Here is a 71,918-nt window from a genome sequence, read left to right as displayed (position 1 = left end):
GACATGCCAATGTCTGTGAGTGCCAGCATGCAGAGCAGCAGGTACATCGGCTTGTGCAGGGTCTGCTCTTTGTATACAACAGAGAACTGTGAAATTTCCCAATAGACTGATAATGTAGAACATAGAGAAAGGAATGGAAATCCAGACATGAGCAGCTTCCTTGCCAGGGATGCCCATTAGGATGAATGTTGAAGAGTCAGAGCGGGTGAGTTTGAAAGCTGCCATGAGGTGGTCGAAGCATTGATCGGGCTCAGAAATGCTCAAGGTGCCTGTGAAAGGAGAGAAGCAAACTTCTTGGATCTTAACACAAGGAAGAATTACTCCTTCTCCCCCCACCTTTCCCCTCCCCAATCCCTGGTGAGTCCAGATCCAATTCCCTTGGATCTAAAAACAAGGTAAAATCAGTCAGGTTTTTTTAAAAAGAAGGCTTTTAATTAAAGAAAATAAAGGTAAAAGAAAAAAAATCCCTCTGGGAGATAGCATACAAGCTGATCTCACAGACAACAGATTCAAAACACAGAGGATGTTCCCCTGGGCAAACTTAGTAAACAAAAGCATTCCCCTAATGCCAAGCCAAGTTACAAAAAGTAAAATAAACATAAACCTATTTATTTTCTTCCTTAATCCTCGCTACTCTGATAAGAGGCTGGTTCCTTGATCTTTTCCACTCCGGCCAAAACTGAAACTGACTCTAAATAAAGGAAACTTCCCTCCTTCCTTTTGAAACATCTGGTTCTGACAAGGGGGTTACACACTTTATATCAATTAGTATAGTAAATATTTTATAGTTATCACCCATCTAGAACAGGGGTGAGCAGTGAGGTAACAACATTTGCAAATGGCACCAGATTATTTAGGTTATAGTCAAGTCCAGAAAAGTCCTGAGAGGGAGCTAACCAAGCCAGGTCAATGGACAGCAAAATGGCAGATGAAATTCGATGCTCTGTAGACAAACTATTAGAACAGTTTGAGCTGCCAGATATATATCCACTTTAGACCTCACAAAGGGATACTGGCAAATACCTTTGATGCCAGAACCCTGGCAGAAGAAAGCCTTTTCCACGCCCTTCAGCCTGCATTAATTCAGGATCAAGTCATTTGGCCTCCACAGGGTGGCAGTGACTTTTTGGATGGGCGGGATGCAGCAGCACGCTGCTACGATAAATTGAAAATGGTTTTTGGTCCTGTATCTTGTGGCAGCATCCCACACATTGTGCAGATGGCAGTACATTACACACAGAAAAGAAAGCCACCATTAACTGCTAGACTGAATTGTCTGGAAGACTCAGTTTGCCCTGGCATTCTGAGCCCCTGGGATCCGCAAATCATTTCTTCACTCCCAGGGGAGGCTCTCAGGCAGAGGTTCACCACAGTGTATTTTCTGCTCTTCCTGCTGCTCATGGAGCTGAGGGAATTGTCTGGGAGTCCAGCCAACCAGACAGTCTGGGGGGACTGTACGGGGGAATCATAAAGGTCTCTGCCCAGCACGCCGAGTGTCAGACATGTGAGATTCATACACTGATACTCAGGGCTCTTCCTTCCTGTCTCAGTAAGGAGATTTCCTCTCTCTGATGAGTGGGATTTCATTGAGTTGCCTGTTTCTGCATTAAAGTTAGTGCTAAGGGCTTAGGAAGAGTTCCAGGGTTCAAGTCAAGAACCACCTCGGTAGGAATTCACCAGGACAGCAACTTGAAATGTTCAGTATTATCAGAAACACCAAGGGATTTACCTGGTAAGCCTGGAGTTACAAATGCTTTGGAAATAGTTTAGAAAAATATTTGTTTTTTAAGATCAGTTCCTTGTGTCTTACTGTGTCCTTCTATCTGTCTCACTAGCTTCCTTTTTTGGGTTTATGTGGATTTTCCTCTGGTTCGCTCATTTTGTCCTGTTCAGGAACTTCACTGTCCTGTTAAGAACTGCAGCCAAAACCTCTGCAGCAGGCATCTGTGTCACCAGAGAGTTCACATGAAGAATGTGCCACACACTGGCCCCAGAAATGCTGTTCAGGCTGATCTCTCCCTTTTCCCTGGTGCAGGCAGAGAGTGAGTTTAAGCTAGTCTGAGGAGATATTTCTGTGAGCTGTGGCTGTGGGGTCTGGAACATGGTTTTGGTCCTGGGTGAGGGGTATCGCTGTGTGGCAGGGCTGTAAGTTGTGGGGGTGGGGATAGGGGTGAAGAAGCAGGCAGCACTGAGGGTTATTGGGGTGGGGATAGGGGTGTACACGGACAGGTAGAAATCCCGGAGGATTGGGGGGCAACCAGGGAGGATTACCCAGAGAAGCAGTTAGACCTGAGGGTGTTGGGCAGGCAGGGGATGTCTACGGACAGGCAGGTACTGCTTGGGGTTTTGGGTCAGGCAGGGCATACATATATAGGCTGGTAGGGCTGGGGATTGAGGGGACAGGGAGGGGATGTACAAGTACAGGAGAGCAGTGCTGGGGGTCTGGGTGTGCGGAGCGGCATGTAGTGCTGGAGGTTGTGTGAGTAGGCAGGGGGTATACCATGGACAGGCCAGCAGTGCTGGGGAACACGTAAGCAAGCAGGGAGCAGCATGTACACAGAAAAGAGGCAGTGATGCTGAAATGGCTCTGAATCACTGACCTGTCCTCGTCATTATTTATCATCCCACATTTTTTATGTCAGCTGCAACTTCACCAATATTCAGGCATGAGAAGGGCTAGCAGGTGAAGTTGTTGACACGTGTCCCTACTTACACATGTCAGATAAAACCTGTAACCAGGGCCGGCTCCAGGCACCAGCTGAGCAAGCTGGTGCTTGAGGCAGCAGATTCCACGGGGAGGCATTCGGCCCAATCCTAGGGCGGCACTGACGCTTTTTTTGGTGTTGTTGTTTCTGGGCTGCTCTGGCTGCCCTGTAGGGGGCGGAGGAGGGGCGCCCCCTGCAGGAAATTTGACAGGGCAGCCCGCGTCCTTCCCTCCCCGCCGACCGGAGCAGCTCGGAGCCCTCCCGTCAGGTGGCGCGGAGGTGGTGAGCACCCCCCTGAAGCCCTGGCTGCCCCCCGTCTCTCTCGCTCCCTCCCCTTCCCCCCATTAGACCGGGCGCGCACTCTGCAGCACAGGGAGTCCCCTGGCTCCGGCCGCTCTGTGGGTTTTTTTGTTTTGTTCTCCCTGCTTTGCCGGTCGTGCCGTCCCCCCATCCCCGCTTTGCCGCTCCAGCCGCGCCGCAGGTTGGTTTTTTTCACCTGCTTTGCCGCTCCAGCCGTGCAGGTTTTTTTGTTTTTCCCCCACCCTGCTTCGCCGCTCCGGCTGTGCGGCAGGGTTTATTTTTTCTTCCCAGTTTTGCCATTCCAGCTGCGCCCTTTTTTTGTTCCCCCGACCCCGCTTTGCCGCTCTGGCTGCACCGTGTTTTCTTTATTTTCTTCACCTGCTTTGCCGCTCCAGCGCACTGTTCCCCCCTCCCTTACCCGATCCAGCCCCACCGTGGTTTTATGTTGTTGTTGTTTTCTTTCCCCCCTGCTTTGCTGCTCTGGCTGTGCTCCAGTTTCCCCTCCTCCCCCTCTGCCATTCCAGCCACGCCGTTTTTTTGTCCCTCCCCCACCCTGCTTTGCCGCTCTGGCCCCGCTGTGCTTTTGGTTTTGGTTTTGGTTTTTCCCCTGCTTTGCCGCTCCGGTTGACCCTGCAGCCCCCCCCTATACTTTTTTGCTTGGGGCGGCAAAAAAGCCAGAGCTGGCCCTGCCTGTAACTTATATCTCATGCAAAGCTCAGTGCCTGCAAGAAAGTGTCTCACCAAAAGAAACAAGGGAAGTAAGAGAGGTGCAGGCCTGTAGCCCTAAATACCAAGCTCTTGTGCCTCTAGTGCCCATTCTGTTGAGCACAAAGTCATCACCCAGCGTGATTATGTCTGTATCCATGGGGGGGGGGGAAACTTGGCTCCTTTCTAACACAGGAATTGCATTGTTGATCAGATCTATGGTCCATTTAGTCCAGTGCCCTCTCTTTGAAAGTGACAGCCCCAGGTGCTGCAGTAGAAGGTGTAAGAAACCCAGCAGTAGGTGGATGGGGGCAGGGGAGTGACCTTACCATCATGAGGGCATCACCCTTATGCCTAACAGTTAGAGTCTGGCTTGTGCCCTGAAACACAGGGGTTAATAGCATTTCCAAAATATTTATTTAGCTGTAATTATTGTAACTGGAGAGTTTCACTATCCATGTAAATGTCCAAGCTTAGTGCATGGCCTCAACTAACTCTCGTGGCAGCAAGTTCTTCAGTCTAATTAGGCATTTACCGAAGAAAGCATTCTTTTTTAACTGTTTTTATTTTGCCACATTTCAGTTTAATTGAATATGCTCTTGAACTTGTATTATGAGACAGGGAGAACCCATTCTCCATCTACTCTGTACTAGTCAGTATTTTATAGATTTTTCTCATGTTCTCTCTTATTCATCTCCTTTGTAAGGTAACAATACCAGTGTTTTTAACCTTTCTCGGTAAGAGAGTTTCCCTAGGCCCTTGATCATGATCATAGCCCTTCCCTGAACCCCTCTAGTTCTGCAGTATCCTATATGAGAACCGTGCCAGTTCCATATAGCTGTGTCTATAGGATAATGAAACATTGAATAAGTGATTTCTTGGCACTGTATTTTCCATATTATTCCATCTCCCACTCCTCCTGGATGTCAATGTTGTGCTTAGTTCCTGTCAATGCTTGCACTGTGCGCAGGATCTGTACCATGACACCCAGGTCCCTGTTCTGAGTTTCTAAAGTTAAATTAGAACTTTATAAGGTGTTTGAAGACTTCAAGTTTTTCCTTCCAATGGGCAAACACGTTGCAGTTATGGACTTTAAAGCATATCTGCCATCATGCTGCCCATTCACCTGGCTTGGTTAGTTCCCTCTGGAGTCTTCTCTGGACTTGACTATGATGTAAACAATCTGCTGCAATCTGTAAATGTTGCCACCTCACTGCTCACCCCCCTTGCTACATTATTAATAGCCATCAAATATTTACTGCACTATTTGTTATAAAGTGTGTAATCGCCATTGCCATGCATCTCTCCCTCACAGGCATCTTGAGCATTTCTGACACCGATCGACTCTTCGACTACCTCATGGCATCTTTCAACCTCACCCCCTCTGACTCTTCAACATTCATCCTAATGGGCATCCCTGGACTGGAAGCTGCCCATGTCTGGATTTCCATCCCTTTCTCTATGTTCTACTTTATCGGCCTGTTGGGAAATGTCACTGTTCTCTATGTTGTAGGGAAAGAACAGAGCCTCCACAAGCCGATGTACCTGCTGATCTGCATGCTGGCGCTTACAGACATCAGCACGTCTACCTTCGTCGTGCCGAAGGCACTGTGTATATTTTGGTTCAATTTGAAAGACATTACTGTGGGTGGCTGCCTCACCCAGATGTACTTCCTTCATGCAGCTTCTGTTATGCACTCAGCCGTCCTTGTGACAATGGCCTTTGATCGCTACGTTGCCATATGTAACCCTCTGAGATACACCACCATCCTCACCAACGCACGGATAGCTAAGCTAGGGCTAGTGGGTTTCATAAGAGCTGTTCTCTTAATTCTGCCCGAGACCCTGCTCCTGAGGAGGCTGCCATTCTGTGCCAACTGCATTATCCCCAACACGCACTGTGAGCACGTGGCTGTGGCAAAGATGTCATGTGGGGACATCACGGCCAACAGGACGTATGGCTTGATAATAGCATTTGTAGTCATTGGGTTTGACCTGATGCTCATTGCCTTGTCCTACGGTCTGATCATCAGGGCCGTCCTCAGAATCTCCTCCAAGAAAGCCCACCAGAAAGCCCTCAACACTTGCACTGCCCACATCTGTGTGATACTGACATCTTATACTCCCGCCCTTTTCTCCTCTCTGACACAACGGTTTGGTCAGGGCATCGCTCCGCACATTCACATCATCTTGGCCAACCTCTATTTCCTCATCCCTCCCCTGCTCAACCCTATCATTTATGGGGTCAAAACCAAAGAGCTTCGTGACAAATTGGCCAAATACACCTGCAAAATGTGATTGCCTGTGGCCATGGACTTTATCCTTGTGTGACAAGGCGGGGAAAGGAGATCTCCTCATTAATCAAGGGTGCTTTGTCCCCGTTTGGCTGAGCTCAGCATTGTGGAAGTTCACAGTCTGAGAAGTTCCTCACACTTAACATCTTATCACTTCATGACCAAGCACTGCTCTCCCCATTGCTAAGTTTCCTCTCTCTGTCCATCACCTGATCACTTTCAGCATCACCCATCAGCCCCGCCCTCCATACACCCTGACACTCTCTCTTGCCATGACTTCCAGACCACCAGAAGATGCTGCAGCTCTCTGATGCAAGGAGGCTTTCCTTGAGACCCTGTGTGAACAGCATTCTTGATCAGTTTGACAAACAGAGACTATGCTTTCAGATAACCAAAGACAAAGAAAGCAACTACAATGCTGAACTTCTTTAGCATATGTACAGTGATCTGGTGAACAACATTTATCTGACTTTTCTAAGTCCAATCCTTCAGGAAAGTTTCAGATGGAAAGTGTGAATACAGGAAAATGGCTGCAGAGATTGAGACATTCTACTAGAGCTTGTTGGTGAGACTTGCGAAACCCTGTGTTTTTTAGAAACGGATTGCTGTGTTAAACTCCGACGTCACACTGGAGTCTAATTACTTATTGCTTGAGCAGTCGATTTTCACATTGCTGTTCAGCTGGATCTTTCAAAATACACACCAACCCTTCCTGGTGTGAAAGATGTCAGAAGTTGGTGCTGAGATTTCATGTTGGATTTTCTGAAAGAGAGATTGACACCAACCATGCTGGTGATTGAATCACTTGCAGAACTAGGTCCTTCAGGAACAGTCAGCATGGATTCACCAAGGGCAAGTCATGCCTGACTAACCTAGTTGCCTTCTATGACGAGATAACCGGCTCTGTGGATGAGGGGAAAGCAGTGGATGTGCTATTTCTGGACTTTAGCAAAGCTTTTGATACAGTCTCCCACAGTATTCTTGCCAGCAAGTTAAAGAAGTATGGGCTGGATGAATGGATGGTAAAGTGGATAGAAAACTGGCTAGATGGTCGGGCTCAACGTGTAGTGATCAATGGTTCCATGTCTAGTTGGGAGCCGGTATCAAGTGGAGTGCCCCAAGTGTCGGTGCTGGGGCCGGTTTTGTTCAATATCTTCATTAACGATCTGGACGATGGTGTGGACTGCACCCTCAGCAAGTTTGCAGATGACACTAAACTGGGAGGAGTGGTTGATATGCTGGAGGGTAGGGATAGGATACAGAAGGACCTAGACACATTAGAGGATTGGGCCAAAAGAAATATGATGAGGTTCAACAAGGACAAGTGCAGAGTCCTGCACTTAGGACGGCAGAATCCCATGCACTGCTACAGACTAGGGACCGAATGGCTGGGCAGCAGTTCTGCAGAAAAGGACCTAGGGGTTATGGAGGACGAAAAGCTGAATATGAGTCAGCAGTGGGCCCTTGTTGCCAAGAAGGCTAATGGCATTTTAAGTTTTATAAGTAGGGGCATTTCCAGCAGATCGAGGGATGTGATCATTCCCCTCTACTCAGCACTGGTGAGGCCTCATTTGGAGTACTGTGTCCAGTTTTGGGCCCCACACTACAAGAAGGATGTGGATAAATTGGAGAGAGTCCAGCGGAGGTTAACAAAAATGATTAGGGGGCTGGAGCACATGACTTAGGAGGAGAGGCTGAGGGAACTGGGATTGTTTAGCCTGCGGAAGAGAAGAATGAGGGGGGATTTGATAGCTGCTTTCAACTATCTGAAAGGGGGTTCCAAGAAGGATGGATCTAGACTGTTCTCAGTGGTAGAAGATGACAGAACAAGGAGTAATGGTCTCAAGTTGCAGAGGGGGAGGTTTAGGTTGGACATTAGGAAAAACTTTTTCACTAGTAGGGTGGTGAGGAAGTGGAATGGGTTACCTAGGGAGGTGGTGGAATCTCCTTCCTTAGAGGTCTTTAAGGTCAGGCTTGACAAAGCCCTGGCTGGGATGATTTAATTGGGTTTGGTCCTGCTTTGAGCAGGGGGTTGGACTAGATGACCTCCTGAGGTCCCTTCCAACCCTGAGATTCTATGATTCTATGATTCTACTGTGCTCTGCCCTGCACAACCTTTATTGGCTAATATCTCATTTTTGCCATTTTTTCTTGAGACCTTGGACAGTTGGAGCAGAAGTGGAGAGTTTTGCCAGTGGATCACTGGCCTCATATTCAGAACAACCATTTGGAGCAGTTTTGGGATGAAGGTCTCAAATACACGAATGTTGCTGGTGACAAAGACTTCAGTGAACATGGCTTTTCTCTGTTGTTGCTGTCACTACCTTTTAGCAATGCTGCAGTTGAAAGATTGTTTTCCCAGATGAACTTGATAAAAACTTTTGTGAGAGAAGATGCAGGAGGAGCATTTAGAAAACATTCTTCATGTTAGGCGTATATGCAATGACACAAAATTTTTGTGAACATTTTGCCCCAGTGAAAGAAATGATTGCACTGGTCACTGGTGTTATGTATGACCAGCTGCAGAAGCATTCTACTTACAACGAAGACAGTGAGGATGAAATGTTGCCTTTTAGAGTATAACAGTAACAAACTAATTCAACTCAAAATATAGACACTGACTGCAGTCATTGAATGCAATTAGAAAGAAATAATATAATAATGATATTGTTGATTTTACACTCCATATATTTTGGGCTGCTTTTGGGCTATTTTTAACTCTGTCGTTTGCTGTTTTTCATTTGAAACAGCTGCCAATCCTCAATCGGGATACAAGTACCGGTATTGGGGGGTTGATTTTAAATTTGATCATCATCTCATAGCTTTGTTGTTAATGTGGACAAACTCCTGCTTGGGTTTTTAGCTCTTTTTTTAAAATCACATCTGTACTAGATAGCTAAAAAAATCTGTCATTTGTTAGTTGATGTATAGACCAATATGTTAATAAAAAAAACCCAATAACTTTGTTTCAATAAATATACTGAGCAATTTGAGCTTAATTTTTTTTAGTGATTTGAGGCTATTCATGCAGTAGAAATTTGGCAAACTACCTCAAGCTGAGCTAGAGGAAGAGCAGCAACAGCCAGAAACACAAGGGCCAGAGAAGCCGGCCGAAAGGCAGAGTTGGGCTGGAGCCAGAGAAGCAGCACTGAGCCAGAAGGTTTAGAGCTGGGCCAGAGGCTTGGCAGCTCCCCCTACTCCACTCTGGGGCATCCCCTTGCAGCAGCTCCTCACCCCCCACCCTCCGCCCTGAGGCACTCCCTCCCCGCCCCAGGTCACTCCTGCTCCACACACGAGCACCCGGAGCACACCGTCGCTGCTTCACTTCTCCCGCCTCCCAGGCTTGCGGCGCCAAAGAAAATGGCACCCCCCAAATCCTAGTCGCCTAAATGGTTGCACCGGCCCTGCATGGACACAGAATTCTCTCAGAGCACAGGCCCTAGCAATTTGGACATCATGGTGGTAATGGGATAGGTTCATGCCATGGAATGCCGATTCTGGGCCCAGGAAACAAGCACAGACTTGTGGGACCACATAGTGTTGCAGGTCTGGGATGATTTCCAGTGGCTGTGAAACTTTCGCATGCAGAAGGGTACTTTCATATGCATAAGGGCACTTTCCTGCTCCATCCTTAGAGATTTTTAAGGCCCAGATTGACAAAGGCCTGGCTGGGATGATTTAGTTGGAATTGGTCATGCTTTGAGCAGAGGGTTGGACTAGATGATTTTCTGATGTCTCTTCCAACCCTAATCTTCTATGATTCCATGAAGACAGCATCCTGGGCTGGGGACACCCAAGGTCCTGTCCTAAGTGAACATGATGAGAGTGGGGGTTCAGCGTCCCAGGAATCCTAGGCCCTGCTGGGTCGCCATTACAAGGACTGCCACACAGGAGAGTGGAAGGGGAGTCCTTGAGGTCAGGCAGGCCTCTGGGTAAAGGGAGTGAGAGTGGGGACTCAGACCCTTGTGCTAGCCAATTCCCATGGGGTAGTGCAGAAGCCAGGAAAGTTACCCACAATAGTTCCGGAACTGGGAGAAACTGTTGGGTTGGATTTTAGTGACATGTAAAGAGATATGTAAGGTGTGAAATATTCATAGAAATCATAAAAGCTGAAATGTTTAACTTTGTGGGGCAACTTTCTGCATAATATGTATGTAACATCACTGCACTAGACAGCTTCCCAGAGACTGGTATCATATAAAACCTTTTTCCTGCACTATTTTATTATGGGCAGTAAACCTGACATTGGTTATTCATAGAATCATAGAAGACTAGGGTTGGAAGAGACCTCAGGAGGTCATCTAGTCCAACCCCAACTACATCTTCTTAGCCAAGGCTTTGTCAAGCCAGGCCTTAAAAAACTTCTAAGGATGGAGATTCCACCACCTCCCTAGGTAATCCATTTTATTTGGCCTCTTGAACAAAGTTCATATCAGATGAAAGCTTGTTCAAGGAATTGACTACACAGTTTATCAACAACCTGTATGAATCACAGCTTGCTCTCAGATTTTGGTATTGAGACACAATGAAGGCATCCACAGAAATCATTCTCCTGTGCAAAAATGCTGTTGAAATGCTGTGGTTCTGGCTGACGCTGTTCTGCCTCCAGCTCACTTTCAGGTGGTTTGCCAGATTTCTGCTGCATTAATAGCCCAAATTCATTTAGAAGCTAACTCCAAAGTAGCCCAATATATTTCTTAAAATATTTCATCAGATATCTAGAACAGATCTGATATGTTCAAAAAATGTTTCAAGCCCCAGCAGGAGTTTGTCTACATCAGAAACAAAGCTAAGAGATGACAATCAAATTCAATATTAAAACCCCACTACTGGTACTTGAATCCTGATTGAGGGTTGGGAGCTGTTTCAAACAAAAAAGAGTGAATGATGGATTTTAAAATAGCCAAAAAGTAGCCCAAAACATATGTAGTGTAAAACAAAACAAAACAAAATAAACCCAGTAACATTAAATATTATTTATGTATAATTCCATTCAATGATGGTAGTCAATGTCCATATTTTGAGTTGAATTAGTTTGTTATTGTTAGTCTCTAAAGGCAATATTTCATCCTAACGGTCTTTTTTGGCAGTAGAATGCTTCTGCTGTTGGTCATACATATCAGCAGTGACCAGTGCAATCATTTGGGTTGAACACATTCTGAAGTACACACACCTCAAATCCAGGGTAACGCAGTCATGTTCTCAAAAACACACTGTTTCACAACTCTCGCCTACAAACTTTAGTAGAATGTCCTCAATTCCTGCAGCAGCTTTCCTGTATTAGCACCCTTCAACTGACACTTTTGGTTTACCCTTCAGGATTCCTGAATGATTGGAAGTAGAAAAAACGGGTACATTTTGTTTACTGGATTACTGCACATATGTTAAAGAAGTTCAGCATTGTAGTATCTTTCTTTGTCTTTGGCTCTCTGAAGCTCTTTTGGCTTCCATTATTCTGAACTGAGCCAGAACTCTATTCACAAAGGGACTAAGGAAAGCCACCTTGCATCAGAAAGCTGCAGTATCTTCTAGTTGTGTTGAAGTCCTGGAAAGGCCGATGGACAGCGTGTGTGGAGGTGGAGGCTAATGTGTGATGCTGAAAGAGGTCAGGCTATGGTCAGAGAGTGGAAATTCAGGAACAGAGAGAGCAGTGCTTGGTCATGGAGTGATAAGACGTTAGGTATGAGGAACTTCTCAGACTGTGAACCTCCACAATGCTGAGCTCCGCAAAACTGGCACAGAACACCCTTGATTGATGAGGAGATCTCCTTTCCCCCTCTTGTCACACAGATTTAAAGTCAGGGCCCCAGGTGATCACCTTCTGCAAGTGTATTTGCCCAATTTCTCACAAAGCTCTTGGGTTTTGACCCCATAAATGATAGGGTTGAGCATCGGGGGGACAAAGAAATAGAGGTTGGCCAAGATGATGTGAACGTGGGGAGCGATGCCCTGACTGAATCGGTGGGTTAGGTTCGAGAAGAGGTTTAAAACATAAGACATCAACATCACACAGATGTGGGCTGAGCAGGTGTTGAGGGCTTTCAGGTGGGATTTCTTGGAGGAGATTCTGAGGATGGCCCAGATGATCAGACCGTAGGACAGAGCAATGAGCGTCAGGTCTAACCCAATGACCACAAATGCTACCACCAAGCCGTACGTCCTGCTGACTGATGTCCACACAAGACATCTTTTCCACAGCCATGTGCTTGCAGTGCGTGTGGGGGATAATGCGGTTGGCACAGAACGGCTGCCTGCTCAGGAGCAGGGGCAGGGGCAGAACAAAGAGAACAGCTCTTATCAAACCCACTAGCTCTAGCTTAGCTATTCATGCATTGGTGAGAATGGTGGTGTATCTCAGAGGGCTACATATGGCAACGTAGCGATCGAAGGCCATTGTCACAAGGACGGCTGAGTGCATCACAGAAACTCCATGAAGGAAGAACATCTGGGTGAGGCAGCCACCCACAGTAATGCCATTCAAATTGAACCAACATATAAACAGTGTCTTTGGCATGATGGAGGTAGACATGGCAATGTCTGTGAGTGCCAGCATGAAGAGCAACAGGTACATCGGCTTGTGCAGGGTCTGCTCTTTGTATACAACAGAGAACTGTGAAATTTCCCAATAGGCTGATAATGTAGAACATAGAGAAAGGGATGGAAATCCAGACATGAGCAGCTTGCATGCCAGGGATTCCCATTAGGATGAACATTGAAGAGTCAGAGGGGGTGAGTTTGAAAGCTGCCATGAGGTGGTTGAAGCATTGATCGGGCTCAGAAATGCTCAAGGTGCCTGTGAAGGGAGAGAAGCACTGTGAGGGGGTGTCATAGGTTTCACCCCCACTCTGAACCTTAGAGTATAGATGTGGGGAGCTGCATGAGAAGCCCTAAGCTGAATTAGATCAATATGCTGCCACCATCCAAATATTTGAGTCATTTGGAAAACTCTGTCTTCCCCCCAAAAACTTCCCCTCCCTGGGTAGCCTTGAGAGACTCCTCCACCAATTCCCTGGTGAACACCGATCCAAACTCCTTGGATCTTAACACAAGGAAGAATTACTCCTTCTCCCTCCACTCTTCCCCCCCCCCCCCAATCCCTGGTGAGTCCAGATCCAATTCTAAAAACAAGGTAAAATCAGTCAGGTTTTTTTAAAAGAAGGCTTTTAATTAAAGAAAAGAAAGGTAAAAGAAAAAAAATCCCTCTGGCAGATAGCATACAATCTGATCTCACAGACAACAGATTCAAAACACAGAGGATGTTCCCCTGGGCAAACTTAGTACACAAAAGAATTCCCCTAATGCCAAGCCAAGTTACAAAAAGAAAAATAAACATAAACCTATTTATTTCCTTCCTTAATACTTGCTACTCAGATAAGAGATTGGTTCCTTGATCTTTTCCACTCTGGCCAAAACTGAAACTGACTCTAAATAAAGGAAACTTCCCTCCTTCCTTTTGAAACATCTGGTTATGACAAGGGGGTTACACACTTTATATCAATTAGTATAGTAAATATTTTATAGTTATCACCAATCTAGAACAGGGGTGAACAGTGAGGTAACAACATTTGCAAATGACATCAGATAATTTAGGTTATAGTCAGGTCCAGAAAAGTCCTGAGAGGGAGCTAACCAAGCCAGGTCAATGGACAGCATAATGGCAGATGAAATTCGATGCTCTGTAGATGAACTATTAGAACAGTTTGAGCTGACAGAAATATATCCACTTTAGACCTCACAAAGGGATACTGGCAAATACCTTTGATGCCAGAACCCTGGCAGAAGAAAGCCTTTTCCACGCCCTTCAGCCTGCATTAATTCAGGATCAAGTCATTTGGCCTGCACAGAGTGGCAGTGACTTTTTGGATGGTCAGGATTCAGCAGCACGCTGCTACGATAAATTGAAAATGGTTTTTGGTCCTGTATCTTGTGGCAGCATCCCACACATTGTGCAGATGGCAGTACATTACACACAGAAAAGAAAGCCACCATCAACTGCTAGACTGAATTGTCTGGAAGACTCAGTTTGCCCTGGTATTCTGAGCCCCTGGGATCCGCAAATCATTTCTTCACTCCCAGGAGAGGCTCTCAGGCAGAGGTTCTCCACAGTGTATTTTCTGCTCGTCCCACTGCTCATGGAGCTGAGGGAATTGTCTGGGAGTGCAGCCAACCAGACAGTCTGGAGGGACTGTACGGGGGAATCATAAAGGTCTCTGCCCAGCACGCCGAGTGTCAGACATGTGAGATTCATACACTGATTCTCAGGGCTCTTCCTTCCTGTCGCAGTAAAGAGATTTCCTCTCTCTGATGAGCGGGATTTCAGTGAGTTGCATGATTCTGCATTAAAGTTAGTGCTAAGGGCTTAGGAAGAGTTCCAGGGTTGAGGTCAAGAACCACCTTGGTAGGAATTCACCAGGACAGCAACTTGAAATGTTCAGTATTATCAGAAACACCAAGGGATTTACCTGGTAAGCCTGGAGTTACAAATGCTTTGGAAATAGTTTAGAAAAATATTTGTTTTTTAAGATCAGTTCCTTGTGTTTTACTGTGTCCTTCTATCTGTCTCAGTAGCTTCCTTTTTTGGGTTTATGTGGATTTTCCTCTGGTTCGCTCATTTTGTCCTGTTCAGGAACTTCACTGTCCTGTTAAGAACTGCAGCCAAAACCTCTGCAGCAGGCATCTGTGTCACCAGAGAGTTCACAAAAAGAATGTGCCACACACTGGCCCGAGAAATGCTGTTCAGGCTGATCTCTCCCTTTTCCCTAGTGCAGGCAGACAGTGAGTTTAACCTAGTGTGAGGAGATATTTCTGTAAGCTGCGGCTGTGGGGTGTGGAACATGGTTTTGGTCCTGGGTGAGGGGTATCGCTGTGTGGCAGGGCTGTAAGTGGTGGGGGTGGGGATAGGGGTGAACAAGCAGGCAGCACTGAGGGTTATTGGGGTGGGGATAGGAGTGTACACGGACAGGTAGAAAGCCCGGAGGATTGGGGGGCAACCAGGGAGGTTTACGTAGAGAAGCAGTTAGCCCTGAGGGTGTTGGGCAGGCAGGGGATGTCTACGGACAGGCAGGTACTGCTTGGGGTTTTGGGTCAGGCAGGGCATACATATATAGGCTGGTAGGGCTGGGGATTGAGGGGACAGGGAGGGGATGTACAAGCACAGGAGAGCAGTGCTGGGGGTTCTGGGTGTGCGGAGCGGCATGTAGTGCTGGAGGTTGTGTGAGTAGGCAGGGGGCAGACCATGGACAGGCCAGCAGTGCTGGGGAATACGTAAGGAAGCAGGGAGCAGCATGTACACAGAAAGGAGGCAGTGATGCTGAAATTGCTCTGAATCAGTGACCTGTCCTCGTCATTATTTATCATCCCAAATTTTTTATGTCAGCTGCAACTTCACCAATATTCAGGCATGAGAAGGGCTAGCAGGTGAAGTTGTTGACACGTGTCCCTACTTACACATGTCAGATAAAATCTGTAACCAGGGCCGGCTCCAGGCACCAGCTGAGCAAGCTGGTGCTTGGGGCGGCAGATTCTACGGGGCGGCATTCGGCCCAATCCTAGGGCGGCACTGACACTTTTTTTGGTGTTGTTGTTTCTGTGCTGCCCTGGATGCCCTGTAGGGGGCGGAGGAGGGGAGCCTCCTGCAGCACATTTGACAGGGCAGCCCGCGTCCTTCCCTCCCCGCCGACCGGAGCAGATCGGAGCCCTCCCGGCAGGCGGCGCGGAGGTGGTGAGCGCCCCCCTGAAGCCCTGGCTGCCCCCCATCTCTCTCCCCCCTCGCTCCCTCCCCTCCCCCCATTAGACCGGGCGCGCACTCTGCAGCACAGGGAGTCCCTTGGCTCCGGCCGCCCTGTAGGTTTTTTTGTTTTGTTCTCCCTGCTTTGCCGGCCGCGCCGTTCCCCCACCCCCGCTTGGCCGCTCCAGCCGCGCCGCAGGTTGGTTTTTTTCATCTGCTTTGCTGCTCTGGCTGTGCTCCAGTTTCCCCTCCTCCCACTCTGCCATTCCAGCTGCGCCGTTTTATTGTCCCTCCCCCACCCCGCTTTGCCGCTCTGGCCCCGCTGTGGTTTTGGTTTTGGTTTTGGTTTTTCCCCTGCTTTGCCGCTCTGGTTGCCCCTGCACCCCCCCCCCGCCCCGTTTTTATTTTTGGTTGGGGCGGCAAAAAAGCCAGAGCTGGCCCTGCCTGTAACTTATGTCTCATGCAAAGCTCAGTGACTGCAAGAAAGTGTCTCACCAAAAGAAACAAGGGAAGTAAGAGAGGTGCAGGCCTGTAGCCCTAAATACCAAGCTCTTGTGCCCCTCGTGCCCATTCAGTTGAGCACAAAGTCATCACCCAGCGTGATTATGTCTGTATCCATGGGGGGGGGGAACTTGGCTCCTTTCTAACACAGCAATGGCATTGTGGATCAGATCTATGGTCCATTTAGTCCAGTGCCCTCTCTTTGAAAGTGACAGCCCCAGGTGCTGCAGTAGAAGGTGTAAGAAACCCAGCAGTAGGTGGATGGGGGCAGGGGAGTGACCTTACCATCATGAGGGCATCACCCTTATGCCTAACAGTTAGAGTCTGGCTTCTGCCCTGAAACAGAGGGGTGAATGGCATTTCCAAAATATTTATTTAGCTGTAATTATTGTAACTGGATAGTCTCACTATCCATGTAAATGTCCAAGCTTAGTGCATGGCCTCAACTAACTCTCGTGGCAGCAAGTTCTTCAGTCTAATTAGGCATTTACCGAAGAAAACATTCTTTTTTAACTGTTTTTATTTTGCCACATTTCAGTTTAATTGAATATGCTCTTGAACTTGTATTATGAGACAGGGAGAACCCATTCTCCATCTACTCTCTACTAGTCAGTATTTTATAGATTTTTCTCATGTTCTCTCTTATTCATCTCCTTTGTAAGGTAACAATACCAGTGTTTTTAACCTTTATCGGTAAGAGAGTTTCCCTAGGCCCTTGATCATGCTCATAGTCCTTTCCTGAACCCCTCTAGTTCTGCAATATCCTATATGAGAATCGTGCCAGTTCCATATAGCTGAGTCTAGAGGATAATGAAACATTGACTAAGTGATTTCTTGGCACTGTATTTTCCATATTATTCCATCTCCCACTCCTCCTGGATGTCAATGTTGTGCTTAGTTCCTGTCAATGCTTGCACTGTGCACAGGATTTCACAGAGCTCTGTACCATAACACCCAGGTCCCCGTTCTGAGTTTCTAAAGTTAAATTAGAACTTTATAAGGTGTTTGAAGACTTCAAGTTTTTCCCTCCAATGGGCAAACACGTTGCAGTTATGGACTTTAAAGCACATCTGCCATCATGCTGCCCATTCACCTGGCGTGGTTAGTTCCCTCTGGAATCTTCTCTGGACTTGACTATGATGTAAATAATGTGCTGCAATCTGTAAATGTTGCCACCTCACTGCTCACCCCCCTTGCTAGATTATTAATAGCCATCAAATATTTACTGCACTATTTGTTATAAAGTGAGTAATCGCCATTGCCGTGCATCTCTCCCTCACAGGCATCTTGAGCATTTCTGACACCGATCGACTCTTCGACTACCTCATGGCATCTTTCAACCTCACCCCCTCTGACCCTTCAACATTCATCCTAATGGGCATCCCTGGCCTAGAAGCTGCCCACATCTGGATTTCCATCCCTTTCTCTATGTTCTACATTATCGGCCTTTTGGGAAATGTCACTGTTCTCTATGTTGTAGGGAAAGAACAGAGCCTGCACAAGCCGATGTACCTGCTGATCTGCATGCTGGCGCTCACAGACATCAGCGCATCTACCTTCGTCGTGCCGAAGGCACTGTGTATATTTTGGTTCAATTTGAAAGACATTACTGTGGGTGGCTGCCTCACCCAGATGTTCTTCCTTCATGCATCTTCTGTTATGCACTCGGCCGTCCTTGTGACAATGGCCCTTGATCGCTACGTTGCCATATGTAGCCCTCTGAGATACACCAAAATCCTCACCAACGCACGAATAGCTAAGCTAGGGCTAGTGGGTTTGATAAGAGCTGTTCTCTTAATTCTGCCTGAGACCCTGCTCCTGATCAGGCAGCCATTCTGTGCCAACCGCATTATCCCCAACACGCACTGTGAGCACGGGGCTGTGGCAAAGATGTCATGTGGTGACATCACGGCCAACAGGACGTATGGCTTGATAACAGCATTTGTAGTCATCGGGTTTGACCTGATGCTCATTGCCTTGTCCTACGGTCTGATCATCAGGGCCGTCCTCAGAATCTCCTCCAAGAAAGCCCACCAGAAAGCCCTCAACACTTGCACTGCCCACATCTGTGTGATACTGACATCTTATACTCCCGCCCTTTTCTCCTCTCTGACACATCGATTTGGTCAGGGCATCACTCCGCACATTCACATCATCTTGGCCAACCTCTATTTCCTCATCCCTCCCCTGCTCAACCCTATCATTTATGGGGTCAAAACCAAAGAGCTTCGTGACAAATTGGGCAAATACACCTGCAAAATGTGATTGCCTGTGGCCATGGACTTTAACCTTGTGTGACAAAATGGGGAAAGGAGATCTCCTCATTAATCAAGGGTTCCTTGTCCCCATTTGGCTGAGCTCAGCATTGTGGAAGTTCACAGTCTGAGAAGTTCCTCACACTTAACATCTTATCACTTCATGACCAAGCACTGCTCTCCCCATTGCTGAGTTCCCTCTCTTTGTCCATCACCTGATCACTTTCAGCATCACCCATCAGCCCTGCCCTCCATACACCCTGACACTCTCTTTCCATGTCTTCCAGACCACCAGAAGATGCTGCAGCTCTCTGATGCAAGGAGGCTTTCTTTGAGACCCTGTGTGAACAGCATTCTTGATCAGTTTGATAAACAGAGACTATGCTTTCAGATAACCATAGACAAAGAAAGCAACTACAATGCTGAACTTCTTTAGCATATGTACAGTGATCTGGTGAACAAAATGTATCTGACTTTTCTAAGTCCAATCCTTCAGGAAAGTTTCAGATGGAAAGTGTGAATACAGGAAAATGGCTGCAGAGATTGAGACATTCTACTAGAGCTTGTTGGTGAGACTTGCGAAACCCTGTGTTTTTTAGAAACGGATTGGCACATCAGAAAAAGGCAGGCTAATAAACAGGGACAAGTTTTTAAAGTGCTTGTACACAAATGCCAGAAGTCTAAATAATAAGATGGGTGAACTAGAGTGCCTTGTGATAAAGGAGGATATAGATATAATAGGCATCACAGAAACCTGGTGGACTGAGAGCAATCAATGGGACACAATCATTCCGGGGTACAAAATATATCGGAAGGACAGAACAGGCCGTGCACGGGGAGGAGTGGCACTATATGTTAAAGAAAGTGTAGATTCAAATGAAGTAAAAATCTTAAGCGAATCCACAGGTTCCATAGAGTCTCTATGGATAGAAATTTCATGCTCTAGTAAAAATATAACAATAGGGATCTATTATCGACCACTGACCAGGACAGTAATAGTGATGATGAAATGCTAAGGGAAATTAGAGAGGCTATCAAAATTAAGAACCCAATAATAGTGGGGGATTTCAATTATCCCCATATTGACTGGGAACATTTCACTTCAGGACGAAATGCAGAGATAAAATTTCTCGATACTTTAAATGACTGCTTCATGGAGCAGCTGGTACGGGAACCCACAAGGGGAGAGGCGACTCTAGATTTAATCCTGAGTGGAGCGCAGGAGCTGGTCCAAGAGGTAACTATAGCAGGACCGCTTGGAACTAGTGACCATAATACAATAGCATTCAACATCCCTGTGGTGGGAAGAACATCTCAACTGCCCAACACTGTGGCCTTTAATTTCAAAAGGGGGAACTATACAAAAATGAGTGGGTTAGTTAAACAAAAGTTAAAAGGTACAGTGACTAAAGTGAAATCCCTGCAAGTTGCATGGGCCCTTTTTAAAGACACCATAATAGAGGCCCAACTTCAATGTATACCCCAAATTAAGAAAAACAGTAAAAGAACTAAAAAAGAGCCACAGTGGCTTAACAACCATATAAAAGAAGCAGTGAGAGATAAAAAGACTTCCTTTAAAAAGTGGAAGTCAAATCCTAGTGTGGCAAATAGAAAGGAGCACAAACACTGCCAACTTAAGTGCAAGAGTGTAATAAGAAAAGCCAAAGAGGAGTTTGAAGAACGGCTAGCCGAAAACTCCAAAGGTAATAACAAAATGTTTTTAAGTACATCAGAAGCAGGAAGCCTGCTAAACAACCAGTGGGGCCCCTTGATGATCAAAATACAAAAGGAGCGCTTAAAGATGATAAAGTCATTGCGGAGAAACTAAATGGGTTCTTTGCTTCAGTCTTCACGGCTGAGGATGTTAGGGAGATTCCCAAACCTGAGCTGGCTTTTGTAGGTGACAAATCTGAGGAACTGTCACAGATTGAAGTATCACTAGAGGAGGTTTTGGAATTAATTGATAAACTCAACATTAACAAGTCACCGGGACCAGATGGCATTCACCCAAGAGTTCTGAAAGAACTCAAATGTGAAGTTGCGGTACTATTAACTAAGGTTTGTAACCTGTCCTTTAAATCGGCCTCGGTACCCAATGACTGGAAGTTAACTAATGTAACGCCAATATTTAAAAAGGGCTCTAGGGGTGATCCCGGCAATTACAGACCTGTAAGTCTAACGTCGGTACCGGGCAAATTAGTTGAAACAATAGTAAAGAATAAAATTGTCAGACACATAGAAAAACATAAACTCTTGAGCAATAGTCAACATGGTTTCTGTAAAGGGAAATCGTGTCTTACTAATCTATTAGAGTTCATTGAAGGGGTCAACAAACATGTGGACAAGGGGGATCCGGTGGACATAGTGTACTTAGATTTCCAGAAAGCCTTTGACAAGGTCCCTCACCAAAGGCTCTTACGTAAATTAAGCTGTCATGGGATAAAAGGAAAGGTCCTTTTATGGATTGAGAACTGGTTAAAGGACAGGGAACAAAGGGTAGGAATTAATGGTAAATTCTCAGAATGGAGAGGGGTAACTAGTGGTGTTCCCCAAGGGTCAGTCCTAGGACCAATCCTATTCAATTTATTCATAAATGATCTGGAGAAAGGGGTAAATAGTGAGGTGGCAAAGTTTGCAGATGATACTAAACTGCTCAAGATAGTTAAGACCAAAGCAGATTGTGATGAACTTCAAAAAGATCTCACAAAACTAAGTGATTGGGCAACAAAATGGCAAATGAAATTTAATGTGGATAAATGTAAAGTAATGCACATTGGAAAAAATAACCCCAACTATACATACAATATGATGGGGGCTAATTTAGCTACAACGAGTCAGGAAAAAGATCTTGGAGTTATCGTGGATAGTTCTCTGAAGATGTCCACGCAGTGTGCAGAGGCGGTCAAAAAAGCACACAGGATGTTAGGAATCATTAAAAAGGGGATAGAGAATAAGACTGAGAATATATTATTGCCCTTATATAAATCCATGGTACGCCCACATCTCGAATACTGTGTACAGATGTGGTCTCCTCACCTCAAAAAAGATATTCTAGCACTAGAAAAGGTTCAGAAAAGAGCAACTAAAATGATTAGGGGTTTAGAGAGGGTCCCATATGAGGAAAGATTAAAGAGGCTAGGACTCTTCAGTTTGGAAAAGAGAAGACTAAGGGGGGACATGATAGAGGTATATAAAATCATGAGTGATGTTGAGAAAGTGGATAAGGAAAAGTTATTTACTTATTCCCATAATACAAGAACTAGGGGTCACCAAATGAAATTAATAGGCAGCAGGTTTAAAACAAATAAAAGGAAGTTCTTCTTCACGCAGCGCACAGTCAACTTGTGGACCTCCTTACCTGAGGAGGTTGTGAAGGCTAGGACTATAACAATGTTTAAAAGGGGACTGGATAAATTCATGGTGGCTAAGTCCATAAATGGCTATTAGCCAGGATGGGTAAGAATGGTGTCCCTAGCCTCTGTTCGTCAGAGGATGGAGATGGATGGCAGGAGAGAGATCACTTGATCGTTGCCTGTTAGGTTCACTCCCTCAGGGGCACCTGGCATTGGCCACTGTCGGTAGACAGATACTGGGCTAGATGGACGTTTGGTCTGACCCGGTACAGCCTTTCTTATGTTCTTATGTTGTTCTTATTGCTGTGTTAAACTCCGACGTCACACTGGAGTCTAATTAGTTATTGCTTGAGCAGTCGATTTTAACATTGCTTTTCAGCTGGATCTTTCAAAATACACAGGAGAGCAATGCTGGGGGTTCTGGGTGTGCGGAGTGGCATGTAGTGCTGGAGGTTGTGTGAGTAGGCAGGGGGTAGACCATGGACAGGCGAGCAGTGCTGGGGAACACGTAAGCAAGCAGGGAGCAGCATGTACACAGAAAGGAGTCAGTGATGCTGAAATTAATTTTTTTGCTGTGATTGTTGGTCCAAGGCCAGTGCTGGGTCATTTCCTGGCCCCGAGTGTATTGGTGAGAGGATCTCAGGGTGTCTTTGCCCTTCCAAGCCACAGAACTGCAGACTGGGTGTCACAACCTTTAGTTAAGTTTGTTTCCAGTTGTAGTTCTTGAATGTTAATTATGTAACTTCTGGCATTTCACTGGTGGAAAGAACCATTGATCTTTATTCCTCAGCTGCTTCAATCTTCCATCGTATTCTGGCCCCCTGTCTGTATTCTCCTTCCCAATCCCAGGCTGCCCTGATTACAACAGTACGCTGTTCGCCAATGTTATCTCCATGCTCGCCAGTCATTCCTGGCTCCCACAACCTCCGAGCTACCCCACACTCAAAACAGCTCTTCCTCTGCAGGGAGTGAGGTGCCTTCCATCACACTTGCTCCATTGGTGGGGGTGGGGGTGGGAGATCAGTGAGTCTGTCTCACCTGTGAGAAATCTCACGTACAACACCTGTGCTGCTTCTCTTGGAGCACCCACACACTGCCTGCTGCTTTGGGGGACAATTTGAGGAACAATTTGCGAGCTGGGAAGTATGCACATTATATAACGAGAGCGGGCAGCTCTGGGACATGTGAGGGCCTAGATAAATACAGCTCCATGAGCAGGAGACACAGGCACTGAAACAGTGGGCCACTGGGACACAGCCGATCAACCCATGTGTTGTCAGATGCTCCTACTGGGGAGCTCTGTTCTAGTCAATGTTGATATCAATCGGCTGTGTGCGTGTTCCCTCTGTGTGCTGCCCTGGCTCTGCACAGGCAGATGACAAAGCAGACCCCAAGAGACCCCCAATGATCACAGACTCTAGTAAGGTATGAAGGCACCTGGGCCAGGGTTATTGTCAAAGAGAAACACAGTCTCCAGCTCCCCAGCATAGAAGTCCAAGGTGCTGCTAGCTAGTACTTATGTGGTACCTGACAATGGACTGGCTCAGTCAGTGGCGGGACTTTCCACTGCCCCCTAGGCCAGACAGAGACACCGCCCCAGGGGTGCATTCTTATACACAGGTACAAACCAGTTACACATCACTCCTGCACAGGCAGAAATTGTGGAAAAACAACATCGCTTGCCTCATAACCTAAGTCGTGCAGAACTCAATGCCATCCACAGCCTCAGAAACCATCCTGACTTTATAATCAAAGAGGCTGATAAAGGAGGTGCTGTAGTCATCATGAACAGGTCTGACTACCAAAAGGAGGCCGCCAGACAACGCTCCAATACCAAATTCTACAGGCAACTTCCCTCAGATCCCACTGAGGAATACATTAAGAAACTGCATCATCTACTCAGGACACTCCCTACACTAACACCGGAACAAATCAACATCCCCTTAGAGCCCCGACCAGGGTTATTCTATCTACTACCCAAGATCCACAAACCCGGAAATCCTGGACACCCCATCATCTCGGGCATTGGAACTCTCACTGAAGGACTGTCTGGATATGTGGACTCTCTACTCAGACCCTATGCCACCAGCACTCCCAGATATCTCCGTGACACCACTGATTTCCTGAGGAAACTGCAATGCATTGGTGACCTTCCAGAAAACACCATCCTAGCCACCATGGATGTAGAGGCTCTCTACACAAACATCCCACACACAGATGGAATACAAGCTGTCAGGAACAGTATCCCTGATGATGCCACAGCACAACTGGTTGCTGAGCTCTGTGCCTTTATCCTCACACACAACTATTTCAAATTCAATGACAATATATATTTCCAGATCAGTGGCACCGCCATGGGCACCCGCATGGTCCCACAATATGCCAATATTTTTATGGCCGACCTGGAACAACACTTCCTCAGCTCCCGTCCACTCACGCCCCTTCTCTACCTATGCTACATTGATGACATCTTCATCATCTGGATCCATGAGAAGAAGACTCTTGAAAAATTCCACCACGATTTCAACTGCTTCCACCCCACCATCAACCTCAGCCTGGACTTTCTCCACTCTGAACCTTAGGGTACAGTTGTGGGGACCTGCATGAAATACTCCTCTAAGCTTATTTACTAGCTGAGGTTACAGTAGCTGCCACCACCAAGCGATTTAAATCTTAGGGGAGAACCACTTGGAATTCTGCCTTCCCCCCCTGCTCCCAGTCCTTACAACCCTTTTCCTGGGTAGACTTGAGATAATTCCCTCACCAATTCCTGGGGATAACAGATCCAAACCCCATGGATCTTAAAACAATGAAAAATCAATCAAGTTCTTAAAAGAAGAATTTTAATTAAAGAAAAAAGGGTGAAAAGAATACCTCTGTGAGATTAGAAAGCAAGATAATCTCACAGACAACAGATTCAAAACACAGAGGATTTCCTTCTGGGCAAAATTTTAAAGTTACACAGAAACCCAATTTGATTCTCCCTCTATTTTGCAAAAGAACTTACAAATAGAAATAAAAATAATTTAATACATTCCTTCTCTAATTACTCACTACCCTGTTAGGAGTCGGATGGTTCCTTCTCCCTTTCCAGCAAAAGCCCACACAGACAGACAAAAGACTGTTTTCCCCTCTCCCAACTTTGAAAGTATCTTGTTCCTTTATTTGTCCTTCTGGTCAGGTGTTAGCTAGGTATTGTGAACTTCTTAACCCTTTACAGGTAAAAGAGGAATTAACCCTTAACTGTCTTTTTATGACAAGGGGGTATGAAGGGATAATTAGCAAAACATGAGCTCCCAGTGTGACCCTGCAGCCAAAAGAGACAATATGATTCTTGAATGATAATCAGGGGTATCACAAGGAGAGGTAAAGATATTATTTTACCACTGTATTTGACACTAGTGCGACTGCTACCAAAATCCCATATCCAGTTCTGGTGTCCACTATTAAGGAATGGGTTACCTAGGGAGGTGGAATGGGTTACCTAGGGAGGTAGTGGAATCTCCTTCCTTAGAGGTTTTTAAGGTCAGGCTTGACAAAGCCCTGGCTGGGATGATTTAGTTGGGTTTGGTCCTGCTTTGAGCAGGGGGTTGGACTAGATGACCTCCTGAGGTCCCTTCCAACCCTGAGATTCTATGATTCTATGATTCTATGTTGTTACATTGAAGAGCATTCAGAGCACAGTCACAAGAATTATTAAAAGATTAGAAAATCTGCCTTATAGTGATAGACTCAAGGAGCTTTATCTATTTAGTTTAACAAAGATGGTTAAGGGGTGACTTGATAACAGTCTGTAAGTATCTACATGGGGAACCAATATTTAATAATAGGCTTTTTTGCCTACAATACAGAGGTGTAACACAACCCAGTGCCTGACAGTTGAAGTTAAATAAAATCTGACTGGAAATAAGGCATGCATTTTTAAACGGTTAATATAATTAACTACTGGAACAATTTACCAAGGGTCATGGTGGATTCTCCATCATGGAGAATTTTTAAATGAAGGTTGGTTGTTCCTGTAAAAGAGCTGGTCTAGGAATAATTTTCAGGAATTTCTCTGGCCTGTACCCTACAGGAAATCAGACCAGATGGTCACAATGGTCCTTTCTAGGCTTGGAATCTATGAACAGGTCCAGAGTCAGCTGGAGGCATTTTGCCTGCAAGCTCGGGCCTTTTTTTCTATTCATGACCATGTTGAATTTAGCCCTATGAGGAGAAATTATAATGTGATTGTGGCGCCTTGGAAATCTTACGCTGGGTGTGGGTTTTTTTGAGGCAGAGGGAGCCTGTGACACTGCATGGATGAACGTTTTAGGTGAGGCAAATAATGACTAGAGCCTGTAAAGTCTCCTCACTGAGGAATGAATGTACAACCCTCGCCCAAACTGGCTAACGGAGATGGCTAGCAAATGGTCACGGAGCATCCTGGTGTAGTAAGAAGAGGCCCTGAAACATAAACCCTTATCAGAGGCCCAGTATGGGGCCTAAGGCCTTAACTAAAGTAATGGTCAAGACTTTGCTAACATAAAGCAAAGTGAAGCTGTGAGCCAGAGACAGGCCCTGCTCACAGAAGCTGGCAAGGAAAGGGCTGATGCTGCAAAAAGAGACATACCTAAAAGGTGCTGGACACCAGATATCAGAACATTCGCATACTCGTACACTCCACACAGATAACAAAGAACAGGCTGGCCCATCCCAATGACAGGGCCAAAAGGGTAATATGATGGGATAGAGCTGTTTTGTTCAAACCAACATGTACAAGATGAGAGGCGGCACCTTGCTAAGTAGTGGGGTTGTACCTTGCTACGTAGCGGGGTTGCACCTCAATACGTCAGGAGTGATGTGTAACTGGTTTGTCAGGAGGAGTCCATGTGGAGTTCTTCTTCTTGTGCTGTTGGTGGGAGGGTAACTGTGTATCAGTGCGCTGTTCAGTGTTGTCCTGAAAGTATTCTTTGAGTCGGAGACGGCGAAAGTAGGCTTCCAGATCACCGCAGAACTGTATCATGTTGGTGGGGGTAGCAGGGCAGAAAGAGAGTCCCAGAGATAGGACAGACGTTTCTTCTGGGCTGAGTGTGTGGTTGGACAGATTGACGATATTGCTGGGTGGGTTAGGGGTACCACGGTTGTGGCCCGATGTAGCAGGTAGGAGTTTAGACAGCTTGCAGTCCTTTTTCCTTTGTAGAGAGGTGAAGTGAGTAATGTAGATCTCCTGTCTTATTTTAGTGAAGTCCATTTGTATGGAAGTTTGGTTATTAATGAGAGTCTCCAGGGTGGAGAGCTCTTTTTTGATGTTTTCCTGTTTGCTGTATAGGATGCTGATCAGGTCGTTCCTCAGTTTCTTTGATAGAGTATGGCATAATCTCTCACTGTGGTCTGTGTAGTATGTAGATAGAAGTGGATTTTTTATCTTTAGTCCATTTGGTATGATGTCCATCCATTTGCATTTGGAAAGGAAGATGATATCTGTCTGTATTTGTGCAAGTTTCTTCATGAGGTTGATGGATTTCCACTCCATATGGCTAAATGCAGTGCCTTGCATGATGTCAAGTATCAGAGGGGAGCCGTGTTAGTCTGGATCTATAAAAGCAGCAAAGAATCCTGTGGCAGGAAACCAACAGGACTCCACTGGCCATCACATACAGTCCCCAGCTAAAACCCCTCCAACGCATCATCAGCTATCTACAACCCATCCTGGACAATGATCCCACACATTCACAGGCCTTGGGTGGCAGGCCAGTCCTCGCCCACAGACAACCTGCCAACCTGAAGCATATTCTCACCAGTAACTGCACACCGCACCATAGTAACTCTCGCTCAAGAACCAATCCATGCAACAAACCTCAATGCCAACTCTGCCCACATGTCTACACCAGCGACACCATCACAGGACCTAACCAGATCAGCCACACCATCACTGGTTCATTCACCTGCACGTCCACCATATGCCAGCAATGCCCCTCTGCTATGTACATCGGCCAAACTGGACAGTCTCTAAGGAAAAGGATAAATCGACACAAATCAGATATTAGGAATGGCAATATGCAAATACCTGTAGGAGAACAATTCAACCTCCCCTGGCCACACAATAGCAGATCTTAAGGTAGCCATCCTGCAGAAAAAAACTTCAGGACCAGACTTCAAAGAGAAACTGCTGAGCTTCAGTTCATCTGCAAATTTGACATCATCAGCTCAGAATTAAACAAAAACTGTGAATGGCTTGCCAACTACAGAACCAGTTTCTCCTCCCTTGGTTTTCACACCTCAACTGCTAGAACAGGGCCTCATCCTCCCTGATTGAACTAACCTCGATATCTCTAGCTTGCTTCTTGCTTGCAGATATATATACCTGCCCCTGGAAATTTCCACTACTTGCATCCGACGAAGTGGCTATTCACCCACGAAAGCTCATGCTGCAAAACGTCTGTTAGTCTATAAGGTGCCACAGGACTCTTTGCTGCTTTTACAGATCCAGACTAACATGGCTACCCCTCTGATACATAACCCATTTCTTCATCAATTTCTGAAAGATCAACACATAATTGAAAATTGATGCTTACCTGATGCAGAGAGTAGGAGTACTATTAGAACAATTGAGACCTGCCAAATATATATCCACTTTAGTCCTTGCAAAGGGATACTGGCAAATACCTTTGATGCCAGAATCCTGGGAGAAGAAAGCCTTTTTCACACCCTTTGACCTTCATTAATTAAGGATCACATCATTTGACCGCCACAGGGTGGCAGTGACTTTTCAGAGGCTAATGGACTGGATAATACAACTGCATGGGCAGTATGAAGTGATACACTACTATGATCAATTAAAAATGGTTTTTGGTCCCGTATCTCGTGGCAGCATTCCCACACATAGTGCAGATGGCAGCACATTACACACAGAAAAGAAAAAAAGACGAGGAGTACTTGTGGCACCTTCAAGACTAACACATTTATGTGGGCATAAGCTTTCATTGGCTAAAACCCCCTTCATCGGATGCATGCAGTGGAAAATACAGAAGGAAGATATATATACATAGAGAACATGAAAAAAGGGATGTTGCCATAGAGCCTATAATGACAGTAATCAATTAAGGTGAGCTATTATCAGCAGGAGAAAAAAAAAACTTTTGTAGTGATAATCACGATGGCCCTTTTCCAACAGCTGACAAGAAGGTGTGAGTAACAGTAGGGGAAAATTAGCATGGGGAAATAGTTTTTGCTTTGTGTAATGACCCATCCACTCTCACTCTTTATTCAAGCCTAATTGAATGGTGTCCTGTTTACAATTAATTCCAATTCTGCAGTTTCTCATTGGAGTCTGTTTTTGAAGTTCTTTTGTTGGAATATTGTGACTTTGAGGTCTATAACTGAGTGACCAGGGAGGCTGAAGTGTTCTCCGACTGGTTTTTGAATGTTATAATTCTTGACGTCTGATTTGTGTCCATTTATTCTTTTGCGTAGAGACTGTCCAGTTTGGCCAATGTACATGGCAGAGAGGCATTGCTGGCACATGATGGCATATAACACATTGGTAGATGTGCAGATGAACAAGCCTCTGATGATGTGGCTGATGTGATTCGGTCCTATGGTGATGTCCCTTGAATAGATATGTGGACAGAGTTGGCAATGGGCTTTGTTGCAAGGATAGGTTCCTGTGTTAATGTTTTTGTTGGGTAGTTGCTGGTGAGTATTTGCTTCAGGTTGTGGGGCTGTCTGTAAGCGAGGACTGGCCTGTATCCCAAGGTCTGTGAGAGTGAGGGATTGTCCTTCAGGATAGGTTGTAGATCCTTGATGATGAACTGGAGAGGTTTTAGTTGGGGGCTGTAGGTGACGGCTAGTGGCGTTCTGTTTCTTTCTTTGTTGGGCCTGTCCTGCAGTAGGTGACTTCTGAGTTCTGTGGCTCTGTCAATCTGTTTCTTCACTTCAGCAGGTGGGTAAGAAAAGAAAGCCATTGTCAATTGCTAGGCTGATCATATTGCAATACTCAGTTTGCCCTGACAATCTAGTCCCTGGCACGTGTTTCAGAATCCCTGTCCTTCATATCGAGTCTGATAGTGCATCATAAACTGGGTGTTTCTTACAAACTCTTTCAGCACCCTAACAGAATAGCGCTCTCTGTCGCAGGACCCGAAACCGTGATTTTCACATCTTGGAACTGAAATTTAAACACTAAGGGTGAAATTAAGTCCCTGAAATGGTCCCATTAAGATCAAAGGAAAATCTCCAAACTCAGACAGGATTTCATCCTAAATCCACATGTAGGGAGTTAAATAAATGGCCTGACTTACACCCGCTATGAGCCTCCACTGACATCAGCTGGAGTCATCCAGTGGCCTCTAAAGATGGGTGAGCTCGTTTGGACCAATGAAGAACTGACAGAAGAATTGCTGAACTCTCACACTCACAGGCTTAGAGGTTTAAAACAAATAGGATAACTTTTTTTTTCATGAAGGGAGAGGGGTCTTCTCTCTGTGTGCCCTTGCATTTCTGGTTGGCAAGGAAGAGGAAGAGAAGCACAGGAAGGCAGTAAAAATAAAAACATGTTTCTCACTTAGAGGAATCATAGAATCATAGAATCTCAGAGTTGGAAGGGACCTCAGGACGTCATCTAGTCCAACCCCCCAGCTCAAAGCAGGACCATTTGCTATCCCCTATAATCACTTAAAATCTATCTGTTGTAATTAATAAAAGTTTTTTATCTTTTAATCTAAACCCAGGAAATCAGGTGGTGTTGGAAATCTCACTGGGGGAGGTCCAGGAATGCACAGTATATGTGAACGGGGGAGGCTGGGACATTCAGTACTCAGAGCACAGTGGCACGGAGTCCTGAAACTGGATGAAACAGGGAATGGACATCCTGCCTAATGCACAGACCAAAGAGGTGTAATGAGGTCTCCTGGGTCGCAGGGCATCTCAGACTGTAATGTAACATGGACTGCATTGTAGCAGGTTGTCTCTGACACCTTCCTCCTTCCAGATAGTCCCTCCTCCCATGAGCAACCCCACTACAGCCTCGTTGCAATGTCAGCAGTAGCCTCAGGAACGCGTGTGTTTCTAATGGGCTGCAATACATTAAATATTTGTGTCATTTTGAGGAAGAGTTACTCACGCTGGCTCCTTTTAGTCTCCAAGTCCCTGCTCCCTCCTGCCAGGTCTGTCCATCCTTCCTTCCCTGCACAGGCTGAGCTGCTGCTGGCGTTCCCTTCACCCCCAGAAAGGCAGTTCAGGCTGATCTCCCCTTTTGCCCCAGTGCAGGCAGATACTGAGTTTATCCTAGACTGAGGAGGTATTTCTGTGAGCTTGTTTTGTCCTGGGCAGTACCAGCTTTATAATGGCTCTGCAGCCCATTCTCCTACGACTCGGATCCTGGATTTCTCTTCTTCCCCCACCCCCCACTTGCTCCTGCTCTCAGCTGGGTGGCTGAGGGCTACCTTCTTCTCCACCACTCTACTCTCCGTCACTGGCAAGCAGCCTGTGGGGCGGGGGGAGCGGGCAGAAAGGATCCCTCAGCCACTGCTTTGCCTCTCCTCCAGGCTGCCGGTGACAGACAATCTGCCGCTTCCCTTTGGTCAGGAAGCCCGAAGCCATGGACTGTCAACCAGTCACCCGCAATGGAGTGGAGCAGAGGGGACAGAGTCCCTGCCGGCCGCTCTGCTAGTTCAGTGTGGGGTGGGGGTGGGGTAGGACCAGGCACAAGGTAGGTACTTGTTCTATGTGGGGTGGGTGGGGGTGGTTCCTAATTCCCCACACAAGGGGACTCCCGGAAACAAAGAATGAACTGGGGGAGGTGCTGGACCCAGGCTAAAGGGATTGTTAGGCTGTGCAGGGACACCTGAGAAACCCAGGCTGCCAAGTAAATGTAGCTTGTGCCTTGAGACTCTGCCAGACAGCTTGTATCCTCAAGCATGTTAAGAAAGTGCTAATTCGTAGTCAATCAAACTAGTCTGTTAAGCTTAGTTTGCATGTTTGATTATTTGCTAGGTCATCTGCTTTGAACAGTTTGCTATCCCCTATAATCACTTAAAATCTCTCTGTTGTAATTAATAAACGTGTTTTATCTTTTAATCTAAACCCAGTATGCCTTTAAGTGAAGTGTCTTAGAGAAAAATCTCAGCTTGGATACCACAACTGTGCATTCTCCTCTCCACAACTAGGGGGAGGAGGGGCTAACTGGTTAACAAATTCATACTGGTCAGAGATTGATCCAGGGCAGGACGGTACAACTCTGAGGTCCTAGGCTATGTAGCTGGTGGTTATTTGGCTGTAGCTTCTCTATTTTTGTTTCATGTAGTGGCTGGTCAGAAAACCTGCATATAACTGTAACTGGGTGAGTCCCTGGGAGGCCCAGGCTGGTGAGTCAGAGAGCTCATTGGTAAGCCAGTTACAGGTGGTACCTCAGGGGAAACCCACCACACTTTGCTCCTCATCTCCTTCAATCACCCATCATATTCTGACCCCCTGCCCATACTCTCCTTCCCCTCCCAGGCTGCCCTGATTACAACAGCACTCTGGTCACCAGTGTCTTCTCCATGCTCCCCAGTCATCCCTGGCTCCCACAGCCTCTGACCTGCCCCACGATCCCCACAACTCTTCCTCTGCAGGGGGTGAGGTGCCTCCCATCACACCTACTCCCTCGGCTGGGGGGTAATCAGTGACTGTGACTCAGCAGTGAGAAATCTCATGAGTGGTAAATGCCAAGGCTGGCACCTGCGCGGATTCCCTTGTTACACACATGAACACCATGTGGTGCTTCATAGACTGCTATACAGGAACAACTCACAAGCTGAGAATATGCACATTATAAAATGAAAGGGAGCAACTCTGCGACACGTGAGAGCCTAGATAAATGCAGTCGCCATGTGCAGGAACCACTGGTAGGTGACTGAAGCAATGGACCACTGGGACCGAGATGTTAAACCCAGGATGCTCTGGGACCATCTGTTTGTCATTAATGGTGATGGGTTGTACATTCTGTCCTCAGTACAGACATTTTATGGGCTCAAGTCATTATTTCTTTCACCTAAAACATTCATCCATGCAGAACCTTCAGAAAGCTCCTGCATGAGCTTTCAGGCAAAATGCCTCCAACTAACTCCTGGGTACATGTTCGCAGATTCCAAGGCCAGAAGGGACCATTGTGATCATCTCATCTGTATAACACAGGCCTGAGATTTTCCCCAAAATTATTCCTAGAGCAGAGCTTTTAGGAAAACATCCAACCTTGATTTCAAAATTCTCACTAATGAATAACCACCATAACCCTTGGTAAATTGTTCCAATGGTTAAGTACTCTTTTTCCTTAAAAAATGTATGCTTTATTTCCAGTCAGAATTTCTTTAACATCAACTTCCAGTCATTGGATCATGTTACACTTCTGTATGCTAGGATGAAAAGCAGGCTATTAAACATTGGCTCCACGTATAGGTACTTAGAGTCACCCCTTATCCATTATTTAAAAACTAAATAGATTGTGATCTTTGAGCCTATTGGGATAAGGCAGGTTTTATAATATTTTACTAGTTCTTGTGATTTTTCTCTGAACTCTTCAGAGTGTCCACACCCAACTTTAATCATGGACACCAGAACTGGACATAGGATTCCAGCGGCAGCCACACGAGTGCCCCCCATCTTGTTCAGAGACATTGCACATCCCATGAGAGTCTCGCATCGTGTAAGCACTGCAACCATTCTTTGTTCCTAGATGTAGATAGCTACATAGTGACGTTAGAACACATATTGTTTCCTTTGACCCAGTTTACCAACCAATCCAGATTGCTCTGAATCACTGACCTGTCCTCGTCATTATTTATCATCCCAAATTTTTTGTCAGCTGCAACTTCATCAATATTCAGATATAAGAAGGGCTAGCAGCTGAAGATGCTGACGTGTGTCCCTACTTACACTTGTCAGATAAAACCTGTAACTTATGTCTCATGCAAAGCTCAGTGACTGCAAGAAAGTGTCTCACCAAAAGAAACAAGGGAAGTAAGAGAGCTGCAGGCCTGTAGCCCTAAATACCAAGCTCTTGTGCCCCTAGTGCCCATTCTGTTGAGCACAAAGTCATCACCCAGCATGATTATGTCTGTATCCATAGGGGGGGAACTTGGCTCCTTTCTAACATAGGAATTTCATTGTGGATCAGATATATGGTCCATTTAGTCCAGTGTCCTCTCTTTGAAAGTGGCAGCCCCAGTTCCTGAAGTAGAAGGTGTAAGAAACCCAGCAGTAGGTGGATGGGGGAGGGGAGTGACCTTACCATCATGAGGGCATCACCCTTATGCCTAACAGCTAGAGTCTGGCTTCTGCCCTGAAACACAGGGGTGAATAGCATTTCCAAAATATTTATTTAGCTGTAATTATTATAACTGGATAGTCTCACTATCCATGTAAATGTCCAAGCTTAGTGCATGGTCTCAACTAACTCTCGTGGCAGCAAATTCTTCAGTCTAATTAGGCATTTACCGAAGAAAGCATTCTTTTTTAACTGTTTTTATTTTGCCACATTTCAGTTTAATTGAATATGCTCTTGAACTTGTATTATGAGACAGGGAGAACCCATTCTCCATCTACTCTCTACTAGTCAGTATTTTATAGACTTTTCTCATGTTCTCTCTTATTCATCTCCTTTGAAAGGTAACAATACCAGTGTTTTTAACCTTTCTCGGTAAGAGAGTTTCCCTAGGTCCTTGATCATGCTCTTAGCCCTTCCCTGAACCCCTCTAGTTCTGCAATATCCTATATGAGAACCATGCCAGTTCCATATAGCTGAGTCTAGAGGACAATGAAGCATTGACTAAGTGATTTCTTGGCATTGTATTTTACATATTATTCCATCTCCCACTCCTCCTGGATGTCAATGTTGTGCTTAGTTCCTGTCAATGCTTGCACTGTGCGCAGGATTTCACAGAGCTCTGTACCACGACACCCAGGTCCCTGTTCTGAGTTTCTAAAGTTAAATTAGAACTTTATAAGGTGTTTGAGGACTTCAAGTTTTTCCCTCCAATGGGCAAACACGTTGCAGTTATGGACTTTAAAGCACATCTGCCATCATGCTGCCCATTCACCTGGCTTGGTTAGTTCCCTCTGGAGTCTTCTCTGGACTTGACGATGACGTAAATAATCTGCTGAAATCTGTAAATGTTGCCACCTCACGGCTCACCCCCCTTGCTACATTATTAATAGCCATCAAATATTTACTGCACTATTTGTTATAAAGTGTGTAATCGCCATTGCCGTGCATCTCTCCCTCACAGGCATCTTGAGCATTTCTGACACCGATAGACTCTTCGACTACCTTCGACTACCTTCGACTACCTCGACTACCATGGCATCTTTCAACCTCACCCCCTCTGACCCTTCAACATTAATCCTAATGGGCATCCCTGGCCTGGAAGCTGCCCATGTCTGGATTTCCATCCCTTTCTCTATGTTCTACGATATCGGCCTGTTGGGAAATGTCACTGTTCTCTATGTTGTAGGCAAAGAGCAGACCCTGCACAAGCCGATGTACCTGCTGATCTACATGCTGGCGCTTACAGACATCAGCACGTCTACCTCCGTCGTGCCGAAGGCACTGTGTATATTTTGGTTCAATTTGAAAGACATTACTATGGGTGGCTGCCTCACCCAGATGTTCTTCCTTCATGCAGCTTCTGTTATGCACTCAGCTGTCCTTGTGACAATGGCCTTTGATCGTTATCTTGCCATATGTAACCCTCTGAGATATGACACCATCCTCACCAATGCACGAATAGCTAAGCTTGGGCTTGTAGGTTTGATAAGAGCTGTTCTGTTTATTCTGCCCATGCCCCTGCTCCTGAGCAGGCAGCCATTCTGTGCCAACCGCATTATTCCCCACACGCACTGTGACCACATGGCTGTGGCAAAGATGTCATGTGGGGACATCACAGCCAACAGGATGTATGGCTTGGTAATAGCACTTGTAGTCATTGGGTTTGACCTGATGCTCATTGCCTTGTCCTACGGTCTAATCATCAGGGCCGTCCTCAGAATCTCCTCCAAGAAAGCCCACCAGAAAGCCCTCAACACCTGCACTGCCCACATCTGTGTGATACTGACATCTTATACTCCCTCACTTTTCTCCTTTGTGACACATCGATTTGGTCAGGGCATCACTCCGCACATTCACATCATCTTGGCCAACCTCTATTTCCTCATCCCTCCCCTGCTCAACCCTAACATTTATGGGGTAAAAACCAAAGAGCTTTGTGACAGAGTGGGCAAATACACCTGCAAAATGTGATTGCCTGTGGCCAAGATTTTAACCTTGTGTGACAAGACGGGGAAAGGAGATCTCCTCATTAATCAAGGGTGCTTTGTCCCCGTTTGGCTGAGCTCAGCATTGTGGAAGTTCACAGTCTGAGAAGTTCCTCACACTTAACATCTTATCACTTCATGACCAAGCACTGCTCTCCCCATTGCTGAGTTCCCTCTCTCTGTCCATCACCTGATCACTTTCAGCATCACCCATCAGCCCCGCCCTCCATACACCCTGACACTCTTTCTTGCCATGACTTCCAGACCACCAGAAGATGCTGCAGCTCTCTGATGCAAGGAGGCTTTCCTTGAGATCCTGTGTGAACAGCATTCTTGATCAGTTTGACAAACAGACTATGCTTTCAGATAACCAAAGACAAAGAAAGCAACTATAATGCTGAACTTCTTTAGCATATGTACAGTGATCTGGTGAACAAAATTGTATCTGACTTTTCTAAGTCCAATCCTTCAGGAAAGTTTCAGATGGAAAGTGTGAATACAGGAAAATGGCTGCAGAGATCGAGACATTCTACTAGAGCTTGTTGGTGAGACTTGCGAAACCCTGTGTTTTTTAGAAACGAATTGCTGTGTTAAACTCCGACGTCACACTGGAGTCTAATTACTTCTTGCTTGAGCCATCGATTTTAACATTGCTTCTCAGCTGGATCTTTCAAATTACACATCAACCCTTCCTGGTGTGAAAGATGTCAAAAGTTGGTGCTGAGATGTCATGTTGGATTTTCTGAAAAAGAGATTGCCACCAACCATGCTGGTGATTGAATCACTTGCAGAACTAGGTCCTTCTGCTGTGCTCTGCCCAGCACAACCTTTATTGGCTAATATCTCATTTTTGCCATTCTTTTTCTTGAGACCTTGCACAGTTGGAGCAGAAATGGAGAGTTTTGCCAGTGGATCACTGGCCTCATATTCAGAACAACCATTTGGAGCAATTTTGGGATGAAGGTCTCAAATACACGAATGCTGCTGGTGACAAAGACTTCAGTGAACATGGCTTTTTTGCTCTGTTGTTGCTGTCACTACCTTTTAGCAATGCTGCAGTTGAAAGATTGTTTTCTAAACGCTCCTCCTGCATCTTCTCTCACAAAAGTTTTTATCAAGTTCATCTGGGAAAACATTCTTCATGTTAGGCATATATGCAATGACACAAATTTTTTGTGAACATTTTTCCCCAAAGAAAGAAATGATTGCACTGGTCACTGGTCTTATGTATGACCAGCTGCAGAAGCATTCTACTTCCGACGAAGACAGTGAGGATGAAATGTTGCCTTTTAGAGTATAACAGTAACAAACTAATTCAACTCAAAATATAGACACTGACTGCAGTCATTGAATGCAATTAGAAAGAAATAATATAATTATGATAGTTTTGATTTTTCACTCCATATATTTTGGGCTTCTTTTGGTCTATTTTTAATACTGTCATTTGCTGTTTTTCATTTGAAACAGCTGCCATCCTTCGAAGGATGGAGATTCCACCACCTCCCTAGGTAATCCATTTTATTTGGCCTCTTGAACAAAGTTCATATCAGATGAAAGCTTGTTCAAGGAATTGACTACACAATTTATCAACAACCTGTACGAATCACAGCTTGCTCTCAGATTTTGGTATTGAGGCACATTGAAAGCATCCACAGAATCAGTCTCCCATGCAAAAATGCTGTTGAAATGCTGTGGTTCTGGCTGACGCTGCTCTGCCTCCAGCTCACTTTCAGGTGGTTTGCCAGATTTCTGCTGCATTAATAGCCCAAATTCACTTAGAAACTAACTCCAAAGTAGCCCAATCTATTTCTTAAAATATTTTGTCAGATATCTAGAACAGATTTGATATTTTCAAAAAATGCTTCAGGCCCCAGCAGGAGTTTGTCTACATCAGAAACAAAGCTAAGAGACAACAATCAAATTCAATATTAAAACCCCACTACTGGTACTTCAATCCTTATTGAGGTTTGGGAGGTGTTTCAAACAAAAAAGAGTGAATGATGGATTTTAAAATAGCCAAAAAGTAGCCCAAAACATATGTAGTGTAAAACAAAACAAAACAAAATAAACCCAGTAACATTACAATATTATTTATATATAATTCCATTCAATGATGGTAGTCAATGTCCATATTTTGAGTTGAATTAGTTTGTTATTGTTAGTCTCTAAAAGGCAACATTTCATCCTAATGGTCTTTGTCGGCAGTAGAATGCTTCTGCTGTTGGTCGTACATATCAGCAGTGACCAGTGCAATCATTTGGGTTGAACACATTCTGAAATACATACACCTCAAATCCAGGGTAACACAGTCATGTTCTCAAAAACACACTGTTTCACAACTCTCGCCTACAAACTTTAGTAGAATGTCCTCAATTCCTGCAGCAGCTTTCCTGTATTAGCACCCTCCAACTGACACTTTTGGTTTATTCTCCAGGATTCCTGAATGATTGGAAGTATAAAAAATGGGTACATTTTGTTTACTGGATTACTGCACATATGTTAAAGAAGTTCAGCATTGTAGTATCTTTCTTTGTCTTTGTCTCTCTGAAGCTCTTTTGGCTTCCATTATTCTGAACTGAGCCAGAACCCTGTTCACAAAGGGACTAATGGAAAGCCACCTTGCATCAAAAAGCTGCAGTATCTTCTAGTTGTGTTGAAGTCCTGGAAAGGCCGATGGACAGTGTGTGTGGGAGTGGGGGCTGATGTGTGATGCTGAAAGAGGTCAGGCTATGGTCAGAGAGAGGAAATTCAGGAACAGAGAGAGCAGTGCTTGGTCATGGAGTGATAAGACGTTAGGTATGAGGAACTTCTCAGACTGTGAACCTCCAAAATGCTGAGCTCCACAAAACTGGCACAGAACACCCTTGATTGATGAGGAGATCTCCTTTCCCCCTCTTGTCACACAGATTTAAAGTCAGGGCCCCAGGTGATCACCTTCTGCAAGTGTATTTGCCCAATTTCTCACAAATCTCTTGGTTTTGACCCCATAAATGATAGGGTTGAGCATGGGGGGGACAAAGAAATAGAGGTTGGCCAAGATGATGTGAACGTGGGGAGCGATGCCCTGACCAAATCGGTGGGTTAGGTTCGAGAAGAGGTTTGAAACTGTCGGAGAAAAACTCAGTTCTCGCTTTTTCTTTGGGTGCAGCAAAATCAAATACTTTATTCTTTCTCTAGTAATTACAATAGAGGGAGGGAGTGCCCTAGGACACAGGGTCGCCCCAGTCCCAGACAGGTCTCTCAACTGGTAAACAATTACAGCAAGCCTTTATACCTTTGTTACAGACAATTACTAGCAATAATACAGACAATAATGAGCAACAACTACATTTTGCTTATACATAAGCCATCCTGCTATCTTATTTGTCTCACTCCTAGAAAACGCAAGCCTGCATATTTGGTTATCAGTACAAGGTCGTAATAACTTTTTACACAGTTCTTTTCCTCTCGCCTCACACTATCTTTGCTTCTACAAGTCTCACGTCATTAGGGTCACAGCTGGCCTAACTCTTGCTAACTGACTGACATGCATTAAAATCCCCATCAAATCCTTGTTAATTCTTTCCCTGATTCCACACTCCCCTTTTGTACTTCTATTACAACAGATATTTTCAAATCTCTATTTGCATTAAACCATGGATTTCAGATTCTACAGCAGATATGTCAACCTTAGGGGTTTTCATTGGATGTAATGACAATGCATGATTAGCATGAACATGAAAGGTATTACTATTATTACGTTTTTTACAACAACAACAATAACATAATCCTAAAATAACTAACAATACTACAAACAATAAGATTCCCATAGGAATAATATAATGGGGTTGTTGTACAGTTTTGGTTAGAAAGCACAATACATCATACTTAGTACATAAAGTAGACACTCTATAAGCTGTATGAAAGGCATTCTTTTCAGCTTGATATATATTCTGAAGCATGTGAATTTGCCCTTGCAATTCAGAGATCCTTTGAACCTCTGGTAACAATGAAATCAAATTTTGAAACCGATCAGGCACTACTCTAGTCCAATTAAAAGATACCTGAAATCTAAGAGCTACTTGCAACATCCTATCTGCAGGCCAGTAAATGATATGATTGCCTCCAGCAGTGGTAAGATTAATATGTATATCTTGCAATGTGGTGGCTTTAACGTACACACAGCTATCATTAGCTTGAAAAAGTGGGTGTCCTGTCAGGGTAGTTCCTTAACCTCCACCCTCCCAGCAAATATTGTCATAAACAGTGACAACCTCCCCTGGCGTCAGTTTCCGTACACACTGAAGCTGTGGTGGTTCTAACGGCCAAAATGTCCAATGATTTCCTAACCCCATCCAAATATCTGCTGTAATCCCAGGAGCACTAACTAAAAATCGATTAGGAGAATCAGGCGGTCTCACTTCCCAGATATCTCGGTGAATCACCCAATCCCATATGCATCCTCCCCATGGACCCAGTAGGATTCGGTATGTGGGAGCCCACACCCCCTTAACCGGTCCATATGCTTGGAAGGAGCACTGTGAACGTCCACACTTCCATCCAGAAAGTCTCCAAGTATGTCTCCATGGCCACAGATTAGATGGTACTCCTGATGTGTCTGTAAGGGCAGTGGGCCAAGCTTGGTGCTCAAGATCATTCCGAATGGCCATCAGCTGGTCATTCAGGAAATCCTGAATTTCCAAACATGCTAGATCCCACTGCAATGCCTTCCCAGCCTCAGTGATATTCAATACCATCTCTCTCAATAACTTCTGGGTCATAGAACTAAGGGTGGAAATGACATGTAACTCACCCACTCCGGTTTGTACTTGGGTTAGCTGTGCCCCAGAAATTAGGCCGGTGGCCTTCTCTAGTTGGCCCAATTTCTCATCATGTTCCTGGTTCTTAAAAATATTCCAAACAGCTGCTGCACTATTGGCCCCATCCCATAAGGATCCGGTCAGGTCCCTCTTCTTTCTAGAGGAAATAACCCAGGCCCTCTGTTGTGCTAATCTAATGGCAGACCCTTGTGAACAATTTGGATATGTAGAGGTGATCTGAAAACTAGATAAAGGCAATGTAAACTTCACCGTCCCTAGTGTAGTGTTAATTACAGTCCATCGATATTCTGCTACATCTCTCCTTAGTGTAGGTCTATACCACATCTGTTGGTTGTATACCTTTATATATTTCCGAGAGGCATTAATATTAATAGCATAAGAGGGAGTGTATTGCAATAAAGTACAGGTTACACTATCAGTCACTGGAATGGTTTCAATACAGGTAAAATTTCCAGTAGCAGAACAAACCCTTTGGGTATTCATTTGATTATTCACTAATTGGGTAACCAAATAACAATAAGGGCCTCTTTTAGGTAACATAGCACAAATTCCAGGAATAACCATCATATCTACTTCACTATGGAACCCATCAATTTCATTCATAACTTTTTTGGGGCTTATTTGCAGTAATATTATGGATTTCTATTTTCACTGATCCATTTGTTTTCCACTCAATTGTTCGCTCATATGAATTCTTTTGAACTTTAAAAATAGTCTTTCTTAGCAATATTCTAATAAATCACTAAGATGGGAAGGTCTTGGCCAATGAATTTCATTAGAATATACAATTTTGTTTGTATCTGGATAAATTACAGAGGTGATGGCCAGGGTTGAGGGGCTAGTGGGGGTAACCTTTGTGGTAGCAAGGCGCTTTCGGTATTCATCATCTGAAAGCCAATTAGGGAGGGCAGTACATCCCCAGGGTACTTGTCCATAAGCACAGAGCCCTGCCCCTGGAAGAAATCCAAGCCACCATTCAACCCCACATTCCCAAGCACGTTCCCCACAGTTCCCTCCTTGCCAATTAACGATACTTCGTTTCTTCCACCAGGGCCAGTTCTTAATGTCTCTTTTAGTCAGGAATCCCTGGACTCTGGAGGTTTCTGCAGAACAAATGTTTCTTCTTTTCATCTCTGAAAACAATTGTGGTTTAGCATGATAAAGGGGAGAGGTCACCAGTACGTCACCCTTTAATGTTGGAATTCCTTTAGAAAAATCCAAAGGCACAGTAGGTCTGTCAGTGGACAAGAGAGAGGTCGCTAGTACTTCACCTTGTCCTCTTTTTCCGCTGTCCAGAAGGTACAGTAGGGCTAGAAGAAGGAGTACGCTGATCATCAGTAGGAGTGTCCTCCCGAGGTTGAGGGGTCTTTTTGCAGTGAGATGCATGGGTCCAGGCAGGTAGTCCTTGACACTTCACAGCAGTGTTGGTGGTTAACAGGACTTGGAAAGGGCCTTTCCAGCGTGGAGCCAAGGCAGTCTTTCGTTGATGGATCTTTATGTAGACCCAGTCTCCTGGTTCCAATGAGTGGCAAGGTTTTTTCGGTAATGCTTCCTTCACCTGTGTATAAAAAGACTTAGCACATTTCATTAGTGCCTGACAATACTTAAGCATTATGTCATCCATCAAATGAATGTCCATCTGAGCTAGGGTTAGTGGGGGTGAAGTTGGTAGTCGCATTGGGCGTCCTGTCAAAATCTCATGAAGGCTGAGTCCAGTCTTTCGATTGGGAATGGCTCTCATACTCATCAGTGCCAAAGGAAGGGCATCTGGCCACTTTAAGTTTGTCTCAGCACAAATCTTGGCCAGTTTATTTTTTAAAATCCCGTTCTGGCGTTCCACTGTCCCAGCAGACTGTGGGTGGTGAGGGCAGTGAAGGTTGTGTTGGATCTGCAAAGCTGCACATAACTCCTTTACAATCTGTCCAGTAAAATGAGTTCCACGATCACTGTTGATACTCACAGGAATGCCAAAACGTGGTACAAAATCTTTAAGCAGAAGTTTCACAACAGTCCTGGCATCTGCTTTCCTGCAAGGAAAAGCTTCAACCCAATTGGTAAATACATCAACTAAAACTAATACATATTCATAACCACAACATTTAGACATTTGAATAAAATCGATCTGAATATTTACAAAAGGTCCCCAAGGGGGAGGGTGGGCTGCCCGCTTAGCTTTAACAGCTTTACCAATGTTGTGCTGTTGACAAATCACAGAGTGTTGACAGTAGGAATGTGCTACAGAAGGGAAACTGGGTGCACACCAATCTCGGTTAACTGCTGCAACCATCCCCCCTTTGCTCACGTGTGCCATTCCTTGGTATATGCGAGCAAGATAGGGCAGTAACATCTTCGGTGCCACCAGGCAACCATCCGGGGCACGCCAAAGATGATCAGTATGTAAAATGCATCCAGCAGCACTCCAAGAGTGTTTCTCGGTTCTTGATGCTGTCTCCTGGATCTTAGCCAGATCCTCAAGGGAGGCTAGTGAAGGCTGCTCTATCAGGACACAAGTATTTTCAGCCTGAGGTACGGAAAGGGCCGCTGCTTTGGCTGCAGAGTCTGCCAAAGCATTTCCACGGGTAACTTCATCATGAGGGGTCTGGTGAGCAGTACATTTAACAATAGCAATAGCTTTAGGCAACAAAAGAGCATCCAAAAGAGCAGATACATAAAAACCATTCTTAATAGGAGAACCAGTGGATGTAAGGAAACCTCTATATTTCCAAAGCAACCCAAAATCATGTACTACTCCAAAAGCATAATGAGAATCTGTATAGATAGTAACTGTTTGATCTTTAGCTAGAATGCAAGCTCGAGTCAAAGCCACAAGTTCAGCTACTTGAGAGGAAAACACTGAAGACAGGAAAGCACTTTCAACAACAGCACAAGCAGTACATACAGCATAACCAGCAACCAATTTACCCTTAGAATCTCGCAAGCACGAGCCATCCACAAAATAAAGGAGATCAGGATTTTGAAAAAGGCACATCCAGTAAGTCATCTCTAGGACGAGAAAGGACAGATGTTACAAACACACAATCATGTGGTTCTCCGTCTTCTGGCCCAGGCAACAAAGAGGCTGGATTAAGAACAGGGCAACGAGCCAAAGTAATATGAGATGAAGATAGCAAAACGAGCTCAGTCGTCCAGTCCTCCACCGACACCCCAATAGAGATTTCAAAAGGTCTCTTACCTCTATTGTGGCGCCATGAGGTTCAAAGGGGAATGATCCGTAGTAGCCGTCTGTGGGTCCGTGGGTGTTGCCATCCCGGACAAGCCCCCAAATTGTCGGAGAAAAACTCAGTTCTTGCTTTTTCTTTGGGTGCAGCAAAATCAAATACTTTATTCTTTCTCTAGTAATTACAATAGAGGGAGGGAGTGCCCTAGGACACAGGGTCGCCCCAGTCCCGGACAGGTCTCTCAACTGGTAAACAATTACAGCAAGCCTTTATACCTTTGTTACAGACAATTACTAGCAATAATACAGACAATAATGAGCAACAACTACATTTTGCTTATACATAAGCCATCCTGCTATCTTATTTGTCTCACTCCTAGAAAACGCAAGCCTGCATATTTGGTTATCAGTACAAGGTCGTAATAACTTTTTACACAGTTCTTTTCCTCTCGCCTCACACTATCTTTGCTTCTACAAGTCTCACGTCATTAGGGTCACAGCTGGCCTAACTCTTGCTAACTGACTGACATGCATTAAAATCCCCATCAAATACTTGTTAATTCTTTCCCTGCTTCCACAAAATATAAGACATCAACATCACACAGATGTGGGCTGAGCAGGTGTTGAGGGCTTTCAGGTGGGATTTTTTGGAGGAGATTCTGAGGATGGCCCAGATGATCAGACCGTAGGACAGAGCAATGAGCGTCAGGTCTAACCCAATGACCGCAAATGCTACCACAGAGCCGTACATCCTGTTAAATGTGATGTCCCCACACGACATCTTCGCCACAGCCATGTGCTCACAGTGCATGTGGGGGATAATGCGGTTGGCACAGAACGGCTGCCTGCTCAGGAGCAGGGGCAGGGGTAGAACAAAGAGAACAGCTCTTATCATACCCACTAGCCCTAGCTTAGCTATGCGTGCATTGGCGAGGATGGTGGAGTATCTCAGAGGGCTACATATGGCAACGTAGCGATCGAAGGCCATTGTCACAAGGACTGCTGTGTGCATCACAGAAAGTGCATGAAGGAAGAACATCTGGGTGAGGCAGCCACCCACAGTAATGCCATTCAAATTGAACCAACATATAAACAGTGCCTTTGGCATGACGGAGGTAGACATGCCAACGTCTGTGAGTGCCAGCATGCAGAGCAGCAGGTACATCGGCTTGTGCAGGGTCTGCTCTTTGTATACAACAGAGAACTGTGAAATTTCCCAACAGACTGATAATGTAGAACATAGAGAGAGGGATGGAAATCCAGAAATGAGCAGCTTCCTTGCCAGGGATGCCCATTAGGATGAATGTTGAAGAGTCAGAGGGGGTGAGTTTGACAGCTGCCAGGAGGTGGTCGAAGCCTTGATCGGGCTCAGAAATGCTCAAGGTGCCTGTGAAGGGAGAGAAGCAAACTTCTTGGATCTTAACACAAGAAAGAATTACTCCTTCTCCCCCCACCCTTTCCCCCCCAATCCCTGGTGAGTCCAGATCCAATTCCCTTGGATCTAAAAACAAGGTAAAATCAGTCAGGTTTTTTTAAAAAGAAGGCTTTTAATTAAAGGAAAGAAAGGTAAAAGAAAAAAAAATCCCTCTGGGAGATAGCATACAAGCTGATCTCACAGACAACAGATTCAAAACACAGAGGATGTTCCCCTGGGCAAACTTAGTACACAAAAGAATTCCCCTAATGCCAAGCCAAGTTACAAAAAGAAAAATAAACATAAACCTATTTATTTCCTTCCTTAATCCTCGATACTCTGATAAGAGGCTGGTTCCTTGATCTTTTCCACTCCGGCCAAAACTGAAACTGACTCTAAATAAAGGAAACTTCCCTCCTTCCTTTTGAAACATCTGGTTATGACAAGGGGGTTACACACTTTATATCAATTAGTATAGTAAATATTTTATAGTTATCACGCATCTAGAACAGGGGTGAGCAGTGAGGTAACAACATTTGCAAATGGCACCAGATTATTTAGGTTATAGTCAAGTCCAGAAAAGTCCTGAGAGGGAGCTAAGCAAGCCAGGTCAATGGACAGCACAATGGCAGATGAAATTCGATGCTCTGTAGACAAACTATTAGAACAGTTTGAGCTGCCAGATATATATCCACTTTAGACCTCACAAAGGGATACTGGCAAATACCTTTGATGTCAGAACCCTGGGAGAAGAAAGCCTTTTCCACGCCCTTCAGCTTGCATTAATTCAGGATCAAGTCATTTGGCCTCCACAGGGCGGCAGTGACTTTTTGGATGGTCGGGATGCAGCAGCACGCTGCTACAATAAATTGAAAATGGTTTTTGGTCCTGTATCTTGTGGCAGCATCCCACACATTGTGCAGATAGCAGTACATTACACACAGAAAAGAAAACCACCATGAACTTCTAGACTGAATTTTGTCTGGAAGACTCAGTTTGCCCTGGCATTCTGAGCCCCTGGAATCCGCAAATCATTTCTTCACTCCCAGGGGAGGCTCTCAGGCAGAGGTTCACCACAGTCTATTTTCTGCTTTTCCCGCTGCTCATGGAGCTGAGGGAATTGTCTGGGAGTGCAGCCAACCAGACAGTCTGGAGGGACTGTACGGGGGAATCATAAAGGTCTCTGCCCAGCACGCCGAGTGTCAGACATGTGAGATTCATACACTGATTCTCAGGGCTCTTCCTTCCTGTCGCAGTAAGGAGATTTCCTCTCTCTGATGAGCGGGATTTCAGTGAGTTGCTGTTTCTGCATTAAAGTTAGTGCTAAGGGCTTAGGAAGAGTTACAGTGATGCTGAAATTGCTCTGAATCAGTGACCTGTCCTCGTCATTATTTATCATCCCACATTTTTTATGTCAGCTGCAACTTCATCAATATTCAGGTATGAGAAGGGCTAGCAGCTGAAGTTGCTGACATGTGTCCCTACTTACACATGTCAGTTAATACCTGTAACCAGGGCCGGCTCCAGGCACCAGCTGAGCAAGCTGGTGCTTGGGGCGGCAGATTCTACGGGGCGGCATTCGGCCCAATCCTAGGGCGGCACTGACGCTTTTTTGTTGTTGTTGTTTCTGAGCTGCTCTGGCTGCCCTGTAGGGGGCGGAGGAGGGGAGCCCCCTGCAGCACATTTGGCAGGGCAGCCCGTGTCCTTCCCTCCCCGCCGACCGGAGCAGCTCGGAGCCCTCCCGGCAGGCTGCGCGGAGGTGGTGAGCACCCCCCTGAAGCCCTGGCTGCCCCCCGTCTCTCTCGCTCCCTCCCCTTCCCCCCATTAGACCGGGCGCGCACTCTGCAGCACAGGGAGTCCCCTGGCTCCGGCCGCCCTGTGGGTTTTTTTGTTTTGTTCTCCCCTGCTTTGCCGGCCGCGCCGTTCCCCCACCTCCGCTTTGCCGCTCCAGCCGCGCCGCAGGTTGATTTTTTTCACCTGCTTTGCCACTTCAGCCGTGCGGGTTTTTTTGTTTTCCCCCACCCTGCTTCACCGCTCCGGCTGTGCGGCAGGTTTATTTTTTCTTCCCTGCTTTGCCATTCCAGCTGCGCCCTTTTTTTGTTCCCCCAACCCTGCTTCGCCGCTCTGGCTGTGCCGTGTTTTCTTTATTTTCTTCACCAGCTTTGCCGCTCCAGCGCCCTGTTCCCCTCCCGCCTTTACCGATCTAGCCCCACCGTGGTTTTATGTTGTTGTTTTCTTTCCCCCCCCGCTTTGCTGCTCTGGCTGTGCTCCAGTTTCCCCTCCTCCCCCTCTGCCATTCCAGCCACGCTGTTTTTATGTCCCTCCCGCACCCTGCTTTGCCGCTCTGGCCCCGCTGTGGTTTTGGTTTTGGTTTTTCCCCTGCTTTGCCGCTCCGGTTGCCCCTGCACCCCCCCCCCCTTTTTTTTTTTTGCTTGGGGCGGCAAAAAAGCCAGAGCCGGCCCTGCTTGTAACTTATATCTCATGCAAAGCTCAGTGCCTGCAAGAAGGTGTCTCACCAAAAGAAACAAGGGAAGTAAGAGAGGTGCAGGCCTGTAGCCCTAAATACCAAGCTCTTGTGCCCCTAGTGCCCATTCTGTTGAGCACAAAGTCATCACCCAGCGTGATTATGTCTGTATCCATAGGGGGGAACTTGGCTCCTTTCTAACACAGCAATGGCCTTGTGGATCAGATCTATGGTCCATTTAGTCCAGTGTCCTCTCTTTGAAAGTGACAGCCCCAGGTGCTGCAGTAGGAGGTGTAAGAAACCCAGCAGTAGGTGGATGGGGGCAGGGGAGTGACCTTACCATCATGAGGGCATCACCCTTATGCCTAACAGCTAGAGTCTGGCTTCTGCCCTGAAACACAGAGGTGAATAGCATTTCCAAAATATTTATTTAGCTGTAATTATTGTAACTGGATAGTCTCACTACCCATGTAAATGTCCAAGCTTAGTGCATGGCCTCAAATAACTCTCGTGGCAGCAAGTTCTTCAGTCTAATTAGGCATTTAACGAAGAAAGCATTCTTTTTTTAACTGTTTTTATTTTGCCACATTTCAGTTTAATTGAATATGCTCTTGAACTTGTATTATGAGACAGGGAGAACCCATTCTCCATCTACTCTGTACTAGTCAGTATTTTATAGATTTTTCTCATGTTCTCTCTTATTCATCTCCTTTGTAAGGTAACAATACCAGTGTTTTTAACCTTTCTCGGTAAGAGAGTTTCCCTAGGCCCTTGATCATGATCATAGCCCTTCCCTGAACCCCTCTAGTTCTGCAGTATCCTATATGAGAACCATGCCAGTTCCATATAGCTGAGTCTAGAGGATAATGAAACATTGACTAAGTGATTTCTTGGCACTGTATTTTCCATATTATTCCATCTCCCACTCCTCCTGGATGTCAATGTTGTGCTTAGTTCCTGTCAATGCTTGCACTGTGCGCAGGATCTGTACCATGACACCCAGGTCCCTGTTCTGAGTTTCTAATGTTAAATTAGAACTTTATAAGGTGTTTAAAGACTTCAAGTTTTTCCCTCCAATGGGCAAACACGTTGCAGTTATGGACTTTAAAGCACATCTGCATCATGCTGCCCATTCACCTGGCTTGGTTAGTTCCCTCTGGAGTCTTCTCTGGACTTGACTATGATGTAAACAATCTGCTGCAATCTGTAAATGTTGCCACCTCACTGCTCACCCCCCTTGCTACATTATTAATAGCCATCAAATATTTACTGCACTATTTGTTATAAAGTGTGTAATCGCCATTGCCGTACATCTCTCCCTCACAGGCATCTTGAGCATTTCTGACACCGATCGACTCTTCGACTACCTCATGGCATCTTTCAACCTCACCCCCTCTGACTCTTCAACATTCATCCTAATGGGCATCCCTGGCCTGGAAGCTGCGCATGTCTGGATTTCCATCCCTTTCTCTATGTTCTACTTTATCGGCCTGTTGGGAAATGTCACTGTTCTCTATGTTGTAGGGAAAGAACAGAGCCTCCACAAGCCGATGTACCTGCTGATCTGCATGCTGGCGCTTACAGACATCAGCACGTCTACCTTCGTCGTGCCGAAGGCACTGTGTATATTTTGGTTCAATTTGAAAGACATTACTGTGGGTGGCTGCCTCACCCAGATGTACTTCCTTCATGCAGCTTCTGTTATGCACTCAGCCGTCCTTGTGACAATGGCCTTTGATCGCTACGTTGCCATATGTAACCCTCTGAGATACACCACCATCCTCACCAATGCACGGATAGCTAAGCTAGGGCTAGTGGGTTTCATAAGAGCTGTTCTCTTAATTCTGCCCGAGACCCTGCTCCTGAGGAGGCTGCCATTCTGTGCCAACCGCATTATCCCCAACACGCACTGTGAGCACGTGGCTGTGGCAAAGATGTCATGTGGGGACATCACGGCCAACAGGACGTATGGCTTGATAATAGCATTTGTAGTCATTGGGTTTGACCTGATGCTCATTGCCTTGTCCTACGGTCTGATCATCAGGGCCGTCCTCAGAATCTCCTCCAAGAAAGCCCACCAGAAAGCCCTCAACACTTGCACTGCCCTTATCTGTGTGATACTGACATCTTATACTCCCGCCCTTTTCTCCTCTCTGACACAACGGTTTGGTCAGGGCATCGCTCCGCACATTCACATCATCTTGGCCAACCTCTATTTCCTCATCCCTCCCCTGCTCAACCCTATCATTTATGGGGTCAAAACCAAAGAGCTTCGTGACAAATTGGCCAAATACACCTGCAAAATGTGATTGCCTGTGGCCATGGACTTTATCCTTGTGTGACAAGGCGGGAAAAGGAGATCTCCTCATTAATCAAGGGTGCTTTGTCCCCGTTTGGCTGAGCTCAGCATTGTGGAAGTTCACAGTCTGAGAAGTTCCTCACACTTAACATCTTATCACTTCATGACCAAGCACTGCTCTCTCCATTGCTGAGTTTCCTCTCTCTGTCCATCACCTGATCACTTTCAGCATCACCCATCAGCCCCGCCCTCCATACACCCTGACACTCTCTCTTGCCATGACTTCCAGACCACCAGAAGATGCTGCAGTTCTCTGATGCAAGGAGGCTTTCCTTGAGACCCTGTGTGAACAGCATTCTTGATCAGTTTGACAAACAGAGACTATGCTTTCAGATAACCAAAGACAAAGAAAGCAACTACAATGCTGAACTTCTTTAGCATATGTACAGTGATCTGGTGAACAACATTTATCTGACTTTTCTAAGTCCAATCCTTCAGGAAAGTTTCAGATGGAAAGTGTGAATACAGGAAAATGGCTGCAGAGATTGAGACATTCTACTAGAGCTTGTTGGTGAGACTTGCGAAACCCTGTGTTTTTTAGAAACGGATTGCTGTGTTAAACTCCGACGTCACACTGGAGTCTAATTACTTATTGCTTGAGCAGTCGATTTTCACATTGCTGTTCAGCTGGATCTTTCAAAATACACACCAACCCTTCCTGGTGTGAAAGATGTCAGAAGTTGGTGCTGAGATTTCATGTTGGATTTTCTGAAAGAGAGATTGACACCAACCATGCTGGTGATTGAATCACTTGCAGAACTAGGTCCTTCAGGAACAGTCAGCATGGATTCACCAAGGGCAAGTCATGCCTGACTAACCTAGTTGCCTTCTATGACGAGATAACCGGCTCTGTGGATGAGGGGAAAGCAGTGGATGTGCTATTTCTGGACTTTAGCAAAGCTTTTGATACAGTCTCCCACAGTATTCTTGCCAGCAAGTTAAAGAAGTATGGGCTGGATGAAATGGACGGTAAAGTGGATAGAAAACTGGCTAGATGGTCGGGCTCAACGTGTAGTGATCAATGGTTCCATGTCTAGTTGGGAGCCGGTATCAAGTGGAGTGCCCCAAGTGTCGGTGCTGGGGCCGGTTTTGTTCAATATCTTCATTAACGATCTGGAGGATGGTGTGGACTGCACCCTCAGCAAGTTTGCAGATGACACTAAACTGGGAGGAGTGGTTGATATGCTGGAGGGTAGGGATAGGATACAGAAGGACCTAGACACATTAGAGGATTGGGCCAAAAGAAATATGATGAGGTTCAACAAGGACAAGTGCAGAGTCCTGCACTTAGGACGGCAGAATCCCATGCACTGCTACAGACTAGGGACCGAATGGCTGGGCAGCAGTTCTGCAGAAAAGGACCTAGGGGTTATGGAGGACGAAAAGCTGAATATGAGTCAGCAGTGGGCCCTTGTTGCCAAGAAGGCTAATGGCATTTTAAGTTTTATAAGTAGGGGCATTTCCAGCAGATCGAGGGATGTGATCATTCCCCTCTACTCAGCACTGGTGAGGCCTCATTTGGAGTACTGTGTCCAGTTTTGGGCCCCACACTACAAGAAGGATGTGGATAAATTGGAGAGAGTCCAGCGGAGGTTAACAAAAATGATTAGGGGGCTGGAGCACATGACTTAGGAGGAGAGGCTGAGGGAACTGGGATTGTTTAGCCTGCGGAAGAGAAGAATGAGGGGGGATTTGATAGCTGCTTTCAACTATCTGAAAGGGGGTTCCAAGAAGGATGGATCTAGACTGTTCTCAGTGGTAGAAGATGACAGAACAAGGAGTAATGGTCTCAAGTTGCAGAGGGGGAGGTTTAGGTTGGACATTAGGAAAAACTTTTTCACTAGTAGGGTGGTGAGGAAGTGGAATGGGTTACCTAGGGAGGTGGTGGAATCTCCTTCCTTAGAGGTCTTTAAGGTCAGGCTTGACAAAGCCCTGGCTGGGATGATTTAATTGGGTTTGGTCCTGCTTTGAGCAGGGGGTTGGACTAGATGACCTCCTGAGGTCCCTTCCAACCCTGAGATTCTATGATTCTATGATTCTACTGTGCTCTGCCCTGCACAACCTTTATTGGCTAATATCTCATTTTTGCCATTTTTTCTTGAGACCTTGGACAGTTGGAGCAGAAGTGGAGAGTTTTGCCAGTGGATCACTGGCCTCATATTCAGAACAACCATTTGGAGCAGTTTTGGGATGAAGGTCTCAAATACACGAATGTTGCTGGTGACAAAGACTTCAGTGAACATGGCTTTTCTCTGTTGTTGCTGTCACTACCTTTTAGCAATGCTGCAGTTGAAAGATTGTTTTCCCAGATGAACTTGATAAAAACTTTTGTGAGAGAAGATGCAGGAGGAGCATTTAGAAAACATTCTTCATGTTAGGCGTATATGCAATGACACAAAATGTTTGTGAACATTTTGCCCCAGTGAAAGAAATGATTGCACTGGTCACTGGTGTTATGTATGACCAGCTGCAGAAGCATTCTACTTACAACGAAGACAGTGAGGATGAAATGTTGCCTTTTAGAGTATAACAGTAACAAACTAATTCAACTCAAAATATAGACACTGACTGCAGTCATTGAATGCAATTAGAAAGAAATAATATAATAATGATATTGTTGATTTTACACTCCATATATTTTGGGCTGCTTTTGGGCTATTTTTAACTCTGTCGTTTGCTGTTTTTCATTTGAAAACAGCTGCCAATCCTCAATCGGGATACAAGTACCGGTATTGGGGGGTTGATTTTTAAATTTGATCATCATCTCATAGCTTTGTTGTTAAAGTGGACAAACTCCTGCTTGGGTTTTTAGCTCTTTTTTTTAAAATCACATCTGTACTAGATAGCTAAAAAAATGTTCCATTTGTTAGTTGATGTATAGACCAATATGTTAATAAAAAAAACCCAATAACTTTGTTTCAATAAATATACTGAGCAATTTGAGCTTAATTTTTTTTTAGTGATTTGAGGCTATTCATGCAGTAGAAATTTGGCAAACTACCTCAAGCTGAGCTAGAGGAAGAGCAGCAACAGCCAGAAACACAAGGGCCAGAGAAGCCGGCCGAAAGGCAGAGTTGGGCTGGAGCCAGAGAAGCAGCACTGAGCCAGAAGGTTTAGAGCTGGGCCAGAGGCTTGGCAGCTCCCCCTACTCCACTCTGGGGCATCCCCTTGCAGCAGCTCCTCACCCCCCACCCTCCGCCCTGAGGCACTCCCTCCCCACCCCAGGTCACTCCTGCTCCACACACGAGCACCCGGAGCACACCGTCGCTGCTTCACTTCTCCCGCCTCCCAGGCTTGCGGCGCCAAAGAAAATGGCACCCCCCAAATCCTAGTCACCTAAATGGTTGCACCGGCCCTGCATGGACACAGAATTCTCTCAGAGCACAGGCCCTGGCAATTTGGACATCATGGTGGTAATGGGACAGGTTCATGCCATGGAACGCCGATTCTGGGCCCAGGAAACAAGCACAGACTTGTGGGACTGCATAGTGTTGCAGGTCTGGGATGATTTCCAATGGCTGTGAAACTTTCGCATGCAGAAGGGTACTTTCATATGCATAAGGGCACTTTCATTCTCCATCCTTAGAGATTTTTAAGGCCCAGTTTGACAAAGCCCTGGCTGGGATCATTTAATTGGAATTGGTCATGCTTTGAGCAGAGGGTTGGACTAGATGATTTTCTGAGGTCTCTTCCAACCCTAATCTTCTATGATTCCATGAAGAGAGCCACCTGGGGTGGGGACACCCAAGGTCCTGTCCTAAGTGAACATGATGAGACTGGGGGTTCAGCGTCCCAGGAATCCTAGGCCCTTCTGGGTCGCCATTACAAGGACTGCCACACAGGAGAGTGGAAGGGGAGTCCTTGAGGTCAGGCAGGCCTCTGGGTAAAGGGAGTGAGAGTGGGGACTCAGACCCTTGTGCTAGCCAATTCCCATGGGGTAGTGCAGAAGCCAGGAAAGTTCCCCACAATAGTTCCGGAACTAGGAGAAACTGTTGGGTTGGATTTTAGTGACATGTAAAGAGATATATGAGGTGTGAAATTTTCATATAAATCATAAAAGCTGAAATGTTTAACTTTGTGGGGCAACTTTCTGCATAATATGTATGTAACATCACTGCACGAGACGGCTTCCCAGAGCCTTTTATCATATAAAACCTTTTTCCTGTACTATTGTATTATGGGCAGTAAACCTGACATTGGTTATTCATAGATTCATAGAAGACTAGGGTTGGAAGAGACCTCAGGAGGTCATCTAGTCCAACCCCAACTACATCATCTTAGCTAATGGCTTTGTCAAGTCAGGCCTTAAGAAACTTCTAAGGATGGAGATTCCACCCCCCCCCCAGGTAACCCATTTTATTTGGCCTCTTGAACAAAGTTCATATCAGATGAAAGCTTGTTCAAGGAATTGACTACACAATTTATCAACAACCTGTATGAATCACAGCTTGCTCTCAGATTTTGGTATTGAGACACAATGAAGGCATTCACAGAAATCATTCTCCTATGCAAAAATGTTGTTCAAATGCTGTGGTTCTGGCTGACGCTGCTCTGCCTCCAGCTCACCTTCAGGTGGTTTGCCAGATTTCTGCTGCATTAATGGCCCAAATTCACTTAGAAGATAACTCCAAAGTAGCCCAATCTATTTCTTAAAATATTTCATCAGATATCTAGAACAGATTTGATATTTTCAAAAAATGCTTCAAGCCCCAGCAGGAGTTTGTCTACATCAGAAACAAAGCTAAGAGATGACAATCAAATTCAATATTAAAACCCCACTACTGGTACTTGAATCCTGATTGAGGTTGGGAGGTGTTTCAAACAAAAAAGAGTGAATGATGGATTTTAAAATAGCCAAAGAGTAGCCCAAAACATATGTAGTGTAAAACAAAATAAAACAAAATAAACCCAGTAACATTACATATTATTTATGTATAATTCCATTCAATGATGGTAGTCAATGTCCATATTTTGGGTTGAATTAGTTTGTTATTGTTAGTCTCTAAAAGGCAACATTTCATCCTAACGGTCTTTATCGGCAGTAATGCTTCTGCTGTTGGTCGTACATATCAGCAGTGACCAGTGAAATCATTTGGGTTGAACACATTCTGAAGTACATACACCTCAAATCCAGGGTAACACAGTCATGTTTTCAAAAACACACTGTTTCACAACTCTCGCCTACAAACTTTAGTAGAATGCTGCAGCAGCTTTCCTGTATTAGCACCCTCCAACTGACACTTTTGGTTTATCCTCCAGGATTCCTGAATGATTGGAAGTAGAAAAAATGGGTACATTTTGTTTACTGGATTACTGCACATATGTTAAAGAAGTTCAGCATTGTAGAATCTTTCTTTGTCTTTGGCTCTCTGAAGCTCTTTTGGCTTCCATTATTCTGAACTGAGACAGAACCCTATTCACAAAGGGACTAATGGAAAGCCACCTTGCATCAGAAAGCTGCAGTATCTTCTAGTTGTGTTGAAGTCCTGGAAAGGCCAATGGACAGTGTGTGTGGGAGTGGGGGCTGATGTGTGATGCTGAAAGAGGTCAGGCTATAGTCGGAGAGAGGAAATTCAGGAACAGAGAGAGCAGTGCTTGGTCATGGAGTGATAAGACGTTAGGTATGGTGAATTTCTCAGACTGTGAACCTCCACAATGCTGAGCTCCACAAAACTGGCACAGAACACCCTTGATTGATGAGGAGATTTCCTTTCCCCCTCTTGTCACACAGATTTAAAGTCAGGGCCCCAAGTGATTACCTTCTACAAGTGTATTTGCCCAATTTCTCACAAAGCTCTTGGGTTTTGACCCCATAAATGATAGGGTTTGAGAATGGGGGGGACAAAGAAATAGAGGTTGGCCAAGATGATGTGAAACGTGGGGAGCGATGCCCTGACCGAATCGGTGGGTTAGGTTCGAGAAGAGGTTTGAAAACATAAGACATCAACATCACACAGATGTGGGCTGAGCAGGTGTTGAGGGCTTTCAGGTGGGATTTTTTGGAGGAGATTCTGAGGATGGCCCAGGTGATCAGACCGTAGGACAGAGCAATGAGCGTCAGGTCTAACCCCAATGACCACAAATGCTACCACCAAGCCATACGTCCTGTTGGACTGTGATATCCCCACAGGACATCTTTTGCCACAGCCATGTGCTCACAGTACGTATGATGGATAACGTTTGTTGGCACAGAACAGCTGCCTGCTCAGGAAAAAGGGGCAGGGGCAGAACAAAGAGAACAGCTCATATCATACGCACTAGTCCTAACTTAGCAATTCGTGCATTGGTGAGAATGGTGGTGTATCTCAGGACTGGTCTACACTAAGAAGGGCTGGTCGAACTAGGGTACCCAAATTCAGCTATGCGAATAGCGTAGCTGAATCGAAGTAAACCTAGTTCGACCTACTCACCCGTCCAGAGGCAGCGGGGTCGAACTCCGCGGGCTCCCCGTCGACTCCGCCACCGCCGTTTGCAGTGGTGGAGTACCGGAGTCGACCGCTAGCGCTTCCGGAGTTCGAAACTATCGCGTCTAGATCAGACGCGGGATAGTTCGAACTCCGAGAAGTCGAACTCACCGTGACGACCCGGAAGGTAAGTGTAAACCTACCCTCAGAGGGCTACATATGGCAACGTAGCGATCGAAGGCCATTGTCACAAGGACGGCTGAGTGCATCACAGAAAGTGCTTGAAGAAAGAACATCTGGGTTGAGGCAGCCACCCACACTAATGCCATTCAAATTGAATCAAACATATAAACAGTGCCTTTGGCACGACGGAGGTAGACATGCCAATGTCTGTGAGTGCCAGCATGCAGAGCAGCAGGTACATCGGCTTGTGCAGGGTCTGTTCTTTGTCTACAACAGAGAACTGTGAAATTTCCCAATAGGCTGATAATGTAGAACATAGAGAAAGGGATGGAAATCCAGCATATGAGCAGCTTCCATGCCAGGGATGCCCATTAGGATGAATGTTGAAGAGTCAGAGGGGTTGAGTTTGAAAGCTGCCATGAGGTGGTTTCGAAAGCATTGATCGGGCTCAGAAATACTCAAGGTGCCTGTGAAGTGAGAGAAGCAAACTTCTTGGATCTTAACAGAAGGAAGAAATTACTCCTTCTCCCCTACCCTTCCCCCCCCAATCCCTGGTGAGTCCAGATCCAATTCCCTTGGATCTAAAAAACATGGTAAAATCAGTCAGGTTTTTTTTAAAAAGAAGGCTTTTTAGTTAAAGAAAAGAAAGAAAAAAAAATCCCTCTGGGAGATAGCATACAAGCTGGTCCCACAGACAACAGATTCAAAACACAGAGGATGTTCCCCTGGGCAAAACTTAGTACACAAAAGAATTCCCCTAATGCCAAGCCAATTTACAAAAAGAAAAATAAACATAAACCTATTTATTTCCTTCTTTAATACTCGCTACTCTGATAAGAGGCTGGTTCCTTGATCTTTTTCCACTCCGGCCAAAACTGAAACTGACTCTAAATAAAGGAAACTTCCCTCCTTCCTTTTGAAACATCTGGTTCTGACAAGGGGGTTACACACTTTATATCAATTAGTATTGTAAATATTTTATAGTTATCACCAATCTAGAACAGGGTGTGAGCAGTGAGGTAACAACATTTGCAAATGGCACCAGATTATTTAGGTTATAGTCAAGTCCAGAAAAGTCCTGAGAGGGAGCTAACCAAGCCAGGTCAATGGACAGCATAATGGCAGATGAAATTCAATGCTCTGTAGACAAACTATTAGAACAGTTTGAGCTGCCAGATATATATCCACTTTAGACCTCACAAAGGGATACTGGCAAATACCTTTGATGCCAGAACCCTGGCAGAAGAAAGCCTTTTCCACGCCCTTCAGCTTGCATTAAATCAGGATCAAGTCATTTGGCCTCCACAGGGTGGCAGTAACTTTTTGGATGGTCGGGATGCAGCAGCACGCTGCTACGATAAATTGAAAATGGTTTTTGGTCCTGTATCTGGTGGCAGCATCCCACACATTGTGCAGATGCAGTACATTACACACAGAAAAGAAAGCCACCATCAACTGCTAGACTGAATTGTCTGGAAGACTCAGTTTGCCCTGGCATTCTGAGCCCCTGGGATCCGCAAATCATTTCTTCACTCCCAGGGGAGGCTCTCAGGCAGAGGTTCTCCACAGTGTATTTTCTGCTCTTCCCGCTGCTCATGGAGCTGAGGGAATTGTCTGGGAGTGCAGCCAACCAGACAGTCTGGAGGGGACTGTACGGGGGAATCATAAAGGTCTCTGTCCAGCACGCCGAGTGTCAGACATATGAGATTCATACACTGATTCTCAGGGCTCTTCCTTCCTGTCGCAGTAAGGAGATTTCCTCTCTCTGATGAGCGGGATTTCAGTGAGTTGCCTGTTTCTGCATTAAAGTTAGTGCTAAGGGCTTAGGAAGAGTTCCAGGGTTCAAGTCAAGAACGACCTTGGTAGGAATTCACCAGGACAGCAACTTGAAATGTTCAGTATTATCAGAAACACCAAGGGATTTACCTGGTAACCCTGGAGTTACAAATGCTTTGGAAATAGTTTAGAAAAATATTTGTTTTTTAAGATCAGTTCCTTGTGTCTTACTGTGTCCTTCTATCTGTCTCATTAGCTTCCTTTTTGGGGTTTATTGTGGATTTTCCTCTGGTTCGCTCATTTTGTCCTGTTCAGGAACTTCACTGTCCTGTTAAGAACTGCAGCCAAAACCTCTGCCAGCAGGCATCTGTGTCACCAGAGAGCTCCACAAGAAGAATTGTGCCACACACTGGCCTGAGAAATGCTTTTCAGGCTGATTCTCTCCCTTTTCCCTGGTGCAGGCAGACAGTGAGTTTAAGCTAGTCTGAGGAGATATTTCTGTGAGCTGTGGCTCTGGGGTGTGGAACATGGTTTTGGTCCTGGGTGAGGGGTATCGCTGTGTGGCAGGGCTGTAAGTTGTGGGGGTGGGGATAGGGGTGAAGAAGCAGGCAGCACTGAGGGTTATTGGGGTGGGGATAGGGGTGTACACGGACAGCTAGAAAGTACAGGAGGATTGGGGGGCAACCAGGGAGGTTTACGCAGAGAAGCAGTTAGCCCTGAGGGTGTTGGGCAGGCAGGGGATGTCTACGGACAGGCAGGTACTGCTTGGGGTTTTGGGTAAGGCAGGGCATACATATATAGGCTGGTAGGGCTGGGGATTGAGGGGGCAGGGAGGGATGTACCAGTACAGGAGAGCAGTGCTGGGGGTTCTGGGTGTGCGGAGTGGCATGTAGTGCTGGAGGTTGTGTGAGTAGGCAGGGGGTAGACCATGGACAGGCCAGCAGTGCTGGGGAACGTGTAAGCAAGCAGGCGATGTACATGGACAGGTGGGCAGATCTGGGGGTTTTGGGGCTAGCAGGGGGGTGTCGATAGACAGGCAGGCAGTGTTGAGGTTTGTGGAGCAGCCAGAGGGCAGTACATGGAGAGGCGGGAATTGCTGGGGGTTGCGGAGGCAGGGAGCAGCATGTACACAGAAAGGGGGCAGTGATGCTGAAATTAATTTTTTTGCTGTGATTGTTGGTCCAAGACCAGTGCTGGGTCATTTTCTGGCCCCGAGTGTATTGGTGAGGGGATCTCAGGGTCTCTTTGCCCTGCCAAGCCACAGAACTGCAGACTGGGTGTCACAACCTTTACTTAAGTTTGTTTCCAATTGTAGTTCTTGAATGTTAATTATGTAACTTCTGGCATTTCACTGGTGGAAAGAACCATTGATCTTTATTCCTCAGCTTCTTCAATCTTCCATCATATTCTGACCCCCTGTCTGTATTCTCCTTCCCAATCCCAGGCTGCCCTGATTACAACAGTACGCTCTTTGCCAATGTTATCTCCATGCTCGCCAGTCATTCCTGGCTCCCACAACCTCCGAGCTACCCCACACTCCTCACAGCTCTTCCTCTGCAGGGAGTGAGGTGCCTTCCATCACACTTGCTTCCTTGGTAGGGGTGGGGGTGGGGGTGGGAGATCAGCGAGTGTGTCTCACCTGTGAGAAATCTCACGTACAACACCTGTGCTGCTTCTCTTGGAGCACCCATAGGTTATTGTCGAAGAGAAACACTGTCTCCAGCTCCCCAGCATAGAAGCCCAAGGTGCTGCTAAGGTGCTGCTAGCTTGTACTTATGTGGTACCTGACAATGGACTGGCTCAGTCAGTGGTGGGACTTTCCACTGTCCCCTAGGCCAGACAAAGACACCGCCCCAGGGGTGCATTCTTATACACAGATACAAACAAGTTACACATCACTCCTGACGTATTGAGGTGCAACCCCTCTACGTAGCAAGCTACAACCCCACTACTTAGCAAGGTGCCACCTCTCACCTTGTACATGTTGGTTTGAACAAAACAACTCTATCCATCATATTCCCCTTTTGGCCTTGTCATTGGGATGGGTCGGCTTGTTCCTTGTTATCTGTGTGGAGTGTACAAGTATGTGAACATTCTGATATCTGGTGTCCAGCACCTTTCAGGTACGTCTCTATTTGCAGCATCATCCCTTTCCTTGCCAGCTTCTGTGAGCAGGGCCTGCCTCTGGCTCACAGCCTCACTTTGCTTTATCTGAGCAAAGTCTTGACTATTACTTTAGTTCAGGCCTTAGGTCCCATACTGGGTCTCTGATCAGGGTTTATGTTTCAGGGCCTCTTCTTACTACACCAGGATGCTCCAGGACCATTTGCTAGCCATCTCCGTTAGCCAGTTTGGGCGAGGGTTGTACATTCATTCCTCAGTGAGGAGACTTTACAGGCTCTAGTCATTATTTGTCTCACCTAAAACATTCATCCATGCAGTGTCACGGGCTCCCTCAGCCTCAAAAAAAACCCACAACCAGTGTAAGATTTCCAAGACAACCACAATCACATGATAATTTCTCCTCATAGGGCTAAATTCAACACAGTCATGAACAGAAAAAAAAGGCACGAGCTTGCAGGCAAAATGCCTCCAGCTAACTCTGGACATGTTCATAGATTCCAAGCCTAGAAGTGACCATTGTGGACCATCTGGTCTGATTTCCTGTAGGGTACAGGCCAGAGAAATTCCTGAAAATTATTCCTAGAGCAGCTCTTTTACAGGAACAACCATCCTTCCTTTAAAAATTCTCCGTGATGGAGAATCCACCATGACCCTTGGTAAATTGTTCCAGTGGTTAATTACATTAACCATTTAAAAATGCATGTTTTATTTCCAGTCAGATTTTATTTAACTTCAACTGCCAGGCACTGGGTTGTGTTACATCTCTGTATGGTAGGCAAAAAAAGCCTATTATTAAAATATTGGTTCCCCATGTAGATACTTGCAGACTGTTATCAAGTCACCCTTTAACCATCTTTGTTAAACTAAATAGATAAAGCTCCTTGAGTCTATCACTATAAGGCAGATTTTCTAATCTTTTAATAATTCTTGTGACTGTGCTCTGAATGCTGTTCAATGTAACAACATCCATCCTTAATAGTGGACACCAGAAACTGGATATGGGATTTTGGTAGCAGTTGCACTAGTGTCAAATACAGTGGTAAAATAATATCTCTACCTCTCCTTGAGATACCCCTGATTATCATTCAAGAATCTCATTGGCTCTTTTGGCCGCAGGGTCACACTGGGAGCTCATGTTTAGCTAATTATCCCTTCATACCCCCTGTCATAAACAGACAGTTAAGGGTTAATTCCTCTTTTACCTGTAAAGGGTTAAGAAGTTCACAATACCTAGCTGACACCTGACCAGAAGGACAAATAAAAGAACAAGATACTTTCAAAGTTGGGAGAGGGGAAAACAGTCTTTTGTCTGTCTGTAAGGGCTTTTGCTGGACAGGGAGAAGGAACCATCCTAACAGGGTACTGAGTAATTAGAGAGGGAATGTATTAAATTACTTTTATTTCTATTTGTAAGTTATTTTGCAAAATAGAGGGAGAATCAAACTGGGTTTCTGCGTAACTTTAAAATTTTGCCCAGAAGGAAATCCTCTGTGTTTTGAATCTGTTGTCTGTGAGATTATCTTGCTTTCTTATCTCACAGAGGTATTCTTTTCACCTTTTTTTCTTTAATTAAAATTCTTCTTTTAAGAACTTGATGGATTTTTCATTGTTTTTAAGATCCAAGGGGTTTGGATCTGTTTTCACCAGGAATTAGTGAGAGAATTATCTCAAGTCTACCCAGGAAAAGGGGTGTAAGGACTGGGAGCAGGGAGGAATTAGCCTCAATCCTGCCAGGAAAAGGGGGTTAGGGACTGGGGAAATATTTGGGGGGAAGGCAAAATTCCAAGTGGTTCTCCCCTAAGATTTAAATCGCTTAGGGGTGGCAGCTACTGTAACCTCAGCTAATAAATAAGCTTAGAGGAGTCTTTCATGCAGGTCCCCACAACTGTACCCTAAAGTTCAAAGTGGAGAATTAACCTGGGACACCCCACAAACCTTGTTCAGTCATTGCGCTTCCCATAATAGTCCCCAATCATGTAAGAATCCTCTTGATTTTGTTCTATGAGACACAGAGAACACATTTTTCGATGTAGTCTCTACCAGTCAGTATGTTGTAGACTTTTCTCATATCCACTCTTATTCATCTCCTTTGTAAGGTAACAATTCCAGTCTTTTCAATCTCTCTCTTAAAAAGAGTTTCCCAGGGTCCTTCATCATTCTCATTGCCCTTGTCTGAACCCCTCTAACTCTGCAAAAGCAGTAAAGAATCCTGTGGCACCTTATAGACTAACAGACGTTTTGCAGCATGAGCTTTTGTGGGGTGAATACCCACTTTGTCGGATCCAAGTAGTGGAAATTTCCAGGGGCAAGTGTATATATGCAAGCAAGAAGCAGGCTAGAGATAACGAGGTTAGTTCAATCAGGGAGGATGAGGCCCTCTTCTAGCAGTTGAGGTGTGAAAACCAAGGGAGGAGAAACTGCTTTTGTAGTTGGCAAGCCATTCACAGTCTTTTTTTAATCCTGAGCTGATGATGTCAAATTTGCAGATGAACTGAAGCTCAGCAGTTTCTCTTTGAAGTCTGGTCCTGAAGTTTTTTTGCTGCAGGATGGCTACCTTAAGATCTGCTATTGTGTGGCCAGGGAAGGTTGAATTGTTCTCCTACAGGTATTTGTATATTGCCATTCCTAATATCTGATTTGTGTCCATTTATCCTTTTCCGTAGGGACTATCCAGTTTGGCCGATGTACATAGCAGATGGGCATTGCTGGCATATGATGGCGTATATTACATCGGTGGACATGCAAGAGAATGAACTGGTGATGGTGTGGCTAATCTGGTCAGGTCCTGTGATGGTGTCGCTGGTGTAGATATGTGGGCAGATTTGGCATTGAGGTTTGTTGCATGGATTGGTTCCTGAGTTAGAGTTACTATGGTGCGATGTGAAGTTACTGGTGAGAATATGCTAAAGGTTGGCAGGTTGTCTGTGGGTGAGGACTGGCCTGCCACCCAAGGCCTGTGAAAGTGTGGGATCATTGTCCAGGATGGGTTGTAGATCCTGATGATGCACTGGAGGGGTTTTAGCTGGAGACTGTATGTGATGGCCAGTAGAGTCCTGTTGGGTTTGTCTTGCAGTAGGAGACTTCTGGGTACACGTCTGGCTCTGTTGATCAGTTTCCTTATTTCCGCATGCGGGTAGTGTAGTTTTGAGAATGCTTGTTGGAGATTTTCTAGGTGTTGGTCTCTGTCTGAGGGGTTGGAGCAGATGTGGTTGTACCTCAATGCTTGTCTGTAGACAATGGATCTTGTGGTGTGTCCGGGATGGAAGCTGGAGGCATGAAAGTAGACATAGCGGTCGGTAGGTTTTCGGTATAGGGTGGTGTTAATGTGACCATCACTTATTTGCACCGTGGTGTCCAGGAAGTGGACCTCCCGTGTAGATTGGTCCAGGCTGAGGTTGATGGTGGGGTGGAAGCAGTTGAAATTGTGGTGGAATTTTTCCAGAGTCTCCTTCCCATGGGTCCAGATGATGAAGATGTGCCCAGTACTACACAGAAGAGAACAGAGGAGGTGGAAATATTAACTGGCTGATCGCATGGCATTGTATTTTCTATATGATTTCCCCATTCTATGCCTCCTGGATGGCAATGTTTTGCTTAGTTTCTGTCCATGCTTTCACTCTTAGCAGGGTTTCACAGAGCTGTGTACAATGATGCCCAGCTCCCTGTCCTGAGCTCATACAGCTAAATTAGAACCTTGTAAGGTGTTTGAGGAGAACAAGCTTTTTCCTCCAATGGATATACACATTGCAGTTTTTGACATCGGAGTTCATCTGCCATCATGCTGCCCAGTCACTTGCTGGTTAGCTCCCGCTGAGGACGTCTCTGGACTTTCATATGACCTAAATAAATTGGTTCCATCTGCAAATGTTGCCACCTCACTGCTCAACCCCTTTCTAGATTGGTAACAACTATAAAATACTTACTGTCCTATTTGTTATAAAGTGTATGACCCCCTCGTTGTGTTTATCTCCCTTCACAGGCACCTTGAGCTTTTCTGAGCCTGATTGATGCATCAACCACCTCATGGCAGCTTTCAACCTCACCTCTTCTGACCCTTCAACATTCATCCTAATGGGCATCCCTGACCTGGAAGCTGCCCACATCTGGATTTCCATCCCTTTCTCTATGTTCTACATTATCGGCCTGTTGGGAAATTTCACAGTTCTGTTTGTTATAGGCAAAGAGCCGACCCTGCACAAGCCGATGTACCTGCTGCTCTGCATGCTGGCGCTCACAGAAATCAGCATATCTACCTCCGTCGTGCCAAAGGCACTGTGTATATTTTGCTTCAATTTGAAGGGCATTACTGTGGGTGGCTGGCCTCACCCAAATGTTCTTCCTTCATGCAGGCTCTATGATGCACTCAGCCGTCCTCGTGACAATGGCCTTCGATCGCTATGTTGCCATTTGTAACCCTCTGAGATACACCACCATCCTCACCAATGCACGAATAGCTAAAGCTAGGGCTAGTGGGTTTTGATAAGAGCTGTTCTTTTCATTCTGCCCATGCCCCCTGCTTCTGATCAAGCAGCCATTCTGTGCCAACCATATTATACCCCATACGTACTGCGACCACATGGCTATAGCAAAAAAGATGTCCATGTGGGGACATCACCGTCAATAGGATGTATGGCTTGGTGGGTAGCCTTTGTATTCTTCGGGTCAGACCTAGCGCTCATTGTCCTGTCCTATGGTTTGATCATCAGGGCTTTCCTCAGGATCTCCTCTAAGAAAGCCCACCAGAAAGCCCTCAACACCTGCACTGCCCACATCTGTGTGATGCTGATGTCTTATCCTTTCTTCTTCTTTTCCACTCTGACACATCGGTTTCGGTCAGGGCATCGCTCCCTACATTCACATCATATTGGCCAACCTCTATTGCCTAATCCCCCCCATGCTGAACCCAATCATTTATGGGGCTAAAACCAAAGACCTTCGTGACAAAGTGGGCAAATACCCCTGCAGATTGTGATCACCTGAGTCCACTGACTTTAAAACACAATGTGACAAGAGTGGGAAAGGCTATCTCCCTGTTAACCAAGGTTGCTCTGTCCAGTTTTGGCTGAGCTCAGCATTGTGGAAGTTCAGAGTTTTTAAAAGTTTCCTCACATCTAAGATCTTATTACTCTATCACCAAGGACTGCTCTCTCCGTTTGCCTAGTTTCCCTCTCTTTGTCCATCACCTGACCTCTTTCAGTGTCACCCATCATCCCCCACCTCCACCCACCTTGTCATTTTCGCCTTTCTGTGACTTCCAGACCACGAGAAGATAGTACCGCCTTTGTGAAGCAATGTGGCTTTTCATTAAACCCTGTGTGAACATGGTTATAGATCAGTTTGATGAACTCAAGCTATGCTTTCTGATAGCCAAAGACAAAGAAAGCAACTACAGTGTTGAATTTCTTTTTCATATGTACAGTGATCCAGCGAGCAACAATTCACCTGATTTTTCTAAAACAAATGTTTCCATTGGAAAGTGCTAATACAAGAAAGCTGCTGCAGGAATTGAGGACATTGTACTAGACTTTTTGGTGAAAGATATGAAGCTGTGTGTTTTTGAGAACTGGACTCTGTTTTCCTGGATAGGGGGGCGTGTACCCCAGAATGTGATCAAGTCAATTTCAACCATATGTTGTGCACTCAGCCACTATGAATTAATAAAATAGAACACAACATAGTTTAGGGTTTAATTGGAAAGCAGGGTTTCAGATGCAAAGTCAAAATCTAGGTGGCAGGTTTCTACTAATCAGAATGGGAGGAGGGGAAAGAAAAGGTAAATAAGTGAAAATGAAAAATGGTTAAATAGATGGGAAACCTTGAGTGTAGTTGCCTCTGATATTAGGAGTTTATTGAAAGTTAGGAAAAGTGATGATTCCAGTAGTGGACTTTATGGCCAGTGTATTTTGAAGAAGTTATAAACGATTAGCTAATACAGCGTACTTTGGGGGAAGGTCCTCTGAAACCATCTTGAGAGAATGTTTTTCCTGACATCCTTTCTCCCTGATTGGTGAGCAACTGGCCACTGTGAACCTGCTGTTAATTACTCAATACCGTTCCAGATGTTAGGTTACTATCTGGGATGTTCTAAGCCTATTGTTTATGTCTGTGTGTCCTTAAATCTAATAAACTGAACTGCTGGCCAAGAGCATGCTTACTTGCATTTAATCCATCATAAGACAGAATTGCTGTGTTCCAATTGATTTATTCCTGACACCACCCAGAGTGAAATAATTAATTTTCTCCAGCTGCGGGTTCTTAAAACACCAGTTATCAAACTGCTGTGTTAAACTACGACATCGCCTTGGAGTCAAATAAACTTACTGCTTTGCACAGTTTGATTTTGGAGTTGCTTTCAGCTGGAAATTTCAAAATACACACTAACCATTCCCATTGTCGAAGACATCAAAAGTAGGTGTCGAGATATTGTCTTTGAGTTTTGTCTTGTGTCTTGACAGAACGCTGCCTTACCCCAGACAGAGACTTTGGGACGTCCTCAGGGAGGTGGTAGGAAGTGGCCACCTTACATAGGCGGCGGGCATAATAAGCCATGGGAGGCTAAACCTCCCCTGTGGTGCAGCCACTGCCCCACCACCTTTGAGAGCGTGGATGCCTGGGATGTGGTGACCCCACTGTTGCTCTGACCCCGATACCCCTCTCGCTTTTTTCCTGTGGCACCACCCATGCTCCACCTCTTCCTTTCCCTGCTCTGCCCCTCTGCTGAGGCCCCCACAGCCAACCACTCATCAAATCTCCCCTACTTCCATGCCCCTGGTGGACCCGCGTATGCCGCAGTATTCACTGAGTCCTTACTCCCTCCTCTCCTGCACCCAACTCCTTCATGTCCCTCCACTCCGCAGCCTGCTGAGTCCTTCCTCTACTCCATCCAGACACCCCTCCCCTGACACCCTTACCACCTGCCACTCACCACTGAAAAACAGAATCACATTTCAAAGTGTCCTCCTGGCCCCTCTGTGTTCCAGCCCCCTGAGCTGAGTCACTCCAGAGCAGCAGGAGGAATCTCACAGCTGAGTCAGGTATTGGAGCCAGACATCAACCAAAGAGCCAATGCCATAGGTGATTAATTGGTGCAAAGTCCAAAGAAAAGAGAGAAAGCAAACTAGGGAAACTAGAATAAGCAAAGTTGTGTCTTGGTCTTTCTCACTGACATCGGAATATAACAAGACATTTTCTTTTTTAGAGTACAGTGAAAAGGCAGATGCAGTTTTCTGGTTTCCTTTCAGACAGTTTTCCAGTGGTTTTGAGAGATCCTGCATTCATCAAAGAGGAGTAAGAAACTGGGAAAATGTAGGAAAAAAGCTTCAGAAATATCCAAGCTCCCATACACAAGCAGTGTTGTGAAAGGTGGCAGTTATTCAAACAGTGAAAAGAAGCGGTCTCCTTAATGGCACAGTTGTCACATTCTCACAAGATGGCATAACAGGAAAACAAACTATGCTGCAAGAATCCCCAAGGTACTGCTTTACCTGGCTAACCAAGGGATTGCACTGCAGGGACAGGAAGAGAGAGAAGAATCAGCAAATCCTGGAAACTTTCAGTAATTATTCAATTTGTTTTCACAGTATGACGAACCATTCACAAAACAACAACAAGAAACAAATAAAAAAATGGACGGGTTACATTCAATCTCACAAGCCACTCAACTCCGAACAAGCTTTAACAATTTGCTCCTGATATTATGAAAAGCATAATCATTCAGAAAGTTCAAGATAATGGGCTTTGCACTGTTCTTGTTGGCAAAGCACACAGTTTTAAACAAGGAGAAATGACAGTCTGTGTGAGAGACACAGAAAATCTGGAAATAAAGGAACGACTTCTAGGATTTATTGATTGCTTTGAGAATGGGGATACTGGTGCCCTCTGTCACAGCATTCAACATTTTTTACAAGCATCGTGGACTGCAAACTTGCTGGTTGTGGCATAGTGTTATGATGGGGCCACTGTAATGGCAGGTCATGTAACTGGAGTACCTCCAAAACTGCTGCAAGATAATCTCCCCCCCGCCCCGCATATATATATATACACTGCATGGCTCATGAATTGTATTTGGTTTTTATTTGAGGCATACAAAGTAAGCAGGGCAGCAACACAATTTTTTTGTTATAGTCTAGAAGGCTTGTTTACCTTCTTTTCACAGCCGGGCACACATCATGCTTTCTTGGAGGCCCAGAATACGATTGGAGTGAAACTGAAATCGTCCAGTTTAAGTGACACAAGATGGTCATCCAGATGGAAAGATGCATCTCTTGCAAAGAACTCCATGAGAGCTACTAAGCATCTTGTTGGTCCTGTCAGAGACTCCATACCAAAGATTTATTGGAGCATTTGGTTTTGTTGAAGAATGGGCCAGAATATCCATTTTTGTCTGTGCTTGGTCTTCTTTTACCATGTTCTTAGTATGATTCACGTAGCATGCGAAGCTCTGCAGGAACAGGGAATGTTACGTTCTCAGGTCTGCAGTGTACAGCAGGGAACTGTCCAAGCATTAGACCATATGCCACCCAGCGCTAAGCAGGATGCTAAGCAGGAAGCCCAAAAGTTCCGTTGAGCTGCACGATGTCCCTGATACCCCCGGTGTAGATGAAGAGTACGCTCACAAACGACCTATGGGGGAAAAAAACCTTCCTTGGCTGTACAGTACTTACAAGAGAGAATGAGAATAAGGAACCAGCTAAAAATGCTAAAGGAAAATGAGGCAGGACAGCTGTATTTTCCTGTGCTGGACACACTGTTAGGTGATTGTAATCACAGGTTTTCATCCCAGTCAATGGACATTGCTAAAAGTGCAGGTGCAGGACTAAAGTGTGATCCCAGAGGGCACTGATGGACTGCTCAGTAAATATTCAAATGCCCTTTCAATCAATTCAAAACTTCCTTGGACTTGGTGGGCAGCAGGCGGTGGCCCTTGGGGTACAGGAGGTGGAGGAGAGGAGGTAGGGACTCAGCTAATGGCAGGTGGTGAGGATTCTGGGGGTGGAGAGTGGAGGAACTCACTGAGCTGTGGGGCCATGTGGAAGGGGAGATAGAGGAGGGGAGGGAGTCGATAGCGGTGGGCAAGGCGGCAATAGCAGAAAGGAGGTGGAACACGGGGCAGGGGCCATAGTCCGGGTGCCAGGGGAGCTTCCGGTGCTTGGGCCAGCTTCCCCAAATGCCAGAACCATGCACCACCCATGCCGCCTTTTCATTCCCAGCTGTCAGAGTATTGACAGCCCCCCAAAGGGCCCTGGGACAAAGCCTGGTGCACTGGAATGGCCTGGACTCCCCTACCAACAACCCCCTGCATGTCACAGACCTAAGCCCTGACTACTAGGCGGCACGCCCCTGCCAACCAACCTCGGAGCAATAGCCGTCAAAAGGTGAAAGGACTTGCCAACATCAGAAGTATTTTTCAAAGTGAACACATTTTACAGGTGTCTCAATATAATAAATGCACAGCATTCCAATCACTTTCAAAGCTTACAGGTAGGTGCCGAATCAATTGAGGCATCATTCAGCCAAATACGCTTAATTCTGCAAGTGACGAGGATTTGTAGGAAAGAGCTGAAAAACTAGCCAATCATTCCAGAACACGTCGTGTTCTTGTCCTGGATAGTTGCTTTCATTCAGATCTGCTTAGAGCAGCGGTTTGCAAGGTATGGGAAGTGTGGGAATGTGTAAAGGGAGGCTCAATCTGTGTGAGGTGACAGCGAGAGCCTGGGGTGACGGCAGGAGATGAAGCCTCATGGGGCTCTTCAGGGCTCTACAATAGTCCCGCGCAGGGTCTCTTGGCAATTATGACATGTCATATGTCAGTTGGGTGGTTCCCCCCAAGTACTTAAAAAGAAAACTTTAAAACGATTATCAGCAGTGCTTACAGTGAAAAACAGCTTACACAGGTCGTTTTATGACAACGGGAAAAAAGTGCACAATACAAGCCAAAGTGAGAAGCAGCAGAGGTTCCAGCAAAATGCAGAAAATATGATGCAGCTCATTTCAAACTGGGCTTTACGTGGAGCGGATCCAGTGATGCCGCAAGGCCTCCATGTGTCGTACGTTGCGAAGTACTGGGAAAACAATATTATGTAGCCCTGCAAGCTGCGCCAGCATCTCAAAACAAGACACCCTACCTTAGTACCTAAAACCCGTCAAGCTTTTTTTCAGAGGAAGCTCAATGAGTTAACAGGAAAACAAAAGTTGTTGAAGTGTACAGCAGTGGTAACAGGAAGGCTACTGAGGCTTCTTACTGTGTGGCTTTGAGCATTCCCAAGGCTGGTAAGCAACAGAATCTAGGTGAGATACTACTACTTCCAGCTGCAAAGGATACCTACGAGTGATGATAGGAGAGAAAGCAGCATCACAGCTAGATGTGATCCCACTTTCTAACAACACAGTTATACATTGTATTGTGGAGATGGATACTGATGTTAAAGAGCAGTTCCTAGAAAGTGTTGGCAGAGCCCTTATTATTCAGTTCAGATACATGAGGCTTCCGATAACAGTAGAACCTCAGAGTTATGAACTGACTAGTCAACCACACATTTCATATGGAAGCAGAAGTACTCAACCAGGCTAGCAGCAGACACACACACACACACACACAAAAGGAAATAGAGTACAGTCCTGGGTTAAACCTAAATTACTAAAAATAAAGGGAAAACAGCATTTTTCATCTCCATACTAAAGTTTCAGAGCTGCAATAAGTCAGTATTCAGTGATGAACTTTTTAAAGAACAACCATAAAGTTTTTGTTCAGAGCTATGAACATTTCAGAAATTGCAGTCACCTCCATTCCCAAGGTGTTCACAATGCTGAGGTTCTACTGTATCTCACATCTTGCACAGCTCCTGGTGTATAATCATTTTTCTACAGCAATAGCATTAAAAAAGGAATTTCTGTTTTTGCCTTCCACTACCAACATGAACAACTGGTGAAGAGCCTTTTAAACAATCAAATAATTTTTGTCCAAGACAAAGGCCTTGATTGGGGACATTGTTTTGGAATTTGCAGTGATGGAGCATGGTCTATGCTGGGACAACAGAGTGGGGCTTGTGACAAATGTACAAGAAGTGGCTTCCTCAGCAACCTGGA

At 45.5% G+C, this 71,918-nt stretch overlaps 4 protein-coding genes across 4 annotated transcripts; all 4 read left to right on the top strand.

Annotated features, from left to right (window-relative positions):
• Positions 1–5,069: 5,069 nt before the first annotated feature.
• LOC123353847 (olfactory receptor 52N4-like) lies at positions 5,070–6,008 on the top strand. The gene has a single exon (XM_044995308.1). The coding sequence runs from the start codon at positions 5,070–5,072 to the stop codon at positions 6,006–6,008; it is 939 nt and encodes a 312-aa protein (XP_044851243.1).
• An 11,550-nt stretch (positions 6,009–17,558) lies between these two features.
• LOC123363502 (olfactory receptor 52N4-like) lies at positions 17,559–18,497 on the top strand. The gene has a single exon (XM_045004520.1). It carries the CDS (start codon positions 17,559–17,561, stop codon positions 18,495–18,497), a length of 939 nt encoding a protein of 312 aa, XP_044860455.1.
• A 16,661-nt stretch (positions 18,498–35,158) lies between these two features.
• Positions 35,159–36,097, top strand: LOC123361937 (olfactory receptor 52N4-like). Its single transcript, XM_045002164.1, has one exon. It carries the CDS (start codon positions 35,159–35,161, stop codon positions 36,095–36,097), a length of 939 nt encoding a protein of 312 aa, XP_044858099.1.
• A 13,260-nt stretch (positions 36,098–49,357) lies between these two features.
• Positions 49,358–50,296, top strand: LOC123367992 (olfactory receptor 52N4-like). The gene has a single exon (XM_045012406.1). The coding sequence runs from the start codon at positions 49,358–49,360 to the stop codon at positions 50,294–50,296; it is 939 nt and encodes a 312-aa protein (XP_044868341.1).
• The last annotated feature ends 21,622 nt before the right edge of the window (positions 50,297–71,918 follow it).

The sequence above is a fragment of the Mauremys mutica genome, chromosome 1, assembly GCF_020497125.1.
Source record: "Mauremys mutica isolate MM-2020 ecotype Southern chromosome 1, ASM2049712v1, whole genome shotgun sequence".
Lineage (NCBI taxonomy): Eukaryota > Metazoa > Chordata > Testudines > Geoemydidae > Mauremys > Mauremys mutica.
The sequence above is the reverse complement of the archived record's forward strand: the minus strand, read 5'-3'. Positions and strand labels throughout refer to the sequence as shown.

What these genes read in the sequence shown, in the direction of transcription:
- LOC123353847 (XM_044995308.1), top strand. Translation starts at nt 5,070, where the DNA reads ATGGCATCTTTCAACCTCACCCCCTCTGACTCTTCAACATTCATCCTA.
- LOC123363502 (XM_045004520.1), top strand. Translation starts at nt 17,559, where the DNA reads ATGGCATCTTTCAACCTCACCCCCTCTGACCCTTCAACATTCATCCTA.
- LOC123361937 (XM_045002164.1), top strand. Translation starts at nt 35,159, where the DNA reads ATGGCATCTTTCAACCTCACCCCCTCTGACCCTTCAACATTAATCCTA.
- LOC123367992 (XM_045012406.1), top strand. Translation starts at nt 49,358, where the DNA reads ATGGCATCTTTCAACCTCACCCCCTCTGACTCTTCAACATTCATCCTA.